Raw genomic sequence first — 72,089 nt, forward strand, 5'->3', positions numbered from 1 at the left:
GGAAGGAAGATTGTAGACAAACAGCAACACTAAGAAACAACAAAAGTGATTGTCTCAAGCAGTCGCTACACCATGGAGCTATACATTTTAGTAGCTGTCCTGTGGAACCATGCCTTTGAGCAACTGTCCTAGGAACGAATGCATTTAAGAGGCTGCCCAATGAAGCCCTGCATTTGAGCAGCTGTCCCATAGAGCTACGCGTTTGACTGGCTCCTTGGCATTGATTGCTCTCATGCTTTGCCTGGTTTAACACATTCAGTCCTCCTTCCTCAAGTATGGCACACAATTTTTCAAATAAACCAAACTAGAACATAAAAAACATCACAATGAAGCAAAGACCCAGCTCTCTTGTAGTACTTCTTCACTTGTACCTGAAAGCCACTCCCCATGGCAGTATTTCCCCAATGCTTGTGACTTTTCCAGAATGTTATATAGACTCAGACTGCAAACAGCCATCTTTCATATAGCATAATTCTGAGATTTGTCTATGTTGAATTCCAACTTCTTTATCTTTCACCTGCTAATGACTACTTGAGTTTTTTCTTTATAAGCTATTGTGTGCATGTTAATACTTGTGCAGGTGTGGGAGGTGCATGCATATCTGTGCATGTATGTATAGAGGCCACAGTAAACCTACTATGATTCTGTAAGTGCCATCCATCTTGGGTTTTGTTTGTTTTGAGACAGGGCTCTTACTGGCCTAGAACTTGCCAAGCAGATAGGGTCAGCTGGCCAGTGAGCCCCAAGGACCCCCCCATTTCTGCCTCCTAAGTGCTAGGATTACCAAGATGCACCACTATGCCTGGCCTTGTGAAACATGGAGTCTAGGGAATCAAATTCAGGTCCTCACACTTACAAGGCATGCACTCTATTACCTGCCATATCTTTCCAGACCTGTTTTCCCTGCTCTAAATACTGAAAAGAGTTGTTAGGGAAATTTGAGAATTTCCTCTCTCTTATCCTCTCTTTACAATTAGCTAGGATCCCTATGAAGATTGCAAGGGCAGAGAAAGACCGCAGTGACCTGGATTTTTAGAGAACTAGGGCTTGGTGCTTCAAAACCAACAGGCTCACTTTTTCCTGGTCATTCCTGCCAGCCTGTCATTTAGTCAGTGTGAAAGTTCCCCACAGCCAAAGAGGGAGATATAAGCCAGCACAGCTCTCCTGGTGTCGTGCCCACCCACTATGGGGTAAGTTGGCATCATTACACACACAGGGTCGCACACAAATTCCCAGACAGTTGCATCACGGCATCCGTGTAACACATAGGCAGGTGTCCCAAAGCATGGACACCCGAACCAAACCAGCTTTATCACATTTCACAGTATATCAGGGCCTTCCCTTCCCAGTCCATGCATGCAGGGGAAACTGAAACTGATATATGTGCAGGAGAATCCAGGACAGATCTCAGAAGCTGCCTCTGACGGCCAAGCCTTCATTCTTGCTTGAAAGGCTTTCTGGCTGCAAAGGTTCTTGGGAAACAGTTGTAGTCCTGGGGCTTCCTCTTCTTTCCTGGCATGTGTGGGTTTCACAGATGTATATTCCTGCTTGGCAACCCCCCAGAACAGGTGATATGATCTATGACCCCACCCTTGTAATTGTAAAATTCGTGCATTTATTAGGAATGTGTTATCTCAGAAACACCATGCCTGTGTCAGTCGTGGGATCTGCCAGTGGAGAGACTGATTCTAGAGATGGAGAGTCACCTGTTCCTGCAAGGTCTGCTGCCCCACCCCTACTGATACTATTGCAGTAACTTCTTTCTGGGAAAGTCTGATCCCAGAAGGTCAGAACACATTGCTAATGCTTGTAGAAACCAAGCTAAGGACCTGCAGGACAGCATTGCAGCAGATGGTTTTGTCCCTAGCCCATGACCTTTCGAGAAACTAGTGTGTGTGTGTGTGTGTGTGTGTGTGTGTGTGTGTGTGTGTGCTGTGTGCTGTGTATGCAGGTACATGTGTTAAGTATGTACCTGAGCATGCAGAAGCCAGAGGACAACCTTGGCTGTTGTTTCTCAGAGACACTATACACCTTGTTGGTTTATTTGTTTTTGAAACGGGGTCCTCACTTTTGCCTGGAACTCACCAATTCCACTAGGCTGACTGATGATCAATAATCAGATATCCTCTTGTCTCCACCTCCCCAGAGCTGGGATGACAAACAGGTGCTAGCAGACATGGTTTTTTAGCACGAGTGATGTGGACTAAATCCAGATCCCCATGTTTGCACAGAAAACACTTTGCCAACTAAACTATCTGTCTCTAGCCTTCAGAAACCATTCTAACTGCACCATCCAAGAGGAGGTGTACAGATCCCTGTGCAAAACATTAGCTCTTAATCTTTAGATACATGTGTTTCATCTACAGCAGCACCTGTAGGTGTCAGTAAATTGGTAAGCGTCTAGGGAAGGGGGGCTTACAAGGGAAATGATATGAAATGTGGCGTTATAAAGTAGTAAGGAAGAATGAAGAGCTGGAAGGGGATGGGGAGTGGGATAGGAGAGGAGATATGGAGTGGGTGGTGTAATTAACACTAAAGACATTTTTAAAGAGCCACATGTAAACATACAACTATAGAAACTTCCAAAAATACATAAATATAAAAAGGATTTTAAATGAAGTTACTCTATTACAGGGTGACAATGCCCCACCTAGACACCACAAGCTAACAAATAAAGAGCTCAGTGTCATGAATGGGTTATCTCTTTTAGAGCTATTGTCCAGTGAGATCCCATAGTGCCCCAGATATTCCAGACTATTGCCATTGCCCTTCGTTATCCTCCAGAACTTGACAGTAACACACTATCACTGAAGACGCCATATATTTGAATCAGAATATGACGAAATCAGGCTGACACTCTCCAGGTGGTTCATTCCTACTGACTAGTCTTCATAGTCATTAAGGTTCTATTCTTGTACCTTGTGAAAGTCATTAATAGTCATTAATCTTACTCAACTGTAGGGGAAGCTGTAGCCACGCCTACTTAGGGGCTGGCTACAGGTGTGCCTGACCACGCTTGCAAGGGCGTGGGTGACGTAGAATACTTGCATGGGACTGCAGTCTCGCTTTCGGTTTCACTTTGGGGCTTGCGGACAGACTGCTGCCACGATGGCTGGCTAGGTGGCTCTGTAAGTAAGGCTTTTCCCTATTAAATACCCTTATATTTCTACCAGACTCCATATTGGTAATTTCCCACTATACTCAGCTGTGAGCTCTTAAACAACGGTAATGACTGGTCTGGCAAGATATGCCTGCTAGAGCAATAGTGGCATGAATGTAATAGGAGTAGCAACCACTTTCTGAGAAGTTGCTGGTTTCTTTAGTTCAATAAGTGAGTTTGAATTCACTATGGGAGGTCTGTCTTCTGATTAGGGTCAGGGAATGGCCTGATCATAGCATTCCTTGAAGAAAACCAAACTGTAAATCAAATAACACACCTAGCAGTAGCTTGGGAGGGTTTGAAAAGTCATAACAGCAGAGGCAGAGGCAAGGGTGTTGATGGGTAACTGCCAGGCCCACTCACCTCTCCACTGTGGAAGACAGACACACACTTGACCTTAGTTTCTATACCTGCCAAAGAGGAGTAATAATAATGACCCTCCATTGGACTGCAATTTAAAATAGAGGTATAAATGAAGAATGTATCTTAGTGCCTAGGAGTTAAAAAAAAAAAGCCCAGTAAATAAAACCTATTATTGTCATTGATAATTCTTTTTTCTAAACATTTGATTTTCAGTTACATGTGTGTCCATGTGTGGGTATGTGCATGTGAATATAAGTGACCCACAGAGGCCAAATAAAGGTGTTGCATCCCCCAGAATTGTAGTTATTGGCAATTGTGAGCTGCTGGATGCAATGAGACCAGCTGTCTCATACTACTGCTGCTATGCCTTCCCTGCCATGATGGACTGACTATTCCTTCAGATGAAAATAAACTTTTCAGTCCTTAGTTGTTTTGGTGAAAATATTTTATCACAGTGATCAAAATAATAACCAATACACATATATGGGTCCCCTACATATAGCTGCTTTGTATTTTACACAGCATCTCAGTCCAGAACTTAAGCCAGCTTTGAACTTGCAGTCTTCTTGACTCATCCTCCCTCTAGGTGTTGGGATTTTAGGTATGCATCACTACAACCACACCCACCACCATACCTGTGATTGCAAAGCCCACATCAAGAGCCACAAGGAAAAAGAAAAACAGCAAATTAACCTGAGGCTGGGAAGAAATGTTATGAAGAAGACTGAACAGAGGAGAGCACACATTGTTAAATTTAAAACAACACAGCTAATAAAGTGTTTTTAACTTAATGGCAAGTGGGGTTTCTATTGATTTAATTCTTTACACCCACCATTAACTCAATAAAATTGCCTTTTAAATGAACTAAAGTGCTTTTAGCTTACATTTTTTGAGGTCAATAAGGGTTACTTTAAAATTTGTTGCATTGTTTTGTACATTCTGAACTGAGCATTTTCTGGACTTAAGCAAGACCCCTTTGTGAGCAGATTCATTTTTAGAAATATATATATTTTGCCTCTCCACATTACCATCTGCTACAATTAGATTTAAGCATAGGGCAGTGTGCATAACCAACAATCATGGTGAGGACAGTGTAGCTGGTTTCTAAGCCTGAGAAGAGAAGCTCTGTGATTACTGAATGATGACCAGTGTCCTGCTAATGCTTACTGTGATGCTAAAGGCTACAAACCACGTGATTTTAGTCGACGTGTTGACATTTTTAATAGACATATTGAATGTCAGCAGATACAAGAATTATCCAGTCATGAGGCTGAAAAGGTGGCCCTTGCAGAGGACCACAGTTTGGTTTCCAGAGTTCACATTTGGCTGATTATACTATAGCTCCAAGGGATCTGATGCCCTCTTCTTGACTCCTCAGGTACCTGAATTCATGTATGTTATATACTAACACGGAGATGCACACATTTAAATTCAAAATGATATATAATTTAAAAATAGTGAAAATGAATTTTAAAGAAAGAATCAGTAGGTTACTATTCAGCCTTTGTGTCATTTTGGACTTTATTCAGAGCAATGGGCACCCTATCCTCCATTGGCACCCACAAGCATGTGCACATGCACACAAAGAATTTTTTTAAGTCATGAGCAGTGGGGCACATTTGTAGTTCCCCAAAATGATAAGATGGGTGGTGGTTAAACATGCATCCTTTGTGCTCATTGACCAACCAACTCAATTGACCATTGAGTCGAGTCTACTTGGTGAAGTTCCAGGCCATGGGAGACTCTGTCTCAAACAAAAAGCCAAGAAGTGGACAGTACCTAAGGAATGACACACAAGGTCATCTTCTTGCACACACACACACACACACACACACACACACACACACACACACACACACACACACAATCTGGGTGCATGACTCTCTGTATCTCTCTATGCTTGTCTCTCTCTGTCTCTCTGCCTCTTTCTCTCTCTGTCTGTCTTTCTGCAGAAGCCCTAAAAGGACACTGATGATGATAATAGGAAGGTGGTTCCCCTCCTCTGAAAGAAAAGAAAACAAAAACATAAAGTTGCATTAATGAAAACAACAGGCTAAATGTTCCAAGAAGACAAAGAGGAAGAAGGAAAATAGGAGATGGGTCGGTGTGCACCGATGTTCAGGCAGGGGTGGGAGCTCATCGTGAAGGCGTGTATGATAGCCAGTGTAAACAACACACAACTGGCTAGAGTTGGGAGAGGGAGCATTCATAGAAGAGGAAACACAGAACCTTGAGAGAGCACACAGTGCCCAGAGACAGGCTGGGAATGTGGGCAGCTGACAGCTCAAACCGACAGCTGACAGCTCATCACCATCCACATCCAAACCTCTTCCCCCAAATGCTCGGTTGCTCAATCTGTGAAAATGAAAAGTCAGCTTGCACCAGATTTGAGGCTGTTTTATTTTTTTTTCTGGGGCAGTCTCGTGTAGCCCAGGCTGGCCTCAAACTCACTATGTAGCCGAGGATAACCTTGAATCTCTGATCATCTTGTGTGTTAAAATTATATTATGTGCCACCATGCCTGGTTTATGTGGTGCCAGGGATATAATGCAGGACCCTGTGCATCTAGACAAACACTCTACCCACTGAGCCAGACCCAAAACCCTGTTTACTTTTCCTTTTAACTGTAGTCCTTTGTTTTCACCTTCCTCCTTTACCTTTTCCTGGGACCCACTTTTCTGATCATTATTCTTCTTTTCCTATGGTTTCCTCACTTATTAATCACTGTCACTTCTATCACAACTGTCTCTATCAGCACCTCCCACTTCCTCTTAGTCACCACAGAAAACACTTCTACCCATTCTTCTCCCCACAATCCAACCACTGCCACCACCCTGCCAGCACAATCCTCTCCACAGCCACTGGTCCTCCTAAACATTTCATTGTTTAAATTTCTTAAAATTGCCTTTCTATGTATTTATTTTCAGATTTGGGATGGGGGTGCCACAGTGTGCATGTGGGGGTCAGAGGACAACTTGTAAGAGCTGGTTCCTCTACTGTGTGAGTCTCTCTCTCCTGGGATTGAACTTGGGTCTTCAGACTTTGGCAGCCAGTGATTTCATCCACTGAGCCATCTCACCAGTCTGAACTAAGCATTTCATATTTCAGAAGGATTGCCTTCTGTTTCTTGTGTTATTTGTATTTGTTTTTTATCATAAGGACATTTTAAATACTTTTTAATACAAGGCAATATATAAACATAGATATGTAATTGCCCATGATTTAATGAGAAAGCACTAAGTTGATCTATAAATCTAAATGAGCTCATCAATATTCCATGAGTAAATAATGCTCTATATTACCAGAAATAAAAATGAACAAGGCTTATCTTGCTTCTATTTTGGTAAGTTATGTGTGCATACTTCTCATTTATGCTTATTGTGTATATGCACATATGTGAATGTCCTTGGGTATGGGTTTGTAGACATGAACTCATGTTCATACATGAACGTAAAGAGATCAACCATAGGTGGATGTACTTTCTCCTCACTTGCCATCCACCTTGGTTTTTTCTTTTAATTTGTGATTTGGGGAGGAGAAGCATGTGCAGATCATAGGGAAAACTTTTGGAGTTGGTTCTCTCCTTCCACTGTGTGGGACCAAATCCATGTGGTCAACTTGCATGGTTCGAGAACACATCCAGGAATGGAGTCATGTGAGAATTCTAAGTGCTTGTGAGAAAACTCCAAGAAAACAAGACAAGAATCTTGTGACCTCAGTTTCTGTGAAACAGAATTGTCCTTGGAATGTGTTTCCGTGCTGCTCCCAGATGTAGGAGACAGGAGTGAGTTTACTTCAGCTGTTCTTACTTGTGTGCCTCCATGAAAAAAACATGTTTTACCATGTGCAGCTTGTCCTGGTGATTGCATACTTTACTCAGGTGATTCTTCTTAACCTTCAGAGAATAGATTTTCTGATGCTCTGAACAAAGTTGGGTACCACATGAACCTTTAGTTGACCTCATTTTTAGGACCAGCTCTTCTAGGTTCACACAGCCAACTAAAGCAGTAAATAGCATGGTGTGATGTTTTGAATAAGAATGACCCCATGGCCTCATATATTTGAATGCTTGATCCTCAGTTGGTGGGACTGTTTGGGAAGGATCAGAAGATGTGGCCTTTGGGGAGGGCATGTGTCTCTGGGGGTGGGCTTGAGGTTTCAAAGGTTCATGCCATCCCCAGTTAGTTGCCTCATACTTGTGAATCAAGATGTAATCTCTCAGCCACTGATCTAGCACCCATGTGCCTGCAGCCATGCTCCCTGCCATGATGGTCATGACCTCTGACACCCTGGATCTCCAAATTCAATGCTTTATTTTGTAAGTTGCCTTGGTCTTAGTGTTTTATTACAGCAATAGAACAGTAACTGAGACATATGGAAAATCCCTTTACCCGCTGAGCCATCTCATTAGCCCCATCTTGGTTTTTGGTTTGTTTTTTGTTGTTGTTGTTGTTGTTGTTTGATTTTTTTACATTAACCATAGTTTATTACAGGTAGGGGAGGGAGAGCAAGAGTGGGAGAGACAAGAGAGACACAGAAGAGGAAGAGGAAGAGAGAGAGAAGAGAGCAGGGAGGAGGTAAGAGAGAGTAAAGAGGAGAGAGAGAAGAGAAGAGAGTTAGTGGTCCACCACCGGAAACAAAGAGAGGAGAGATATATGGGCGCAGACTTAAAAGGGGGAGGGCACACATGTGCAGAGTCCCTACACAGCCCTGTAACTAGTGATATAGCCATGACGTGGCCACACAACACAGGGCCCTTCAAGCTGCCTAGGTATCTGCCTGAACCTTTCATTCCCACTTTTACATATTATTAAAAGGTGGGGTGTTAGACGTGGCAAGTTAGGGAATAAGGATGTTGAGTTCTCAAAACTACTTCCTGCTGACCTGGGGGGGGCGTTGACCATCTTTGGGGGACCTGAGAAAACTGGGGTGTTGCCACATCCTGGGGTAGCTGGTTGCTCCATTGCAGCCCTGGCTGTTTGGAATTCTGGCACCTCTTTAGACCTGGCAAGATGTTGGCGGTCATCTTGGTTTTCGTTAGTCTCCCTTAGGACCTGAATCTCTAGGCCATGTGGCCAACAAACCGCAGGGGACTCTCTTATCTGCATCTCCCTAGCACTGGGAATGCAACACCACCCACAAGCTTGTTATGTGCATTCTGGGGATCAAACTCAGGTCCTCATGCTTCCGCAGCAAGCACTTTACTGACTGTAAAGTCCCCCAAGCAGGTATCTTAAAGTATAGACACTCTAATCCTTCCCTGAAAAGGGGACAGCAATGTGGGGCCACCACATGCTTTAGAATCCTTTGAGGACAAAACTAAGGTGACAGACATGAGGAGATATTGAACAAAATCTATCCTGTGGTACAGATGTCAAGCTGGACTTGTTTAAGCAAATGTCCCCCAGAGCCTTCACTCTGAGCCACTTCCACACAGATGAGCCTCACCTCTGACTTGTTTATCACAAGCACCTGGCTCACATGTCGACTTCCTGAGGAGAGCAAAGCCCACACTGACCTTCCTAGAAGAGCTGAAGAAACCCCACCCAAGAGACAGGGACTTTACAGTGCTGTGTACATACATACATACACACACACACACACACACACACACACACACACACACACTGAGAGAGAGACACCCCACAACATACACACAGATGCACATGTGCACATATACCACATACATACATACACACAGGCACTCACACACAAGACACACACTCACACACAGAGGCAAACCTCCACCCCATTTATATTCTGTCCCTCACTTCCAGCCTCCTGGCCTTTCTCTTTTATAAATATCTCAGCCAATCGCTGATTTGCATATTGTTTCGATCTGCCTCTAAGGCTGGGAAGAGGGCTCCTCTATGGCTAAAGTGCTTACCATGCAAGCATAAAGACCCAAGTTTGGGTTCCCAGATTCCAGGTAACTAACTCTTGGGTGGGCTTGGCAGCCTGCCTGTAATTCTAAGGGTCCCCAGAGGAAGGGCTAACCATACTTGCCAGGTCAGTGAGTTCAGAGTTCAATTGAGAGACACAACTTTAATGAATAAAATAGAGCATTAGGAAGACTCCTGAAGTCAACCTTAGGCCTCCACAGGGAAGTAGACATGCATGTGCCCACATACATGTAAACACACACACACACACACACACACACACACACACACACACACACACGAGCGTGTGCGCGCATGCGCGCACTACACACACAATGAACAATGATTCTATGTCTGGATAAAATGCATTTATGTTTACAAGTATCTAGAAGAATAAGCATATTATATACAACTTGTGACTAAAAGCATAGAAACAATGTTGATTCCACCAAAGTGCTTTCATTAGAACCATCCAAATTGTCAATTGCAGTGTAAAGTATGGGCTTCCTTCCTTTAGAGTACTTGAAATAGGACAGGGGTATTTGGAAGAGGTAGTACAAGTGAGGTAAGGATGGAGCTCAATAGGTAGGGATAGGGGAGGGGAGGGGCAGAGAGGGGAGGGGAGTGGAGGGGATGTGGGAGACAAGGCAAGGCAAGGCAAGGCAAGGCAAGGCAAGGGAAGTCACACTAAAGAACCAAACATCAGGTTCTGGAAAATGACATTATAATACTATCACAGTGGTTGAAGAACTTAGAGGCAGCAGGCTAGAACCCTGCTGGAGACAACTATTGATTTTCTTAGCAATTCCTTTTGTATACACAGAGCTTGTCCTGGGTCACAATTGCTACCATTTTTAACATTTGTGGAACCTAACTAAAAGAACTTATCACATGACTGAATTATACTGTCACCCAATTTGTAGGCTTATCATCCCATCAAAATTCAAAGCAGTGACCTCTGGGAAAGGTGGCAAAGGAGAAGCCTCACTGCTGAAACTCTATAAAAGAAAAGAGCTAAGATAACACCCTGCTTTTGTGCTGAAAGAGACAAGGTCTGTAAAGGACCTAACCAGTCAAGAGGGGTCTCTGCAGGGAAGCTGAGAGTGGGACTCATCTGGAAGCCCTCTCCATGGGCAGACACCTGCTTACTGGGGGACAGCAGTGGAAACTGAAGGGTAGTTCTGCTCCCCACACACTGGATCTACAAGACCAGAAGAGGCCAAGATGGAGTGTACTGGCCCAAGGAAACTACCAGAAAAGGACTTACAACCTCCCTTCCTCCATACACTATGACCCTGAAGAACACTGAGGCTGTAGAAGCCAATGGTTACCAGTCTCCCTTCTGCGACACACATCACATCCCAGAGCCAGAGACATATGTTACCTTTCAACTCAGCACAGCTGTGTCAGCAGTTCATTCCTTAAGTGAAACGGGACATCAATCTCTCTCTCTCTCTCTCTCTCTCTCTCTCTCTCTCTCTCTCTCTCTCTCTCTCACACACACACACACACACACACACACACACACACACTTGCACATGCACACACACTCACGGGCTCGAGGAACCTTGTGGAAGAGAGAGTGGAAAGAATGTAAGAGTCAGAGTTTGGGAAGAAATGCTGTGAGAGGCTGTTTTCTGGGATGACAGGGTCATTGTACTCATGAACTTGTGTTATTACCTACACAAGACCTGTAGAAGATCAAGCCAGTCAACATTCCTTTTGGATGGAGATGTGCTCATGAAGCCTTGACCTATCTCAGGAGATCGGTCAAGCTTCTGGAAGAAGGAAAGTATTCTTTGGGGATCTGGCCAGTGGTAGGTTTCCCATGCTCCAGTGGATGTCCCCGCCACACGGGGCAGCAATAAACTGACTCATTGGGTTATTAAAATAAAGAGAACGTGATGTGAGGGGAATGTAATAAAGATGTGTTGGGAAAGTCCAGGGAGTGTTAGAGGATAGGTATGATAAAATAAGAACATTGTACACTTGCATAGAAGCCTACAAGAATAAATATAAAATATTATATTAAAGCAACAAAAACCTAACTGATGGTCTGGGAAAATGACTCAGTGAACAAAGTACTCACCATACAAGCCACAGAAACTGAGCTTGTATTCACCAAACTCACAGAAAGTCAGATATAGTCAGCTCTGTCTTTAAATCCTTGTGCTCCTATGGGGAGGTGGAGGGTGGAGGCAAGAGCATCCCCATGCTGTCATGGAGCCAGCTGGCCTGGAGTATCCAGTAGTGAACAAGAGAAGCTGCCTGTAACAAGCAAAGAAACACCTGACACCTGAGGTTGTCCTCTGACCTCCACATATGCGCATGGCAAAAAGCATTCCTACAATAGAGAAAGGAAGGGGGCCGGCAGGGAGAGAGGAAGGGAGGTAGGGGGAGAGAGAGCATTAGACAGAGGGGGAGGGAAGAATGACGAGGGGAAGAAGAGGGAGAGAGAGAAACCAGTGCAGGAGGCAGGCTTTTGCTTCTGATGCAGATTAGCTGGGTGTGGGTTACAGACTCACCCACAGCTATTAGGGAGAGGTGTCATTCTGGGATGATCCCTCTGTTTCCAAGAGCCCAAGATGAACCTAGTGATTATAGAACGTTGATTGAATTGTCTGTGGCATGGACGAAGCCCTGCCTGACAGCAGCCACAACGCACGCACGCACGCCGCACTCACCCTCATCCCAGAGTGTAGCGCTGATTAGCGAAACTGATTATTTCCCGGCATCTTGCTGCACGAATGCTGACTCGCAACAAGATCAATATTTACTCGATAGCAAACGCATACTGTATTAGGAGGCTGAGGAAAAAAATAACCCAGAACAAACATGCAACTCAATTCAAAGAGCTGTGAAATCCCCTTCTTGAGGTGATTATCTTTCTTTGCAAGCAAAGGCAGAAATATCCCTCTCCCACCTGTGTCGGAGAGGCCAGAACACACTCTCACAATCCGCACTGCAGCGGCTGGCTGCAGACAGGTGTGAAGCCTGCCATGTGCTGCTGCGGATTAGTGCTTCCTCAGCAGCCCGGGACAATAGGCACAAAACCAGCCCTATGCTGCAGAATAGTCACCCTGCTCAGCGCCACCTCAGCTCCCTCCAGCATGGCCCTGATTCTTGATTTTATGACCGTATTAAGCTCCACGAGCCAACATGGTGGCCTCATGCATGGTAAGCCAGGCTGGGTGCAGTCTCCTAGAGAAGCTAGGTCTTGCTAAGAAGCCCCCACACCCCCAGAAAAAAAAACAGAGGCAGGTTAGGGGACTGGGAGATGGTAACATGCTTCTGTGGGAACATGATCCATAGCACCCACGTAAAAAGCCAACCACAGTGGTGCATTGTAACCCCTGCGCTGTGGAGGCACAGTCAAGGGGATTCCTGAGGCTTGTTGGCCAGTCAGTCTAGGCAATTAGTGAGCTCCAGGATCAGTGAGAGACCCTGAACTAAAAATAAAGAGGAGAGCATTTGAGGAAAACACCCAACATGGACCACAAGTTTCCATAGTCATTGGCACACGTGTGTAACACACACACACACACACACACACACACACACACACACACACACACACACACACACGTGAGGGACCGGGAGCTGGCCTCACAGTGCACCTCCTTTCTCTTGTCCCCAGCTCAGGTGTGTCTCTTTGCCCACACACCCCTCCCTTTCTTTGCACATTGCCTAGGCTTCACACTCCTCCACCTGCTCTCTCCAAGCCTTTCTGAGATGCTGAGGAAGCCTGCATTGCATACCAGCCCCAGCTCTCCAGCTGGGCATCCATCCTGCCTGACTTCCCGGTGCCAGAGTGCAGACCTGGCAGAGCATTGCCTCTGCTCTAGTCTCTCTCAACTTAAACCAAGCTCCCTGGGAGCAATCTCAGTATCCTGTCATCTCGGCACTCTCCCGTCATTGACACAGTACTAGGCATAATAAAACTGCTCATCAAGAATGTGCTGAAAGAACAAATGTGATGCTTGGAATTAATCAGGAGTTGGCTCTGGGGATGTAAGTGCTACTTCTGGTGCAGGGGGATCATGGGTGTTCCACTTAGAAAACTCCCACCTTCCAAAAGAGAGTCCAATGAGCAACCGGCTCCTGGAGTCCCTTCAGGAAGACACTGCCTTTCTCTAAGACATCCTAAAACTTTAATGTATCTGAGTAGTCACAGAGCCCTCCATGGGGCTCCCCTGTTTTCCTATAGGCATTGATCCTCACTGGGCTAGGTTAGGGCACCACCTCTTGAGTTCCCTTCTTCCTGAGGGCCTAAAGAACTGAATGACTTTCCAAGGTTCAGGGACCATCTTGAAAGAGGGGCAGAAAGAACATGAGGACCGGGAGGTGGTGGAAGAAGAGGGGTGGAGTGCTGTGGAACACTGCCATCCAGGCATGACCCGGCCACTCAATCTTGAATCCTCAGCATCAGTGGTTAGCAACATAAGACCTACACAAGATTGGGCCCATCAGCATCCCATCAAGGAACAAGAATGAGGATATATTGACAATTAAAGATTGCTGAAAGGAAAAGACATTTTCTTCAGCAGTGTAGCCATTTCTAAGTTGTCCATGCTCCTGGTAAATCTCCCCTCACCTATTCCCCTCTAGCAATGTAATTAAAAATCATTGCATCACACACGAAAGAGGACATGAAAGTACAAAGAAGACTAGTGAAGGAGGCAGGGATCAGCAGGAGTGGGAGGGGTGAGACAGGACAATGGAGCTGGATAGAACAAAAACACAACATATATGTATGAAAATGCCATCCAGTAGTCCATTATTATGTATAATTAGCATATGCTAATAATTTAACAGAATAACTTTCAGTGGAGGTCTAGCCATGTACTCCAGTGCTCACCAGTTGTCCCATCTTCTAAATGACCTTCCTTTCCAATAGCCAAAGAATTTCAGTTCCCACTTGGCCCAGCATGGTCCTCACAGTTCCTCACCCTGAAGGGCTCCGCTCAGTAAACACCATCTAAGATGCATGCCTGTTAAAAGGAGAGGTCACAGCCCTGCCCTTTTTCTATAGTTTCTCCTCAGCCTTTCCACGAGGAATTTTTAGCATTATTTTCTTACATTTTTTAAATAATTTATTTAGCTTTATTTTGTATACATCGTGTTTTGTTGCATATGTGTCTGAAACTGGAGTTACAGACAGCTGTAAGCTGCCAGGTGGGTGGTGGGAATTGAACCTGGGACCTCTGGAAGAGCAATCAGTGTTCTTAACTGCTGAATTATCTCTCCCAGCCCTCACAAGGAATTTTTTAATACCATCTCCTTACTAGGTCCTTATGGTTTGAATTTTCAACACCCCCCCACAAGATTACATATTTGTATGTCTATCATTCTACTCCCCATCTTCTGGGCCCTCCTAGGTATGAGAAGACTGACACATGCTCTGGCCTCTGTGATGAGCCTTACTGTGCCTTCTCTACTATGATGGCCTGAAACCCTTTGAAGCCCTGAACTAAACTATATTTTCCCCTCAGGTTGCCTCTTTCATGGATTTGGGGCAAAATAGCATGAAATAAGATAACATAGCTCTCTCCATATTATGGGGTTTGTTCCCAACTGCCTATCTTTTTAAAAAGTTTTCTTTTTCTGTTCCACAATCAGAAAGTTTGGTCTTCTGACCTGACGTGGGGATGTTGAGAGGATCTCTTTAGTTTTTGACAGTGACCCATCTATCCAGTCAGGCTGCTCTTTGAGGTTAGCATGCTGAAAAGTTCTCTTTACCCTCTTCTCTCCCCACCTGTAGAAGCAACCCAAGCCCTCACTTTGAAGACCCCTGATAACCCAAGATATCATTTTCCAAGCACATATTAGGAGTCTTACATGTTCTAAGACATCTCTCTGGGGCATACCATTGCTCAGATGGTTCTCAATTCCTTGGATGGCAAATATCACTCTTCTGGTCCCTGTTACAGCTACTCTAAGCACTTCTATCACAGTTCCTTGAATAGATTCTAAAATTTTTATTACAGAAGTTTCCATCACACCATAAACCATACTATGGAGCAAACTAGTTTGAGAAGGCTTAAGAAACAGATCCTGAGATGTCTTCTCATCCTGCTCCCACCTCCTGAAGTCACTTGTCATACCTCACCAAGCAACAAAACGGTTCTCCCCCACCCTGAAATTGAGGCCCTGTCTCAAACAAGGTGGAAGGTGAGGAATGACACCTGAGGTTGCCTGAAGTTGTCCTCTGACTTCTACCTTCACGCATTCGTACATTCATGCTCACGTCTACACATTGTATGCACACAAAGAGTTATAGAAAAACAGACTGTGTCACTCCTTCAAGTTTTACATTAACAGATGATGCTGAAGAAATTCTGTGTGTGCGTGTGTTCGTGTGTGTGTGTGTGTGTGTGTGTGTGTGTGTGTGTGTGTGTGTGTGTGTGTATGTGTAAGCCGCATGGATCCTCTGGTCTACTTCCTCTGTGCAGTTCCAAGCAGGTACCACAACACCCAGTTTCTACATGGGTGCTGGGGATCAAATTCAAGCCTTTATGCTTGCACATCAAGTAGTTCACCAACTGAGCCATCTCCCCAGTACCCTCAGTTACTGTGATAACAGCTCTGAACTTGTCCCCTAAGAACCTTGTCCCCTAAAAATGAGCAAATAAACCAAGTAACCTCACACTTTATGAAATACAGTTGGTCAGTTCATCTGGTTTGACTTTCAGTCCCGGTAAACCCTGAGCTCAAAGCAAGGTCTAAAGCTTTATGTGCCTTTGACTCCTAACGCATGCAGTAATCACTTGCTGCATTTTTGCACGAGTAAATAAACCATACATGGGAGAAGCAACTCATGAGTGAATGAATGTGAACAGAAACCCCAAGCCCAGATGCATGACATCTCTGTCGATGACACACAAAACAAACCTCAAATCTGGTTACACAGATGCTAATGAGCAGTTTGACTTTGGTTTTATGATTCTCTGAGTTTCTTTTTCTGCCAGCAAGAGGGCTTTGGAGATAGGGCCCCCAGCCTGCAAGGTGATGGATTACCTGCAGGACCAATCGGAGCTCCCATTTGCTCCGAAATTGATGGTTCCCAACCCCACTGTGGTTGTGCAGTTTTTCATTATATGAAATGGAAAAGTGATTTAATAATTCTTTCTGTCTTATATTGCTTTAAAGAATTTCAGACAGTTAAAAATTGCACGGATTTTTCCACCATCTGTGTGAGAGTGGGGAGGGGACTGCTGGGGGTGTTTTCCTGTTTTTAATATGAGCCAGATGAAATGAAAAGATTGTTTCTCTGCAAACTATGGGTCAAGTACCTATAGAGGCTCAGGGACTTTCTGAAAGTGATTGCATTATCTTCCCCTCCTGACAGGATACCATTAGGTGGTGGATCATTTCAACATTTATTATCTTTCATGTCCTTTTATCTTCATGCTAGGATTTCTTTCAAAATTCCAATCGGTGCATTTGCTTTCATTATACAGCACTGTCTTCTACCAAACCAACTTTCAAACGGCTTTCAATATTCTTCAGGTTCACATTTGTCATCTCTGCCTGAAACAGTGCCCTAGTTACGTCTGTTTTAGCTTGTTAAAAGGAAACCCATCCCACGGAATGAAGTGCAGGAGGCCACACCTTTAGAGGGAAGCTGTTCTGGCTCTGAAGGAGTGCAAAATATTCGGTTAGGAGATTCAGCCATTACAATAGCTAAAGCAAAGCAAATGGAACAACCAGTGTTCCTGTTTAGAGCAGCGTCCGTTATTCCGACATCTGGAAGCATTCCGCATGCTGTGGCAGTTCTCCTACAGCCCTGTGTGGTGCTATCTGCCGGTTCACTACGGGGTGGCTCTACTCAAGTGCAGGGTGGCAGGGGTGCGGTTTGCTTTTGCTTTTGCTTTGAGGATCAGCAATATTCTTCCAGCTGAATAGCAAAGGAGAGGAGATGAGAAAAAAGAAAGAGAAGGAGAGGGAGGGAGGAAAGGACAATGAGGGAGAAGAGGAGAAGAAAAGGAATAGGAAGAGAAGGAGGAGGCAGAAAAGGAGAGAGAAGAATAAGGAAGATGAGAAGGAGAAGGAAAAGAAGTAGCCACCATCACCTTAAACATTCAATCCTTAGCTGCTAACAGAGCAGCTTGCCTGTGGCCTGCCAACCCATGGTGACAACAAAACCTCATGACACCCTCCTGGGTGGTTCAGAGGATTCATTTGGATGTCTTCATTTGTACCATTGCTTTACAAAGCTAAAAGTATTTGCATCACATAGACACTTGAAGGAGTTTGAAGGGTGCATGAAAATCTGTCCTTCAATGTGATCAATCAGAGTTACATTTTGATAGAATCAGACAGCAGCCAAAGCAGTGTAGGTCTGATGTCATCTTAAACATGAGTTCCACAAGATGGCTCTCCCCCGGAGCAGATAGCCTCAAACCTTGTTCATTTTCCACGTTAGCAGGACTGAGTTAGCCACTTTGGTAAAACAGGAAAATTCAGGGTATGCATTCATTTAGCAGAAAATAAAGTCATAAAGTACTCTGTGTGTGTGTGTTTGTGTGTGTGTGTGTGTGTGTGTGTGTGTGTGTGTGTGTGTGTTTCAGTGTGTGTGTCTGTGTGTGCGCGCACACTTGTGTGCCATAGTGTGTGACCATGTGGGGTGGGCACAGGGCAACCTCAAGTGTTCTTCTTCAGGTACTGTGCTTTGTGTTTTGTTTTGTTTTGTTTTGTTTTGTTTTGAAACATGTTCTCTCAACTGGCCTTGAACTCAACAAGTAAGCTAGGCTATGCCAAGGATCCTCCATCTCCACCTCCCTAGCACAAGTATGTGCCACAATGCCTGGCTTTTTACATGGCTGCTAGGTATTGAACTTAGGTGTTCATGTTTTTCTAACAAGCACTTCAACCAACTAAACAATCTCTCCAAACTCACACTGTAATCTTCATGTATCTGAGTAAAATGAGAATTTTAGAAATAATAGAACTTAGAATAATACATGATTTGTGGAATTGAATGTGAACAAACTAATATTCAAGAGGAAGCAAGTTTGGGAAGGAAGGACCCAAAAATAAAGAAATGGTAATTTGAAATGTAGAGTATATTAATTTCCTAAGATTGTCGTAACGAATTATTATAAACTAGGTGGCTTGAAATTTTTATTCTTATGTAATTATGGAGGCCAGAAGCCAGATAGCACTTTCCATAGGGTATTATCTCATGAAGGTTCTAGAAAAGAATCTTTCCTCATTCACCCCATTTTCTGGTGGTTGTAGTTCTCTCTAGGCCTGTAGCTACATCACTGTATGTATCTGAATGTCTCTACCTGCATGTGTCTCCATACAAAACCAGCCCTTGAACTGGGGGCCTACCCAATGCAATCCAACCTCATTTTAATTAATAATATCTGCAAACCTTATTGTCCAGAAAAAAACATTTTCTGTGGTTCCTGAGGAACGTGGTCTTGGATGTAGATACCATTCAACCCACTTGTCTTAGTTTGCTTTAGTGCATGCATGCGTGCATGCGTGTGTGCCTGTGTGTGTGTGTGTGTGTGTGTGTGTGTGTGTATCAGGAAAAAACTTCAAGTGTTCAACTGTCTTTCTCAGTTTATGAAAAGAAACCATAATCACAGCAACTCTTCTAAAGGAAAAACATTTAATTTGGCTGGCTGACATTTTCAGAGGTGAGTCCATTATCATCATGGTGGGGCATGGTGGTGTGCAGGCAGGCATGGTACTAGAGGAGGAGCTGAGACTCCTACATCTTGACCTGCTTGCAACAGGAAGTGGTCTGTGTCACTGGACATATGTTGAGCACAGAAGACCTCAAAGTCCTTCCCCACAGTGACACAGTGACTATTATTTCCTCCAAAAAGGCCACACGTACTTCAACAAGGCCATGTCTCCCAATAGTGCCACTCCCTATGAGCTTATGGGAGCCAATTACATTCAAACTACCATAGCACTGTAGAGATACATCATGAGTCTGGTGGATTTTCTAGGTTTTCCTGGTACTGGCTGAGTGTTTAGCACACCTCTCTGGCATATCTGCCCATATTTCTTCCAAATTCTTCAAGGTCCTACTGGATATGATGATAGATTTCTAAATTCTAAACAAATATTCCCACATGGTCCTGAGTTCTCTTTGCCTTCAGAATTCAAATGTAAATGTAAGTTTGGGTGCATGCATGCGTGCATGCGTGTGTGCCTGTGTGTGTGTGTGTGTGTGTGTGTCTGTGTGTGTGTGTGTGTGTGTGTGTGTGTGTGTGTGTGTGTGTGTATCAGGAAAAAACTTCAAGTGTTCAACTGTCTTTCTCAGTTGCTCTCCACCTTATGTTTTAAGGCAGGGTCCCTCACATTTTTTGTCTAGGACTCCCTGATTAAGTTAGGTTGAATGGCCAGTGAACCTTTCTCTACCTCTTCATCACCAGTATTACAAGCATGAGGCATCATGCCTGGCTTTTTTGGTTTATGTGGGTTCTGACTTGCCTCATTCATGTTTGTGAGGCAAACACTTTGTCAAGTGAGCCATCTTCCCAGCCTCAGCCTGAGGTTTCCCATTTGAAAATCTAATTTCCAAAAGACTTCCGTTAGTACTGTGGTTTGAGTATGAAATATGTCCTGTAGGCTCCCGTGTTTGAATACCTAGTCCCAAGGTGATGGTGGCATTGTGGCAGGCTGTGAACCTTTACATGGTGCAGGTTTATTGGAGGATGTGGACCATCAACAGAGAGCAGAAGAGACAAAGTTGCTATAATAGGTGTATTCAATTGTATTTTATTTACAGCTGTTCTTGTTCACCTCATGTAAAGACCACATCCCCATTTCATCTAGCTGTAACTTATATGATGTTCCAGCAACATATACTTTCCTGTCTGTATCTAAGCAGAAGTTTTAACACTAATGAACCAGATTTCTGCCCTGTGTTGGGAACAAGGCCCTGAATGAGAAGATGCTTGGAGCCAGTCTTTACATAGATACAACTTACATCAAATTCTTCATCAGCTTATAACTTACATTAGCATGAGTGAGGAGTGAATGCACAACATTGTAAAGCACTGGCATTATTTCTTACTACAGTGAAGAATGACTGATAAACTTCCCAAACCCTGTTTCCAAAAGCTGGGAAACCTGATTCTCCTATTCTTCTCTGAATGTCACTGCATGTGTATTTACTAATTCAGTATACTGGATGTCACTTAGACACCATTGCCTGCTGAAACTGATTTATATCACAGACTTGACTCTGAAGAAACTCCTGGTTTAATGAGGAAGAGGGACCAGAAATTTGAAAGTGTGTGGCAGTTGTCCAAGTGGGATGACAATTAAGACACAGGAATTGCAGGAGCCATTTCTACAACTTTTGTTTGACCATAATGCGACCATGTGTTTTTTCCTTATTTCTTAACACATGAGCAAACCAAACCTTATTTTTGTTAAAGGTGTTTTCAGTGAACTATGATGTTTCTTAAAAGCTTAGCCCAAGTATAAGCAAAAAAAAATCACCCAGAAGTTTCTAGAGAAATGGTGGAGCAAAAATAAGAAAGAAAGAAAGAAAGAAAGAAAGAAAGAAAGAAAGAAAGAAAGAGAGAGACAGAGAGAGAGGGAGGCAGGGAGGGAGGGAGGGAGGAAGGGAGGGAGGGAGGAAGGGAGGGAGGGAAGGAAAGGAAAAGAAAGGAAAGGAAAGAAAAGAAAAGAAAAGAAAAGAAAAGAAAAGAAAAGAAAAAAGAAAGCTTTCTAAAGAGAGACCCCTCCCTCCTCTTTTGGCAAGTTTAGTAATTTTTCACTTTAAGAGTAAACTGTATCTTTTCACTTTCAAATTGTTTCCCTCATGTTTATAAATGCATATCCATTGTTCAATTAATGTGTTCTCTACTTGTGAAAATAGTTTGGATAAAATGTCTCATAAATTTCCCTTGTAAAATAATGAAAGAATTTTCTTCATTCAACAACTTGTCTCTCAGGAAGCAGGTTCGAGGAACCAAGTTAACAATGTTAGATAGAGGAAGGATGTACTGTGTGGTCAAGCTCAAGTTAGGGGAACCCTGAGATGTAAGTGCATTCCAAAGCAGAGGTCCTGTTGGGTCTCAACTTTCTAAGAGCTTTTCAGCATGGAGCTCCCAGTTCCAGGAACTCTTCAGTCTCTCAGAATTAGTTTTGCTCAGGGATGCTGTATCACTCCATCTTGACTGTATCAGCTGTAGTCACCACCCTGAACAAGGAGCTATAGCTCCTGTTTAAACCCGTTCTCTCCCTAGTAGCAAAGCATTGTCCAAGACTCTGCTGTGGAAATTGGAGGAATCTGTGAAGTCTGCTCCCAGGTCACTGTTTAGTTGTTCTGTTTGCACAGGGAAATGATATCTATCTTTTATATCCTGCCGGGGAGTGCGGAGCTGGGGGGGGGGAGGGTTAACATGTGTGGTGGATGTGCATTCATGAGCTACTGTGCACACATGCAGCTGCCAGAAGAAAGAACCAGGCATACTGGTCCATTCCTTTCTGCTTTATTCCTTGAGATAAAGGCTCTTGATGAACTTGAGTGGGGCTGGCAGCCAGTGAACCCCAGAAACCTCTCATTCCATCCTTTGCAGCATCGGGTTTACAGGCACATGGGAAGCCATGCTTGGCCTTTTGGGTGAGTACTGGGGATTTGGATTCAGGTCCTCAAATTTGTGCAGCAGTGCTCTTCCCCCTGCACCATCCCTCCAGGCCTCGTCATCTATTTTTATTTTACTTCTTGCTTTGCCAGCCACATCAAATCTTCCTCTGACCAAATTCTAATATCTGACCCACCCATCTCTCTCTCCACACTCCTTGCCTGGTTCAACAAAACATCCCCAGTCATTTATCCACCACATTGTGATTTACATCTCTAGCTGCCCCTCTTAAGGCCTGATGCATATAAACTTGGTCTTCCTTGTTCTTCTAGGATGCTGTTTGTGGTCTCAAGTTAGCTCTAGTGGAGGTCCAGTTCATTTGCATGCCTTTATTATCACCATGGTGACCAGTGCAATGTTTAGAACAGTCAGTGTTCCTTATGGTGGCAGAAGACACTGAGATTCCTTGGCATTCGTATTATACCACTGATGGTGTTACCAATTAACTTTCCAGAAGCCATTTTCCTCCACCACACAGTGCAAGATGCAGACAGAAAAACTTTTAAGTGGTGGAGCTTCATAGGAGATTTTTGTGTCATTGGGAATGTCCTCAGAGGGGACCTTTGTGGTCTATTCCATCTGAGTGTCCTCAATGCAGGTGGACAGATTGCTACCAGAATGGAAGTGGGGTACCACCAAAAACTAATTTTTAATAAGAAATCCTGACTATTTTCTCCTTTTATTGCAAAGATTTCAATAAATGGTTCAAACTAAAAGCTTATCTCAAAAGCCCATCAGACTTATAGTACTAGGGAGCAGAAGGACTAGAAACCCCAAGCACGACCAGCAACTTAGGGGTGCTTAGCTGCAACCCCATCAGGTGAAGGTTAGAGGATCAAAAGTTCAAAATGATCCTAGCTACACAGTAAGTTAGAGGTTAATCTCAGCCACATGGAACATTGGAGAGATGTATGGAAGGGAGAAAGTAAGGGATGGAGAGAGGATGACTAACAAGTACATGGTATATTTGGACAGAAAGAATAACTCCCCTGTCATAGAGTATAGTGGGACAATTATGGTTGACAGGTTAATTGTGTATTTCACAGTAGCTTAGCAGGAAAGATTTTCTCTACACAACAAAGTGATTAGTGTTTGTGGCAGTGCAAATGCCAGTCACCATAATCTGATTACTGTACATCGTCATACTCCCAAACACTGCCTTGTGCTCTCTAAATATTTACAATTATTATGCATCAATTGGAAATGAAAACATTTTTAAATCCCATCATTTCTTATCATTCTTTATTCGAAAGTTTGATCCTAGTCTCTTACCCTGTTGTATAGCAATTCCCTTTGAATTCAAACATTCTGCTAAGGAAGTTCCTGAAGCTTGCAAAATCCACAAGGCTCTTCTCCATGTTCAGCGGTTAAGAGCACCAGCTACTCTTCCAGAGGACCTAGATTCAGTTTCCAGCACCCACATAGCAGCTCTGGACTGGCTTAACTGTAAATCTAGAGTATCTGTTGTCCTCCTCTGGCTTCCAAGGACACTCACCTGGTGCAGAGACAGGCATGCAGATCCATAGAGGCAAAATAGAAATAAATTTTAAAAGAATGTAAAAAGAAGCGTGACCAGCTCTGGCACTAGCTTGCTGAGTGATCCTTGTTAAGTTAACCCCAGTTTCTTAGGATTCACTGTTTCACATGTCTAGTGGAGATGTTGAGTGATGCCATAATTTCCTAATGGGTTCCCAGTCAGAAATAAAAATAGACATGGTACAAAGAAGTAATCTGTGTTCGTAGAAGTTCAGTTTTTAGGATTTCAGTTCTTGTATTAACTATGTGTGTCTGAGTGGGGATATGTGTGTATGAGTGCAGGCCAGAGGAGATGGATCTTTCTGGGGCTGGAGTTATAGAAGGTTATGAGCTGCCTACTATAGGTTCTGAGAACAAAACACTGTCCCCTGTAAGAGCAGTATATGCTCTTAACAGCTGAACTGTCTCAATAGCCTACCATATAAATTACTGTTGCAAAGCACCCCAAAGTTAGATCTTAAAACAAAAGTAACAGAAGATTGTTATTACTTTCTGTGGGTTAGCTGAGCTCAGCAGGGTGATTCTTCTGCCTCATAAGTGACTTGGGTTGGGCCTTGTGATGGTTTCAATCTGCACTGTCTCCCACAGGCTCATGTGTTTGAACAAGTGACCCCCTTGTAGCTGTGTTTCAGGTGGTTGTGGGAGCTATGTAGGGCCTAACTGATGGATGTAGGCATAAGGAGTGGGCCTTGGGGATTGTATTCTGGACCTGCTCCTAGTCTCCTCTCAGTTTCCAATCCACAGATATGTGAAGAAGCAACTGCTACACACTCCCCAGGAACATGTACTGCTGCAACGCCTTCCCGACCACAATGTGGGCCAAATAAGCCCTTCCTCCATTTAGCCCTTCTGCTAGGTTTTTGGTCACAGGAAGAAAAAAGCTAATTAACACAAAGTTTGGGCTCTAAGGAGTCTGTCAGAATGGCAGCATTGCAAACAAAGCTCCCTGAGTTTATCAAACCACACACCTCTCCTTCTTCTTTTGTCTTGGGGAATTAATATTTTTCCAACGGAAGGTCTTTGATGGCTTTTCCAGCCTTAAAACATTGATTTCCAGACAGAATGGATTTTTCCAATTTGGATGAGAGGGAAAATAAAAATGGCCAGGGCAGAAAGCCCCTGGCTGGGAGACCTTTTTTTAGTACTAGAAACTGTGGAACGACATAACAGTTTGTCCTTTCCTCTGGCTTCTGAATTGACTGAAGTTTTGTTGTTGTTGTTGTTGTTTGTTTGTTTTTGTTGTTGTTGTTTTTTGGGGTTTTTTTTGGCTATCTGGACTCTTTTGTGTTGCATTCCTTCCAACTGAAAGTCACTCTTACTCTTGTTAGAGATTTGAACCCACCTTCATAGGGAAAGAGTAATCCTTACTGTGATGGGGTGGGAGGGAATCCTGACTTGAACTGAACTCCCAACCTGCTAAACATACTGGACCAGGACACTGGAGCCCCCAGCATCCCAAGTGGGATAGCCAATCTTGATAGTGAACTTGATGGTCTCTAGAATCAACCTTAGAGACAGAGCTTTGGATAGGTTTGTGAGGACATTTCCAAGAGGTATTAACTGAGGAGGAAGACCCTCCTTAGGTGGATCTATCAACTGCAGCCCAGATATAAGGTCAAAAGAACAGTGCTACTTGCCTGCCTTTGTATCTGTTGCTGCTCCTGTAGCCACCACAATCCCTCATTAACATCAGAACCCAGCTTCTTCAGCCTTCCAGTAGAGATGGGAGACCAGTGATTTCAGGAATGCTCCAGGTCTTCAGTATTAGGTTGGGACTGCTGAGGCATCCAGCTTTGTTGACTGAGCAACTACTGGGTTTCCAGCCTCTTCAGCACACACACAGCCATTTTTGGACTACCCGACTCTTGTCATATGCCAACCCTAGTGAATTCCTCTTTTATAATATACATCAAACTGTCAGCTCTGCTCCTCTAGAAAACCATGCCTAATGCACCAAGGAAACTTGCTGATTACCAAGGAATACAGAAGGCCAGGCCTCTCACTAGAGTTAACCCTCCACAGTGGCAGAGATCCCTGCAAATTTATGAACACAAGTCTGTTTCTCCAGGCTCATGGTCACTTCCTTGTGACTGTTCAGTACAGAGGTCCAGCCCAGAAAGCCCACCAGGGTATTGACTCAAACATGAATGTGAGTAAAGATCTTTCCAGAATGAGACAAAGCCTAGAAAGTTTAAGAACACCAAAGACTAAATGGGAGGGTTGAAACAAGCCATGTTGGAGATTTTATAAAATGAGAATTTATGTCATTATATCATAGTAAGTGTGAATATTTCTTCTCTTCAGCAAGTAAGTTTCTTTCCCTCTTAGGTTATTCTAGCTCTGGTGGCCAGAGATCTCTTAGAAGACCTAGTCTTTGTATTTGGGGAGGGATTTTCCTTATTTTCCAGTGCTGGGAGTTGAACACATGGCCTCATACATGCTAGACCAGCACTCTACCACTAAGCTATAGCCATGGCTAGTATGTGTGTTTGAACTATGGCTTTAGTATAGCTTATATATTAATACTTGCTATACTAAGCCCCTTCTTACATTTAGCTATTTTCATCACACTCTTCTGTCACATTTAAAGGGGTCCATTTTCAACTAGGACAGACTTTGAAGGTGATACAGTTCACAGAGTACAGTCTTCCCATGGGAAACCACAGGGTGGTAGCTCAGAATCCTCATGCGTCTGTGTGAGACTGGGGAACTCTTCCTCCTTTAGGTGCCAAGCAGTTATTGGGCTTCAGCACTACATTTCCCATTATTGCTAGGATTCTTTTAAACCCCATTTCCTCTTTTAACTGGATGTCATTTGTTCATGCTGGGGAGGCACTTGGGAAATGTACTTATTGTTGCATATTTATCTTCTACCAGGCACTTCTAGTGAACTTTATATTAATTCTAAAGGATGATGCATCAATTACCTAGAGTTTTTTCTATTTGCAGAAGCCCATGGTCGTGGTAATAAGTGTTATCCTATCCGAAGGTTTATGCACTGTTTTCTATTGCATGCATTCAAGTGTCCTCACAGTGGAAGTAAGCAATTTGCTTTATTAGTGATGTTTACTGAAAATACTTCTTAGTTTTACTTCTGTGATATAAGATGTGATAAATTAGGTATCTGCTGTTAAAAATATCCTATTTTGGCTGGCTTCCTAAATATTTTAAAAGCAGAAGTACAGGCTAGGGTAGACGGAAAGCCCAGTCAGTAAAGTACTTGTCTTGCAAACATAGGGTCCTGAGTTTAATACCCTTCTGTAAAAAGAAAGCTGAGCATGGAGGCACACACTGAGAATTCCAGTGCTAAGGAAGCAGAGACAGACAGATCCTTGGAGCTTGTGGGCCAGCCACCCTAGACTACTTACCAAGTTCCAGAACAATGAAGACCCTGTCCCAAACAACAAGGAAAGTGAGAAATGACACCTAAGGCTCCCCCTGATCTCCACACGTGCTCACACCCACATATACACATGCACCCTCCCACACACTCTCATGTATAAAAACATGTTTACACATCCATAAAAAGAAGAATATGCTTAATTATGTCTGGTACCCTTCAGCATCCAATGCAATTAACGTGTGATATTTTATCACCACATCTCGTCAATTATAAAATACAGCACACTTTCAAAATGTTATTACAGAGAAAATAAAAGGCCCGTTTTATAAATGAGATTTATGACCCAATAGTAGACAATGAATGACACGCCCAACTATTTTGTGGAGAAAAGTACTTTTTATTATTTGAATTGTTTGGTTCAACTTTAAGGTTTAAGTTTCTATCTACAAAGGAGAATTTTAATTTTTCATTCATTTATTTTTTGTGTGAGTGTGTGTGTGTGTGTGTGTGTGTGTGTGTGTGTGTGTGTGTGTGTGTGTGTGTTTGGGTGAGCATTAGGTCATGCCCCAGTGTGCTTGCAGAGGTAGATGAAACCTTGGAGTCTGTTATTTCCTTCCACCAGGTGGGCGCTAGGGAATGAAGTCAGATGGTCAAGCCTGGAGGCAAGTGCCTTTACATGAGGATCCATATTACCAGTCCCACAAATGAGTTTATCTTACAGTTCCTTTATATGTTATATGTTTATTAGCATCTCTAGTTCATAGACTGAATTGATTAACTTCCCATTTTTTTCTTTCTAAGGCATGTTTGTTTACATAGCATGGAAACTGTGGTTCCAGGAAGCTGAAGTAACAGGTTAAAGTCTCTGCAACTAAAAACAGATTTTTTTTTAAATTTTATTTTAAGGATTTATTTATCTTAATTTGGGGGGCATTAATATCTTAGTTTCTTCATTTTGCCTGCATGTATGTCTCTGAACCATGTGTGTGTGGGGCTCATGGGAGCCAGAAGAGGCCATCAGATACCCTTGGAACAGGAGTTACAGGCAATTGTGAGCCACCATGTGGGTGCCTAGGACCAAATCTAGATCCTCTGGAAGAGCAGTCAATGTGCTTAGCTTCTGGGTCATCTCTTCAGCCCCTCACAGGCATTTTCTTCTGATTTTCTATTTCTTGAATCAAAGTTGATCCTCTATATTTTCCTGAAATATTATCTTTTCCTTTGGGAGACTTATTTGTCAACAAGGAAATGTACACAATATCTGCCTAATCTTTTCAGCAAATGCCTGTATCCTTAATTTTATTTACTTTTTTTCTTAATTTTATTTGTAGTATATTTATGAGAGATTTGCCCATTTCTCAAAGATTGTTATTGTATTTACTTTTAGTATTTTCACATTCTTTATTAATCCTTTAATCTTGATTTCTTTCTTTCTTCTGCCTGTTTTACTTAGTAATTTCTGTCATTAGGAATAGCTTACTCTTTTTATATAATAATGTTAACATATTGCACTATTACAAGCCAACAAATGCACTAATGAAAGAAACTAGTCATTCACTCTCGTTTTAATATGTGACAATCTTGCTGTCACTGTTTTCAAAAAGAAACTTCATCATTTTGTAAATAACCGGTTTCAATTTTTAATCAATATTTGCTTTTTTAAAAAATTTGGGGCTGAATATATGGCTCAGCAGTTAAGACTTGGGTTCCCAACACTGATATCAGGAAGCCCATGACTACCTTTAACTCCAGATCCGGGGATTCCAATGCCTCTGGCCTTGGCAGGCATTGTACTAATGTGCACATACCCATACACAGACATACCCACAAACGCATAATCAGAAACAAATCTTTAAAAATTGCTGCCAATGAGAACTTAGATTTGTGGATTTTTAGTTTTGTTTTTAATTTTTCCCTCTATGTTTTCTGTCCCATTCTCCAATGCTTAGCTTGCAATATAATAGGGAAACTTTAGTATGTAGAGCTTTTCACTTATTTTTGTCTTCCAAAGGCCTTTTATATGATAAATTTCACGTCTATTTAATGCATGTATGGCAGGAAGATGGGTCTTTATTAGTAAGGAAAAAACCATTTACTGTCCTGGTTAGATTTTATTCTCAATTTAAAGACAATCTAAAGTTACCTGGCAAGAGAAAATGTCACCTGAAGAACTGGCCTGTGGCCATGTCTGTGAAAGACAGTCCTAACTCATGATTAATGTGGAAGGCTCAGCCTCCTCTGAGCAGCACTATCTCTCAACAGGAGGTCCTGGATTGTCTGAGAAAGGGGGATGAGTATGAAGACAATGATTGGTCCAGGGAGCTAGTCAGTAAGTAGAATCCCTCCATGGTTCCTGCTTGAATTCCTGTTCTGACAGTAAACATTCTGACCTTGCTCAAGAATGAACTAAATAGGACATATTTTACAGCCAAGAGCATGTTCCTCTATTATGTATCTCACACTTTTACATCTTGACACTTGTTTTCCCATGCTGCAGACTGAATCCAGGACCCTGTACACTCAAGGCAGACACTCTACTAACAGTATCCCACCCCCAGCTTTCTCGCCTACTTTGACTTCTTCAAGTTCATAATGGTCATTTGGAATGCATTGGTCTACATTATTTTCATGCTTTCTCCTTTCATTATTATAAACAGTCTCTTACATCCCATATAGCATAGTATATAGGCAAATGTTTATAATTATTTTATCTTTAATGAAAGATAACATCATTAATGTCTAAAGACAAAAATTATGTGCTTAGGTTTCTGTCTTCAATTTTTTTACTTCTATTTCTTTTTTCATTTTTTAGAGCTTTTTCTTTCTTTCCATTTTTATTTAAATTAGAATCGAGATTATTTTACATGTCAGTCCCAGTTCCCTCTGCCTCCTCTCCTCCCCTCACCACTAACTAATACCCTACCTATCCCATACCCTTTCTGCTCCCCAGGGAGGGTGATGCCTTCCATAGGGGTCTTCAGACTCTGTCATCCTTTGGGATAGAGCCTAGGCCCATCCCCTTGTGTCTAGGCTCAGGAAGTATCCCTCTATGTGGAATGGGCTACCAAAGTCTATTCCTATGCTAGGGATAAGTACTGATCTACTACAAAAGGCCCCATAGATTTCCAAGGTCTCCTCACTGACACCCATGTTCATGGGTCTGGATCAGTCCCATGCTGGTTTCCCAGCTATCAGTCTACTTCTGTTTTTAAATTGCCCTTATTTCTTCCTCTTCTTCATAGCCAACACTTCATTTTCTTTCACTGCTGGACTTAAATGATACACACGCTGTTCTCATTTTATCACTGGCTATTTTTAACTTTTCTCTACAATATTTTTATTACATATTTTTCCAATTATTGGTATTTGGAAGCTCTGAGTCATAAAAAGAATTTATTAGACATTTAAGCCTTCAAATTGTCCCTACTTTCCAGTTTTGCATGTAGTCCTGTGGTTAGACACAACCATTCTTGGTATTTCCTTCCAGTTTTTCAAATGGGTTAGAAAGTTATTTAAACTTAATTGCAGTCATTCATCTACACATTTAAAACATTCTCATCATTACAGATTTATTTATTATATGTGTACATGCATGTGTACCACAGCACACATGAAGGTCAAAAGACTACTCTCAAGAAACAGTTCTCTCCTTCTACCATGTGATTCGCCAAGACTCAAACGCCAGATACTAGGTTTGGTGACCAGTGATTTTTTTTTTTTAACTCAGGAGATCAAATGGAGTCAGTGACCTTTAGATGTGGGGAGGGCTTTCTAGGCAGTGACAATAAGTAACATCTTGACACAAGCAAAGAAATAGAAGGACAATAAAGCAGGTCAGTATGAGATGAAGAGATAGTGGTCTATCCCCATGCAGCTTGCCAGTGATGGGTTAGACAATAAGAACCCCAATCTCTAAGGATCAGTGATTCACGATTATGTTCTTCACCTGGAGATTAACTAGAGGTTGACATGGTAGCTTGTCATTATTTCAAATCCTGGAGACTGAAGCTATTACCTAAGCAGTATTTGTTGGAATCTGTCTTCCTGAATTTTATTAGAGAAAGTCATTGGCTGACTTCAGAAGCCACCAAAGAAGAGCCCCAGTGATCTCTCTCTCTCTCTCTCTCTCTCTCTCTCTCTCTCTCTCTCTCTCTCTCTCTCTCACACACACACACACACACACACACACACACACCCCTTGGAATAGATGACTTATACAATTAGTTTGAGACATCCACTAAATACACAAATGTCCCTACCCAAATAGCATATCAGCAGTGGCTGAGGAGGATCTGACTTCCAGCATTATCATAGCACAAAGTTCAAAATGTTCAATTCTAAAACCATCCAAAGCACACAAATAAAAAGAGAAATCCACAGAAAGTGTATACTACACAAAACTTTAATTATCTTAAATATTCACAAATATAAAAGAAACAAAAGCAAATCAGAAAAGTGGCCATAGCTGAGCAGAGATTCTGCAAAGAGGGAGACTGTACAGAAAGAAGGGTTTCAACAGGAGGGTCACTAGAATGTTCAGCAGCAGCTCTCAGAAAACAAGAAAAAGGATCAGCCAACTTGAAGATGAATACATTAAAATCAATTATCTAGTCTGTGAAGTGGAAAGAAAACTGAATGAAGGAAAATTGACAGCCCGTGGGACTCTGTTAAGGATACTGTTTCAAAGGTTCTGAGAGTCCCAGAAGAACAGCAGCCAAAGAGAGGCAAAGAGAGACATCTAAGGAAACAGTGGCAGAAAACACCAAATTCATTCAAAGATGTGGATTGTAGCATCAAGTGAGTTTCACAAGCTCCAAAGAGGGTATGCATAATCAGATTGTGTTAGGACCTATTAAGAAACGGCTGAAAGAAAAGTCTTGAAAAGAACAAAAGAAAACTCAGAACACATAAGTATTCTTGGTAAGAATAACACTGGTTTTCTCATTAAAAAATATGGAGGCCAAGAGCTAATGCTGGGGTGGAGGGTGGGACCCGTTAGCAAAGAATTTCTGTATCTGGAGATCCACAACCAAGCACCAAACACCGGGAATCCAGTCGAAGAGAGAGAGGAGGGAATACATAAGCAAGGGAGGTCAAGATCATGATGGAGAGGTCTACAGTGACAATGGTACCAAGCTTGTGGAAACTCATGAACTCTGGATGAACAGCTGTGGAGTACCATGGGACTGAACTAGGCCCTCCATGTGTTGGAGACAGTTGTGAAGCCTGGGCTATCTGAGGGGCCCCTGACAGTAGGAACAGGATCCTTCCCTGGTGCATGAGCTAGCTTGTTGGAGCCCATTCCTATGGTAGGATGTCATGCTCAGCCTTAACACAGGGGAGAGGGGTTTGGTCCTGCCCCAACTTAATGTGCCATGCTTTGTCAACTCCCCATGGGAACCCTTACCTATTGGGACCAGTGGATTGGGGGGATGGGCTGGGAATGAAGCGAGGGGAGACAGGAGGAGGGTGGGAAGGAGAACTTTGGTTGGAATACAAAATGAAATTTTAAAAAATAAAATAATAATAAAAAGGATTTCTGCACCTAGAAAAACTCTCCTTCAAAAATAAAGGAGTGCTAAGAAGAATAAATTCAAGAAGTATGTTGTTTAGTATCCTGAGTATAGTCAATAATAGAGCTTCATATTCCCCAAAACTGTCAGGAGGGAAGCTGTGGGTATCCTCAGTCAGAAAAGTGTTTGAACAGTGTACATGGAGCCCTGGGTTCCATAACCAGCACTGCATAACGCCAAATGCAGTGGTACACTCCTGAAATCCCATCACAAGGGAGGCAGAGGCAGGAGGGTCAAAAACTCAAAGTTGTCTCAGCTGCAGAGAGTCTGAAACAAGCCTTCAGTACATGAGACACTACCTGTCAAGGTAGGGGAAAAGAGAGGAAAGGAAGGAGGGAGGGGGGGACAGAGGGATGGCGTGATGGAGGAAAAGAAAAGAAAGAAGTTACTGGAAGAGAAGATTTGTTTCCTTAGCACAAAGATAGATAGATAGATAGATAGATAGATAGATAGATAGATAGATAGATAGATAGATAGATGTGAACATGTGAGCTAATGTGTATTTCTTGCTAGTACACAATGGATATGTACTTCAAAACACCAGTGTGCATGATACATTGCTCATAGCATTGTGTTTTGTATAAAACCTGATAAACATAAACAACCTTATTTTAAAAGAACTTTTTCATACAAAGGAGACATTACTACAGTTTTTAAAAAACTAGAGATATTTATTCTCATTGCCTGTACTGAAAAAAATGCCAAAAGGGATTCTACAGGCAGAAATGAAGACACCAGAGTAGTTTAATTCATAGATAATTTCTAATAAAGAAATGCATAAACAAATATGAAAACTGTGTGATAGTTTATCCTGTCAAGTTGACAGGACCAAGACTCCAAGACTGAGCTTGGAGACAAGGTTCTAGGAATGTGTGTGTGTGTGTGTGTGTGTGTGTGTGTGTGAGAGAGAGAGAGAGAGAGAGAGAGAGAGAGACAGAGACAGAGACAGAGACAGAGACAGAGAGGCAGGGGAGATACTTTTCCATTAGTTTCATTGAAAAAGGAAGATACACCCTAAGTGTTAGTGGTACATTCAACAGACTTGAATCCTGTACTAAGAGGAGAAAGTGGACTGAGCACCAGTGCCCATCTCGCTCTACTTCCTGACTGTGGATGCAATGTGGTCAGTCACCTCACACTCCTGCTGCCATGCTTCATCTACCATGATGGACTGTGCCCTCAAACAGTGAGCCAGAATAAACCTTCCTTCCTTAAGTTGCTCTTGTCAGGCATTCCATCACAGTGATCAAAAACATATACAGTATAGCTAGCATTGTCGATTTGGAAATAATCTCTCTCTTTCTTTCCACAGGACTACAAAGATTTCAATGTCCAACTTTGAACAATGGATAGAGCACCTGAATGAAAAATCAAGAAGGATCCAGAGAACTTAAACACAGTGGAAACTAACACATATATGGAGTGCTCCCCCTCATAACAGGAGAGTACATATTCTTTTCATTTGTAGGAACGTTCAGCTAGATAGACCATATGCTAACACACAAAGCAACTATCAATTAGTTTTTAAAGAAATCATAAAAAGAACCTTCTGTGGCCATGGTAGAATAAAGCCAGAAATTGGTAACAGAATGAAACCTGGAATTATAAATTATTCACACAGAAGTTAAACAGCAGACTCAAGTAACCAATAGATCAAAGAAAGAATCATTAGGAAAAATAAAAATATAGTGAAATTAATAAAAATTAAGATATGGCATGCTAAGACAGGAGATTCAGAAAAAAAAAGTTCTTGGGAAGGAAGGCATCACTGTAAAAGCCTCCACTTAAGAAGGGGAGCTCTCTTGGGAGTGGAGGAGATGGCTTGGTGGGTAAACTGCTTTCTGTACAAACATGGGTGCTGAGTTTGATCCCTAGCATGCATGTAAACAAGACATGCACAGCACACGTCTGCAGTGTCAGTGCCTAGAACACAGAGACAAGATGATCCCTGGGGCTTGAACATGTTTCAGAAAACTAAGGTGAAGAGATATTCATGAAGACACATGATGTCAACCTCTGAACTTGACATGGAGTATATACCAAATGCATGTGTACCTGCATATACACATAACACACACACACACACACACACACACACACACACACACACACACACACACACACACACACACCCCACAAAGAGAGAGAAAAAGCACTTAGCTTAGATCTAACTTTATACCTTAGAGATATGTTTTAAGAACAAACTAAACCCCATGCTAGAAAAGGATGTAAATAACAAAGACTAAAAGAGAGATAAATAGAAGAGAAATGAAAACTAGCAACGTATCAGCAAACAAAGCCTTACTCTTTTAAGAAGTCTCTAAAAATGGAGGTCATTAAGATGGCTCCCTGGGTAAAGACACCAAGCCTGGTGATCTTGAGTTTGGTACCAGGACTCACATGATGGAATAACAGAATTGACACAAATTGTCCTTCGACCTCAATATATGCATTATTGCAAGCGTGTGCACACACAACCACCCACACCCACACCCACACTCACACACACCCACACCCACACACACACACACACACACACACACACACACACACACAGCACTAAACTACTAAATAAACAATGTAATTTAAAATTGTTACACCTTGAGTTATAGTATCAGAAAAAGGGAGAACAAATAACTAAAACCAAATATGATTTTGAGTGTTTTACTGTATTACTACCAAAATTATTGAAACTAAATTGTGAAAGAATGCCATAAACTAACCAATTATATAGCCCATACGAAATGGACAGATTCCTAAAACTACACGAATTTCCAATGCAAATTCAAAAATAATTAGAAAATCTCAAACCCAAACCAGTAATCAAAATTTCTACTAAAATATATTCCCAATCAGAGAAGAGCTGTTTTCCCACAACAGCAGCACCCCTGCTGTACAGGCATAGACATATATTGTTCAGCGGGATTCACAGTGTAAGATCATTTGGTACCTACCTTGTCTCCTCCAGCAGCCTGGACAGCATCCTCAGGACAGTGTCAAGATGAATTCTAAATGTTTATGTTTCTACCCATAGACAAACTCTATTTTTAAAAACTGAAAATGATAAGTACAGAGTTTTAGACTTCACAAGTGAATTCAAATAAACATAAAAACAAATTAGCATTAATCTGACCTAAACCCTTCCAACACAGAGAAGACATTTTTTGTCTAATTTAAGGTGTTCCTGATAACTCTTACAATGTAATGGTGAATAAATAATAGATATTGCATGCATGTGATTACATTGCACATCTATGGAGGCCAGAGGCTGATGTCAGGAGTCTTCTAGAAGTCACTCTTCACCTTATGCATTGAGGCAAGGTCTCTCATTTGATTTGGAGTTCACTGTTTTCTGCTAGTTTAGCTGGCTCACTTGCTCCAGGGATCCCATCTCTGCTTCCTACATGCTGGGATATCAGGCAGGCTCTACATTTGCTGTGCATTTATGTGTGTGCTAGGATCTAAACACCAGTCTTGCACAGCAAATATTTTAGCTAATAAGCCTATTCCCAGGCCCTACACAACACAAGTTTAAAATGAGCAAATGACTTAGGCATATGTCTTTCCAAATGGCCACCAAAACATACGGAAAAGATTTTCAGTGTTTTAATGGTATTGGTCATTAAGGAATTGCAGATCCAGAGCCACAGTGATATATATTGCACTGTTTGGTGTGATGGTGTAACCAAAGAGTGGAAACAAAAACAATATACATTGGCAAAGACATGGAGAAATTTGAACTTTTGCACATTGCTGGCAGAATATAAAATAGTGCCACCACTGTGAGCAGAGCTTGGCAGTCCCTCAAAAAATTAAGTGTAAATAGTTAAGCACTAGCATATGGATCACAGTGACCATGTGACCATTATACTCCCAAGAAATATATGAAATACAAATGAAATAACAGCCAGACCTCTATATTCATGGGATGTACACATGTGGATTCAACCAACTGTCAATCAAAAGTATTCAGAAAAACAATGAGTGTGTATTGAACATGGACAGTTTCTTTTTTCTTACCGTTGTTCCCTAAAAATACAATATAGCAATTACATGCATAACATTGACAATGTGCTGATTGTTGTAGACAATCTAAAGATGATTTTGAGAATAAGGGAGGATGTGGGTAGGTTATATGGAAATGTTATGCCTTTTTTATAAAAGGGGCTTGAACCCTTCATTCAGTAGCTGATGGAAGCAGAAGCAGAGATCTATAGCTAAGCACTGGGCTGATCTCCTGGAGTCCAGTTGTAGAGAGGGAGGAGTGATATATGAGCAAAGGGGTCAAAACCATGCTGGGGAAACCCACAGAAACAGCTGACCTGAGCAAGTGGGAGCTCACAGACTCCAGACTGACAGGTAGGGAACATCCATAAGACGAACTAGGCCCTCTGATTGTGGGTGACAATTGGGGATTTGGGCAGTTTATGGTGCCACTGGCAGTGAAACCAGTATTTATCCCTAGTGCATGAAGTGGCTTTTGGAGACCATTCCCCATGGGAATACGTTGCTCAGCCTAGATAGAGGTGGGGGGTTTGCTGGGTCCAGCCCCAAATGATGTGATAGACTTTGATGATTCCCCCATGGGAGGCCTCACCCTCTCTGAGGAGTGGTGGGATGGGGAGACGGTGTGGGAGTAGTGGGGGGGATGGGAGGGAGAGGGAACTGGGATTGGTATGTAAGATTGTTTTAAAAATAAAAATTAAATGGGGGGCTTGAACATACTTGGATTGTGATACCATGGGAGTCTTGGGATCAATTCCCTAAGGATACCAAGGGATGATTATGTATGTCCCCACGTTTTGTCTGGATGTTTGCAGTAGCCTTGTTTATAACAGTTAAAGTATATGATCAATTCCAATGTCTACCAATGGTAAAACAATTGCATTCTGTACATACAATTGAATATTACTAGCCATAAAAAGAAAAGAAGTGCTGAGAAATACTACAACCCAGATGAATAACAAACATTTTATGAAGGGGCTACTCGGATGGCTCTGTGGGTAAAGTGCTTGCCACACAAGCATGAGGACATGAGTTCAGATCCTCAGAACACATGTAAAGTTAGACATAGTGGCACATATTGGTAATCCCATGTTTCCTATGGGAAACTGGAAGGCAGAGACAGGAGAATCCCTGGAAGCTACTGAACCAAATAGCCTGGTAAGCACAGTAGTGAGACAAAGAGACTTTGTCTCAAACAAGGTGGAAGTTGAGGACTGACACCTGTGGATATCCTATCACCTCCATATACATGGCCATGGCGTGTGCAGGACTGAATTTACACACACACAAACATGAACACACACACACACACGCACACACACACACATACACACACAGGTGCACACACATGTATATGCATGCACATGTACACATACACACACACACACACACACACACACACACACACACACACACAAGAAGACAGATTAACAACATATGGAACATTCTAGAAGCCAGATTAAAAGAGGCCACACAATTTGTGATTATTAGAGAGATCCAGTAGTAGAGGAATCCATTGGGACAGAGAAAATAATCTGATTACTAGAGGTGGTACAGTGATATAGATATTAAAATAGAACGAGGTTGTTTAATGGGTGGAGGATTTACTTCTGAGGTGAGGGCATGAGTTTTAATGACCTCCGGTTGGCAGTGGATTTTGAGATTCTACATCAGAGACACAAATGACATAAGAAAGAAAGATAAATTGGGCTGGATAAAAAAATTATCCAAGGATAGAGGATGGATTAAAGGCAACAAGTGGGAGGTAGTCTGGGCAACAGCCATCAGGCTGAATGTCACTGTGTGTGACAGAGTGCCATGTGCATTTCACCTGGTTTCTTAAAAATGTACATACAGAGGCTGGAGGTTGGTCCTTTGCCAGCACAAGGACCTGAATTCAACCCCAAGAACCCATGTTAAAAAAGAAACATCTTAGATTCCCAAAACTGGGAAGGAGACGGAAGGATCTCTAGAGATTGCTGGCCAGGCAAGCTCCAGGCCTTTGAAAGATACTGTCTCAAAAAACATGAAGGATAGCACCTGAGGAACAACATTAAAGCTTGTCCCGTGTCCTTCACATGCATGTCACACATGTGCACATGCATGTCCTCATACACAAATATTTACATATACACTCTTTAAAATTAGTTTAGTGGAGCTGGAGAGATGACTCCATGTTGAAGAGCACTCATTGCTCATCTAGGGGACCCAGGTTCAATTCCCAGCACTTGCATGGTAGCTCACAACCATCTGTATGTAACTCCAGGTCGACTGGATCCATCGCCCTCTTCTAGTCTCTCTGGTACTGCTTGCATATGGTTTATAGACATAAATGCAGGCAAAACACCATACATAGAATAAAAATTTTAAGTAGTTCAAATTTCAAACTCCCAACTATTGACATAAAAAAAACCAACTCTTACCTCAAAGGGTAAGATAATGATTCTAGAGCCAATTATAAGTTACCATGGCCAAGGAACACAGATATAGGTTACCTGAAATTCCATGTTCTGGCAAGGTAGTTTCATGCAGAATTTATAGTAGCAACAAAGAAAGTCATATAAATACATTGGTGGGAGCTTCCGGTAGATGGGCTTACAGCAAGGCAAGAAAATCCCTGATACAGGCCTCAGATGGTATACAACAGCATTTTTAGTTTTGAGGTTGGTAGAAGCCTAGTGGTCTTGTTAGTCCAGGCCATGACATTTTCGAAGATCCTCCCTTTTGGTTAAGCATCGATAATTCCCAAAACTACAGTAATTTGGTTTCCAGAACTACAATAACCTGTTTATGTAGACTCTTGCTTTTCCTGTGCTCATAGGTGATGCAGAGACAGTCTGACTGCAATGGGTCATCAATCCCATGGCATGGACCTCCGCTCTTCTCAGAAAGCTATGTGAAGGGATTCTGCCACATGGGCCTGAACTCTCTCTCCTTAGAGCCCACCCCCTGCTGCTGTCTTCCTGTCTGTCTATGGTGTTATAACTCCTCTAAAGACTCTCTTACCTCAAAAGAACAATCACACACACATACTGTGCCCACCTTGTGCTTGTTAAGTCTCTGGCATCTGCACACTTGGTACCCAGCTGGTGGTGTCTGGGGAGGCGTAGGCAGTGCGGCATTGCTGAAGGAAATACGGAAATACGTCACCACTGGTGGGCTTTCAAGTTTCTAAAGACCCCACTGTTTTGAATTAATTCCGTTGGCTTCCTATTTGTGGTTCAATAGGTAAGCCCTCCACCTGATATTCCAGCTGCCTGCCACTTGCCACCTCTACTCCCCCATCATGAACTCTAACGGTCTGGGACCATAAGCCCCAAATAAACTCTTCCCTCAATAAGAGCAGTTCTCATCTTGTGGGTCACTACCCATTTGGGGGTTGCATATTGGATATTTACATTACTATTCATAACAGCAGCAAAATTACAATTATGGTATAGCAGTGAAATAACTTTGTAGCCGGAGGTCACCACAAGAAGAGGAACTGTATTAAAGAGTTACAGCATTAAGAAGGTGGAGAACCACTGCTCTATAAGTTGCCTTGATCAGGGTGTTTTTTCTCAACAATACAAAATTAACTAACCCCCTAGAACTCCAAAACCAAAACCTTCCAAGTCTGTTAAGTTAATATACCACAAAAGGTTTAAAGTGTTAGTCACAAGGACATGCTGGTGCTACTGAGTGTCAGGAACCTCAGGCAGCCATTAGCATCACACCTAGTCAAACACAGAAGTGAACACATATGTATTAGTCACTTGCCTGCTTTTGCTCAGCTCAGTCTCTGCTTTCATATAGGTCAGGTTCACCTACCTGGGGAATAGAACCACCCACAGTGGGCTTTGTCTTTTCACACCAGTTAACTAATTTAATCCCACAGACAAGCCCATACACCAACCCTATGTAAACAGTCCTTCATGGAGACTTTTCCCCCTGATTCTAGGCTGTGCCAAATTGACAAGTAAAGCTAATTGATTCACTAAAGGTCCTTGAATTATGCTGGTCCAGCTGGCTGATGGACAACAATCTCCCCAGCCTCCAAAATCTTCACTCACATCCACAAAGGCCCTTTTCCATATAAGGAAAAGTTCACAGACTACATGTGTGAAAGATGAACACTTCCAGTGAACCATTATTCTAAGTACTATAGAGCTAAAGATCCAAATGTGGACATTTCTGCATATGGATGAGCCTTAAATCACAGAAGCAGGGCATGAACCCCCAGCACCACCTCCTTTAAAAATACATAAGCTTTATATTGTTTTATGCCACACAGGCATGTTCAACCTTTTGACACTACACCACCATTCAGCACGTTGTTAATTTACAGAGTTCATTTTAGTGAACCACATGCAGTCAAAATACAAATAAGAAAATGCAAAACAAACTTGATAATTTAAATATGTTCATGACTTTGTATTGGGCTGCATTCTTAGCTACCCTGAGCACATACAACTCATGGCCACAAGCGAGATGTATCTGAATGTACATATGAATAACATTCTTGGGCTACACACTTTTATTTGTCATAATGCAGTATTTGGGTTCATCAAGTTCGATACTTTCTGTCTTAAGTAAGTTTTTAAATTCTTTATTTTTTATGATTTGTTTACTTTATTTTATGTGTATGATTGTTTGTCTGCATGTTCAAATGTGCACTGTACACATGCTGGATCCTCTTAGAGGCCTGAAGAGGGCATCAGATCCCCTAAAACTGGAATTACAGACCGTTGTGGGCTGCCTTGTGGGTACTGGGAACTGAACCCAGTCCTCTGTAAGAACAGCAAGCATTCTTAATTGCTGAGCCATCTCTCCAGCTTCTTTTGGTTATTTTGTGAAATTACATTTATTTATTTATTGTGTGTGTCCATGAGAGCATGTGCACATGCCACAGTGTACAGGTAGAGGTCAGAGAATCACTTGTGAGAAGGAGTTCACTCCTTCCACAATGTTGAACCCAGGGATCAAACTCAGGTCTTCAAGTTCAGTGGCAAGCTCCTTTCCCTGATGTGCCATCTTACTGGTCCAGTAGTAAATTCGTCAACAGTGTGCTTGCTTTCGTTACTGGCCTCTTCAGCAACACTTCAGGCTATTCTTTGTTGTAGTGTTTCGTGGCTATTTCATGAATACCAAGTCTTCTCACACTCCTCGGAGAATTCCAAGAAGTTTCTTGAGGTGTGATTCTATACCACTAGATACCTATCCTCTTAATGTGCTCTGTGTTGACTTTTTCCTGGCTTCTAATGCTAAAATTAGAGAAGACATATCCAGAGTTAATGGCTGGCCAGCAGGTGGGGTGCTATTCATTTTACCCCATTTGATGGCTGCTTTGGTGTTGGAGACACTCCTTCCATATTATACAACTAGTGGGTAGGAGAATATGCTCAGAGATCTGTGAGCTCCACAGACTAGTAGATACCATCTTCAGTGCCTTGGCTCATGGGGACTCGGAAATGATGAAATACTCTGAAATGCTGGAGTACCAAATTAACTCCAGCATGCAATGTTACTGGGCTACCAGCCCCTCCTACCTCCAGAATGTTCCTCACCCAGTTGACGTCTTCCATGCACAAATAGGAACATCCATCATCCTTTTTCCTTCCCCTGCTCTGCTGTTTTATTGGAGTTTCATTGTCTCGGGGGACAGGAAAGGGGAAGTTACTGGGTGGGAGGGGCAGCCAACCACACTGTGAGTATCCCAAAGGAGAGACAAGAGCTGGGTGTAGCTGGTGGGCTCTGCTTGTGACTGTTCACAGCAGCTGTGAGGGCCAGGGCCTGCCTGTGTGGTCAAGGCTGTTAAATGCTTTGACTCTCACCTCTGGGTAGAAACACTTCCTCCAGGAACTCCAGCTCCTTGTGTTTTCATTGGCAAAGCCTACCTTGGCCCCCAACTGTGGTTCTCATTCTAGTTTTATAGATCTTGTAATCATATGGCCACTACCACCAATTCTGGTAGTTCATCTGGCTACCATCCTGGCTGCTGGTGTGGTTCCTTAATTCCCCCCAAATACTAATTAAGAAACTCTTATATGCCAAGCACTGTGCTGTTACTATAGATATTCGACTTTTCCCTATCTTCATAGTTGGAGCTAGGGAACCTTCGAGCCTGCTATTAAGAAACCCTTTTAAACTGGAAAATAATGATGTTTTTCCAATGAAATTATGAACAGACCGATTTGGAATAATAAGGATTAAAAAAAAAAGAAAAGAAAGCTCATGGGGCAGATGAGCTGGCTCACTAGGTAAAGGAGCTTGTCACCAAGCCTGATAATCTCAGTTCAGTTCCCAGAACCCGCATGATGAAAGAGAGGACCAGCATGTAAGTTGTCCTCTAACCTCACCACACAGCATGCATGGCACACATATGCACGAGCACACACACAAATAAACAAGTGTAATTTTAAAAGCTGTAAGGGAGACAGCTGAAGTTCACATTCTTGTTTTGAGACTGATATTCAAAGATCCAGTGGATTCATTTAGCCCCTAAATAAAGGTCTCGGTTTCTATGTGTACAGTGACTAGTTTGTACTGGATTCTTCCAAGGTTACTTTTAGTCTTGAAATTCTATGTTGGTTAGATAAATGTTCTTCACATTAAAGCAAGTGTCTCGGAAACCATTTTTTATCAGTGTTTATCAATTCAGTAGTCTGATTCCCCTGACCCTCTTTATACCATTCCTAATAAGAAAAGTACCAGCCATGTGTGCAGCACATGGGTTCTGTCCAGGGGCCGTGAAAGATACATAAATTACATGAGTGAAAGACGCAAAACACATGTTGACACGTCTCCAGTCCACATGTACTTTTTGGTTACGGTTTAATGGTGCTTAATTTTAAGGGTTATTCAGAAATCTGTTTAAGGTACTTCTGTAGAAATGTCTTTTAGATGAGGCCCAAAAGGTCCTTGAATGTAAACAAGTGGAATTCCCTGCGTTTCCATGAGGGAGGTAGACCAGTAGGGGGAGGAAGAAGAAATCTCAAGTCTGCAACAGAGCTAGGCATCTTACACCTTGTAGCATCTAGAAACAGTCATAGCAAAGCAAAAGAATAAAAGAATGTGCACATGGTGGGGCATCAGCCTCACCTATGAACCCATTATGGGAAGACACAGCAGGTCCATCTGCTTTGACCATCAGCCCCCATTTGGGGACTCCCTCTTGAGTCCTGCATATGCTGGCCACACAAGTGTAAGTTCATGCCCTTCCTGCTTGCTGCCTTCTGAGTGTCTGCTCAGTCCAGAGACCTGCTAGAGCCTCATTTCCTCTAGGAAACCCTCCCACCCCTCTCCATATGGATGGACCACTCCTCCATCCATGCCCTTCCTCTCTCTTTCTGGCACTACCTCCACTGTCCCATCTGTGTGTGAAATAGCATTTGTTTCTCATAATGAGCAACAATTACTGAGGAGGGATGGAGTCATAAATGTGCTTTTTCCATCTATGGAATTCCTGGTGTCTGACCAGTTTGCCAATGAATCCTTGAGTCAATTAATGAATGCCTGTTGACACCCAATGTCAGATTCAATTGGATCTTTGACCCTGAAGGTTCAACAGGAGCAGCCAATATAAAAGCTTCTGCCTTGAAACAGGAACCTTAGCTTTGTGACTTTTCCACTATAGAAAAATGCATTGGGTTTTTTTTTAATGAAAAATTGGTACTTGGTCAAGGAAAACCATGTGACCTATAGCATTCCACACCATCATTACTCTGGGGAGTTTGTGTATATGTGTGGGCCCATGTTTGTATAAGCATGTAGGACCAGAGGATGATCTCAGCTGTGTCTTGGGAAACAGTTCCCTTGTGTTTTTGAGGCAGAGTCTCTCCTTGGCCCCTCAGATCCACTTGTCTCTGTCTCCTCAGCAATGGTGTTATTAGCATATCTCCACACCAGTTTATCTTTACATGGATTCTCAGCTCCCACACTTTACTGATTTAGCCATCTACCAAGCTCCTGCTTCTCTCTAGGAGAGTTCACAAAGAAGAAATATATGATGCTGCCCTCAAACTGCTTACTTACTGCCTAAGTTGGAAAGAAAGCTCATGACGCATGTGTCCATGCATAAACATGAAGCTGCAACACATACATGTTTGTGCACATACACACACACACACACACACACACACACACACACACACACACAAATGGAAAATGATCATACTACCTTTTGGATAATTAAGTGGTACTTGATTGATTTTTCAACTTCAGTATGTTGTGAAAGCAATCTATACCCAGTGAAAGCCAAATTTCTGAATTTTAAATCTGGACCAAATAAACCCTTTTCTCCCCTATTTAGCTTTGTCTTGAGGTATTTGTCACAACAACAGAAATAAACTAGGATAAACTATAAAGACAGAGTGAAGAAATTACTCCATCCAAGGCTAATTTGGTGAACAATTAATTTAATTAAGATTTCTTACAGGAGCTTTGGGCATACATATGGCTATATCACTGAGAAAAATATCTCCTCTAACCATGTCACCCTACATCAATCAGTAACTTTCCGAAGATTCTCCCAAAGTGGGGCAGGTCCTTGTGAACCCTCTCCCACTATGCTGGTAAAATAAAATACTGTGTTTAAATTAAATTCATTAGTTTCTTTAATGAAGTGAAGTAGGAATTTGCATTATATTTCTATAGGAAGATGTCATTCAAAAGCATTTCCCTAACTACTGGGAACCTTTGGTCTGGGGTTATAATCAGGAAACTCTTGAAAGACCAAACATCAAAATATCCAAAAGAGCATACTCCCATGGAAAGTGGAAAGATATCCACAGAAGTTATAAACCTTGTCCAATACTACAACTAGTGGACTTCATGTCAACCACCATGAGTTCCTGCAATCTCCTTCACTTCTGTTCTCTCTCTCTCTCTCTCTCTCTCTCTCTCTCTCTCTCTCTCTCTCTCTCTCTCTCTCTCTTTCTGTGTGTGTTAGGGAAGGGTGAATGTACCCATGTGAATGTGCAGAGGCCAGAGGATCTGAACTCAGGCTCTCGTGCTTGCATAGAAAGCTCTGAGCCACTGAGTTGTTTGCAGGCTCCCTTCCTTCAGTTTTTGGAAATTTTTTTCTTCCATGGTTGGAAGGAAGCTTCAAAGGGTGTTGATATTCTCCACAAATAGATAGAGCTACTTAAAAGTGGCCTAGGGCAGGGGCTATGAACTCAAATGTCTGTAAAATCCAGGCAGGTTTCAGAAGTGATAGAGACAGGCCATGTTACTCTCTGAATACAGGCATGTTCTCTTCAGATATTAGGCAGGAATTTTCTTTCTTCCTCAAAGAACTATGTTCTTTCCTCTTCTCTTCTTTTTGAAACTGGGAATATTCTTGGCCATGATCTCAGTTTTCTTATTTTCCTATAAAAAGAATGTCTGCCCTGCTCTTAACTCAATTTAAGAATTTAAAAAAGTAGTACAGATACAATGATAAATTGCAGCTGACACGTGCCTCAGTGTTGGGGTTCAGCAGGAAGTTATGGGACTGTGCAGAACTAGGGAACACAGGACTCACTCCCAGAAGCAGCCTAACTCAATTCCAGGTTGCTGCTGCCAAGTGGTAATACAGGGGGCTTGCTCAGGCCAGATCTTATTTTTCAAAAGAAGCCAGAAATTTGTATATTTATATGAAATCTTCTAATTTTCAAATGTTGCCAACTAATTCAAAATATTTTTAAGACCTAGTATGAGCCAGAATTTTGTGATCCAAGCAAAACATGTCTACAGGCGAGGTCTGGCTCACGAGCCACCAATTTGCAATCATTGGTCCTGAACTAGACATTATGTGCCTCAAAGGGAAAGGGGGTAAGCAAAAGAAAAGGAAATTAATGTTTTCAAACACTTACTCTATGCCTGGAACTTGATCTCTCCCCTCATTTAATAATCCCAGCAGCTTAGGAAATACTGTTGGCCTCATTTTTACTGAAGAAACAATTAGATTTGAGTTCAATGACTTGCTCAAAACAACTCAACTAGAGACTTTAAAACTGGGGGAAGTTGCCTGCTTCCTGTCCCCTAAAATACATCTTCATCTGTGGGTTTCCTGTTCTCTCCGCTTTGGAGATTTTACCCAACTGTCTTATGTCCAAGCCCTTTTCTGTTCACCCATTCTCCCTGACCTCCCTAACTTCCTGAATGCTCACTCCCTACATACATTCTTGGTGATCATATCTTGGTCATGTCTTTGTTGTGTGCCTCAAGGTTGGCAGGTACAAGGATCGCTGCTTTATAGAGTTGACATGAAACAGGACTTTCACTTAATGTAGAAAGGATACATGCTAATTTGTATACTGCTACTTGGTTGTGTATACAACTATTGGCTTTTCCCCTCACCCCTCGTCTAGCCCTTTTTTGTGTGGGTTCTTTTCCTGTTCTTGGTCCCCTTCACTTGGATGGTGCATACTAACTCTTTGTGTTTTTTTGTTTTTTGTTTTTTGTTTTTGTTTTTGTTTGTTTGTTTGTTTTTTGGGTTTTCGAGATGATGCTGATAGAAGGACTCGTGGGGAGGAAGAGATGGGTCACACAGTGAAGTTCTTGGCATATAAGTATAGAGTCCTAAGTTCAGGTCCCATAATCTACATAAAAAGTGAAGTATGGTATGTGCTTGTCTTCTCTACGGTAGAGGGTGAAGAACAGGACTACTTGGACTCACTGGTCAGCCACCCTAGCCTAGCTGGCAAGCCTCAGGTCCCAGTGAGAGACTTTGTCTAAACAAGGTGAATGGCTCCTGAAGAATGACATCCAAGACTGACCTCAAACCTCCATATGGACATGCATGTGTGCATATGCATTCCTACACACACACCCACACACACACAGAGAGAGAGAGAAAGAGAGACAGACACACACACACACACACAGAGAGAGAGAGAGAGAGAGAGAGAGAGAGAGAGAGAGAGAGAGTACAAAAGCTTGCTGTAATTTACACCGAAATTATCCCCTCAAGGGCCCATGTATTAAAGGTGTAGTTGCTGGCCTATGGGGCTGTTAGGAGATGGCCATGCCTTTCAAAGCTGAGAACCAGAGAGAAGAAGTGAGGTCATTGAGCAGGGTGCTATTGACGGGAACCTGGGGACCCTCCTTCCTCTTTTTTCTGTGTGTATTATATGTGTGTATACACAGCTATGTGTATGTTAATTTGTATGCATTTATGTGCCTGTTCATACTAAAGCATGAGGCCAACCTCAGATGTTCTTTTTCAGGAGCCACCCACCTTGTTTTTTGTTGTTGTTGTTGTTGAGACAGTCTTTCACTGGCCTGGAACTCACCAAGTAGAGTAGGCTGGCTGGCTGATGAGCACCAGGGATCCTCTGGTTCTCCCCGGCCCCACACTGGGTTACAAGAGCGTTCTGACACATGCAGCTTTTTCTTGAGAGTTCTGGGGCTCGAACTCAGATCTTCATGTCTATGCATGACGTATATTTACTGAGCTGTCTCCTTAGCCCGAGTGCTTCTTCCTCTTTCTTTACTTCCTGTGTACCAAGAGATGAAAAACACTCCTCACCAGAGGCCCAAAATTAACAGTAAACCTACCATGGGCTGAAACTAAGAAGCTAAAGGCACCTTTTCGTCTGTTGATTTTCTTGGGAATTTTATCACAGAGACAGGAAGTTGATGAACAATACTGCCCCGCCTCCTTCTCCAAACCAGGCTTCCATCTACTGAGACTATATAGCTACTGACAAGTACAGTATGGGGAAGGGGTGTAGTCATAACACAGCATCATGTGCTCCTGAAGCTACAATGCACCTTCACGTCACTTACCATGTTTGCCATTTATAAAGGGACCTCATCAGCCAGGAGACATTATATTGCACCCATTTCACTGATGAAGAAGCTGTGAACATGGAGGTTATGGGGTGTCCCACCGTCAGGGGGCAGCACTGAGCTCTTTGAAGTGGGGTCTTGGGAAGTCTGTGTCCTCTTCCACAGTAATTTTTTAATCTTCTGATTTGGAAACTTCTACTCCTCCACAGCATAAAACTGGGGAAAACGTTGTGGAAATGAGGGAATAGCAATGTTCTTGACCAGTCACTGAGTAGTCTCATCTTCCTTTGCCTGGGTGTGTTTCTATGAGAGAGCAGAAGCGTAACTGTGCACCTTAGTGTGTGCTGCTTGCACACTCGTTATGTTAACAGAATTTACTTTGTCATCAGGCAGTCACTTTAACGTGATTTTCCAAATTCCAATCATTCCACCCAAACCAAGAGACTTCCCTTATTTTGACATGTAAATGTTTTCCATAATTTTACAAATAAAACTCATGGTATGATAAACATCTTTAAGGCTGAAATATGAGTTAGATCTGTGACAACATTGGGTGCATTCAGTACAGCTGTAGACTACACTATACCTCTGAGTAGGATAAGCAGTGACACACTTAGGCTGTATTGTGTATACATGATAGATAGAGGAGCATCTCCCAGGAATAATGTGGGCATCTCATGAGTGGTGGATGCTGGGGATACAGGGAACAACAGTTAAGAGAGTTGTTCTCTGGAAAGCTGGCTCTTTTCCACTGCCCCTGCCAAACTCAGCAGACTTCCATTGTTGTCCACCATTGGTCTGTTGCCCTTTACCTCCTCGGGTTCAATTCCACCCTCTGTGGAGCAGCCAGGATGAGCTACCTAAGGTTGCACCTCTGCCTTTACTGGATTCTTATAGCCTTTCCAAAAAAGCCATGAGTGCCAGAAAAGCCAGAATCAACAACAAGGTCTGGACCATTGCAAGAACTCAGTAAATCTCCTTTCTATTCACATGCCCGTATCTCTTACTCTTGTAACCAGGTGCTCATCAACTATGAATCACCCTGTCAGGCAATACATGACCATGTGTGCAATGGTGACAAGATTGTTTTGAAGGTCACCAACTGCTCTCTAGCTGGATCTGAGGCCACCCCACAGGAAAGAATCCATGCCTGATACTGTGGGCCAGTCAAAATCCCATGGCAGGAGAGATCATAGGTCCAATGGGGGAATTGAATACCTTTATTTAAAAAACAAGCTTTGAATTATTTTCTGCATCCATAAACCTGGCGTTTCCCTCTTCTCTTGCTCCAAACTATAACAGCTCCCAGCAAAAGGCCTTTCCTTTGGAGAGGGGGGTTTTACTGAGTACTAGATGAGCTGATTCCTTATGTTTAAAAATCATTCAGGGCCCAAACCCATAATCAAACCAATCTCCAAAGGAAACGCTCATCAGAGAATGTTACAAACTTCCACGGCTTAAGCCAGAGTTGTCATCAAAATTTAGAAAATGTATCAAAAATAGAGTTTGAAAACCATCACGCCCTTATTCAAGGACGTGCATAAAATCCCCCACCCCTCTGCTTTTGTTGATTTTTTTTCAGCTTTGAATGGGGCCACCCAAGTTCTAAAGATGTTGCCAGCAGAGTTCGATCAGTTCTGGTTTAGGGTGGCTCATGGTAATCAGCTCAGCAGGACCCTCCCCAAGCTGGTTGCATTTCTACTCCTTACATGGAAGACAAAACAAAAAGTGAACAGACAACCCAAAAGAGGCTCCAAATGGCGAGGCAGAAGCAGGTGACGACTTAGAAGGGCATGTATCCTCCCCCCGCATGCTGTTCACACTAGGCTCTCAGTGAGCCCTCATACAAGCTGGGAGGCAGCAAGGCAGACCTTCTTGGACCTATAAAATGCAGCCAAGAACTTCCCAACTTGGGATATCCACATGAGCCCTGGAATTAGTGAGGTCAGGTTAGAGGCCACCTGCAGACTCTCGTCACTCAGTTGATAGATCCTGGTCTTAGGGGTGGCTGTCTCTCTTTCCTTACCTCTGAATTTTCTTTCTAAACAGAGAATCCTAGCTTTCCATGACTCTCCTGCTACAATGAGCAATCAGAACAAACCCCTCAAGGTGATGGAAAGCAAAGATAGCAGGCATTCTCAAGCTTGTGTTGCAGACCTCACTCCAACAGAGCTCACACGGAGTGCAATGTCTCCCTGGGATCTTCTGTGTCATCTATGTCGAGAGTCTTTCTAAAAAGGTCTGAACTGATGCTGTGTCTCTGATGATACCTTTGTCCAAACCAAGTTATCTTCATTGTCATCTCTTCCTTGCCTAATTCAAAGCCTTCAGTATATCTCCATCCCTGGGGCAAATAAGCAGTCACCTTAGACTAGCACAGTAGCAATGTACTCCTGCCCTGTGAGGCCAAATTCATCCTCACACCTTTCAGCATGGACTCGGCAGCTGCGCTCTCCTCATTTGTGGTCTGTTGCTGGAAGCTCTGAACTTTCAAGTGAGTTCTCCCTTCCTTCAAATCTCCTAGAGCCCGCTTCTACATCTTCCTTCCTTTGAGTAGACTAGCCTACTTAAGCTGTGCACCCTCTCACACCCTGCCATACTTCTCTATCTCTCCACCACATGGTGAGCTGACAGTGATTGCACAAGCATTTGTCTTCAACTCTCCAGTTTTCAACAAATTCTTTAAAGGCCACAACTATAGCTTAAAGATCAAACAGTGTCCCACAAGACACAGACCAAGTCCTCAGAGGATACGGAGACCTGTGTCTATGTGAGTCTACCCATCATGAGAGTGGGCATGAACTGCAGTACCCTGGCCAGTTCTGAGACCCGGGGAAGCTCTCCAAGTACTGTGAGCTACCTGCAACAGTGAATGCTGATTATCCATGTGGCAGAACCTAGAATCACAGAGGAGATGAAGTCTGGACATGTTTGTGAGAGAATTTCTAGGTTAACCGAGGTGGCAAAACCACTCTAAATGTGGACCCCATGGGCTGGGGTCCTGCACTGAATAAAAAGGAGAAAGTGAGCTGACGCCTAGCATCCCTCTCTCTCTGCCTCCTGACTTCAGCTGCTTCATGGTTTTGTCTCCATATCTTCTTCACCATGATGGACTAGACCTGAAAACTATGAACCAGAATAAACTCTTTCTTCCCTATGGTGCTTTGGTCATATACTTCTCACCGCAGTGAGAAAAGTGATAGTAAGCCACCCATTATAAAAAAAAAAGAGACTGAACAAGATAATGTCAAGTAGGTCTTCAAAGTCCTAACAAATTGCTAACTATGTGAGGTGGACAAGAGGCTTTCTGCTGAGACAAAAGTAGTTTGGAATGGCTTACTGGCCATGCTGAAGACCTGCCCTCACACCAAATGTTGGCCAGGCATCCAGAAAGTCCAACAGCCTTTTCAGGTACCCATTCCCTCCCCAGACCTTGAAGCTATAATGAGATCCACACCCTTGTCAGGTTCTGAAGTCATTTGGCCTTTGGCCTGTCTCACCAGCCTGCCACACATGGGAGTCAGCCAGGCCTTCACACACGTGTTCCCTCTTACCTAATCTTTCCAGAGGAAACAGCATTCTAAAATTTAGAGAGAGGCAGGAAGGGAGAAGAAAGGGGTTGGAGAGGACAGAACATGAAAAATAGTTTCCCAACCAAGAAAAGAATATCGCATGCTATGGGTCATTAAACCAAATACTCAATGTGAGTTCAGAGGGCCGTTTTCATAAATGTCTGGAGTGTGGCGGTTACAACACACACAGCCTCCGGTCCTATCCAAACATAAATATAAGGTTTCTCCATGAAGCATGTTTGTCAGGCACCAAAACGATGTAATTAAATTCATGGGGTATGTGGGCATTAGAGAAATCAAAACCCCAGCAGCAGAGACCTTCTCAAAGATGCCATCATCACCAGGACAGCAATTACTCATGGGCCCCTGGAATGCACAGGAATGTCCGAGGGGCCTCCTCAGACTTGTCTAGCAATGGGTAAGAAAGCACCATAATTACACTTTATAACTGGGGCCAACCCTAAAAACATATGAACACTGGGAGATGTTGTCTCAACTCTTTGTGCCCTCTGAGGTGACTCTGTATGTGAAGGCTTGCCACCTTTGAAAAAAATAGTAAGTCTTCATAGAGCTAAAGTTAAATAGGAAGGGGGGCAAGAGAATATCCACAATGACAAGGGTAAAGTTCTGTTGGAGTTAAAGAAAAATCTGACCAAAGTTATAAAGGAGATGGGCTGGGGTTGTAGCTCAGTTGGGGGATACTTCCCTAGCAAGCAGGAAGCCCTGATTTCTACCCACAGTACCAACACCATCTAAAATTGGGTATGGGGGTGCACACATTGTCTCACCACTCGGGAAGTGAAAGAGGAAGAACAGGGGTTCAGGACCATCTTCAGCTATAGACTGAGTTCAAGGCCAAGATGGGCCACGTGTGACCCTGTCTCAAGGTAGAAAAGAAATCTAAAGCAAAGAAAAGCATGTTTTCCCCTAGAGGTGCAAATTAAATTAACTAGTATAGTTAGGTAAGAGGGGGAGGTCAGATTCCATAATCACAGAATATAGGACCATCCATTACTAAAATAAAGGTTTTCTTGATTAAATGCTACAAATTTTGCAGTGTTTTAATTCCATGGCTTCCCCATGTTATCAGAGAAGTAGGCAAAGCAAGGGTTATTAAGATTTCATGGAGGGGCTGGAGAAATGGCTCAGCAGTTGAGAGCACTTGCTGCTCTTGCAGAGGACTGGAGTTCAGTACCTAGCACCCACATAATGTGGCTCACCCTGAAATTCCAAAGCCCCTTCTGACCTCCATACACGTGTGCATTACATAAACACAAACAAAGAGGGATAAAATAAATACTGTCTTAAGGACATCTTAATTGGAGCATCAGTAAAGTGGTGTCAGGAGAGATGACGTGACTTACCCAAGAGCACACAGCTGTGTGTTGTGGCTTTGGAAGGAAAGCATGAGCCCTCTGAGACCTCATCAAACACCCAACTCACTCTCCCTGGTCACCTCCTGGTTCAGAGGCATGGTGATTTATTCCTTGCTGCTGTGAGCTCTTGGCTAGAAAAAGTTAATACATTTATATGGGATTTGGATTCAAGACAATTTTTTTGTTGTTTTAGCATCAAGCCAAACAGCCTGAAAAAGCACTTTCACCCACTTAATCTGATTTGAATCTCAAAATTCAAAAATCTTCCCATAAAAAGAAATCATTCTAAACTCTTTTCCAGCATCATGTGTAAGCTGTCCAAAATCCCCAAATGCTGATGCAGTGAGTCTGCTGTAATTAAGTGGCCAGTATCTCCATCTTTAAGACAGTTCCAACATGGGAGCCTTGTGTCTGAAGCACACAGTTCTATTTCTCATTCTTTCTGGCACCTTAGGTAAATGACTCTATTTCCTCATCCAGTAAATGGGATAGTGCTTGTTATCATCACAAAGTAGGTAACTAAGAAAGTCTACAGATCTTCTCCTTACTCCTTTTGTCCCCAAATTTCATTTGTTGAAACAATGTGTTTAGCCAGGTGTGTTGGTGCAGACCTATAATCCTAGCACTCTGGAGATTGGGGCTGGGGAATTATTTGAGGCCAGCCTGGTCTACATCATAAAACCTTGATGAAAAGAGAAGGGAATTAGGGGGAGAGAAGAAAGGGAAGGGAAGGAGAAAGGAGGAGAGGATCAATGAGTTAAAATATTACTTTATGTAATATATAAGTGTTAAAATACTGAGTGTTCGTCAGCTCATGCGCTTAAAAACCATTTGGCCATTGCATTATTGAATCTGATTTACAATCTTTGATATTAATCATTTATTCATTCACTCATTCTCAAATATGTATGTGCAGTTACTGTTGTGGGCACTGCTCATACAGTGCTGAAGAAAGCAGACAAAACCTTGACCATCCTAGAGCTTTCCCTTAACTAACAACACAGAGTCCTGGCTTGGTTAATGTTTCTGCACATGGATGAAAGACTGATAGCAAATTCATTGTAAATCCAAGAAGACGCACATGCCACTTGGTTTCATGGGAAGTTATTTGATCCATTCATTTTCATAAGTGGCAGACCAAATTCCCAGGAGACAGACTCCCTGGGGCACACAATGCTCTGAAGTGTCAGGCTGATGAGGTAACCTGGTGTGTAAAGTGCTTGCCATGCACACATGAGGACCTGCATCCAGATTCCCTCACCCATATAAAAAGTTGGGCTTGGAGGCACATGCCTGTGCTCCCAGCATCTGGTGGGCAGAGACAAGAGGATCCCTGGGTCTCTCTGTCAGCTCGTCCAGGTTCAGGAAGAGACTGTGTCTCAACCAATAAGGAGGAGAGAAACTGAGGAAGATGTCAGGCACTGACCTCTGGTCTATGTGCCCGAACACATGCGCACACACACATACACCATACACACACACACACACACACACACACACACACTATGAAGCACTGCCTATAGGCTTCTTTGTAACTGATGCTTTGTTCCAGGGCATCCCAAACCAGTTACTGGAGACAATGGGAGCATGGTCTCAACCAGTCCACATGATATCCTCGCCGGCCATACAAGGAAGTACACAGAGAAGAACTGACTCCCAAAAGTTGAGTCTATCCCAAAAAGCTTGGCTCCAACTCCACCTCATGACTTTTTCTAGCTGACAGATATGTTTCCAGCACAAGAGAGGTGTTGACAGCTTTTGTCATCTCTAGGGACCTAGACTTTCGCCAACATTCTGCCCCTCCCCTCTCTGAGACAGACTTTATTTCTCAGTGTCCATTAATATAAAACAAAAGAAAAGGCCAGCTGGGCCTTCCATTGTTGCACAGCTTCCCACTCTCTTCTCGGTCTTCCACAGGCATCAGGACCTAGACAGGAGTCCCTCAGAGACCAATGCCAGGCAGGTTGTGGGAATGACCAAAGCATTTGTATGATGGCTGGGGAGATGATACTTTCAGTGACATTCTTGCCAGGAGAGTGATAGGACCTCTGTTTAGATCTCTAGCACCTTTGTAAAAAGCCAGGCGTGGTAGCACATGCTTATAAAATCCCAGTGCCAGGGAGGCAGAGACAGGAAGGTCTCTGGAGCCACTGGACCAGCCTAGCCAAATCAGAGAGCTGCACATCAGTGAGAAACCCAGGCTCACAGAATCGAGGTGGACAGCACCTGAGAGGGAAGGGCAGCTGAGGTTGTCCCCAGCTCCTACATAATCATGTGCACACATGTACACACACACACATACACACACACACACACACACACACACACACACACACACACACACACACACACACTTTCATGGCTTCAAGAGGTGTTCCGGGCCTGTATTTCCTTTGGATTTCCCCTCTTAGCCCCTCCCCAGAATCAGTCTCCAGTCTTGAAAGGAATGCAGAGGACAGAGGGTGACTCAGAAGATGGTGGCCCAGTCATCTGCTTCCCATTGTGGACTGCATTTTTCACATGTTACTGGGTGAAGTTAGCAACTGCTAGAAATAGAACAGGGAGATAAAGGGGAGAAATGGGGGAGGATCTCATTTTCTCTAGAGAACTCTGCCTTGATTGGGGACTTTGGTGTTAGAGGGAAAGCCATTCGGCTTTGAACAGCTCTTTCTGACTCACATGTTGGCAAAGAATGTGCGGACCAGATAGCCCATCCCTTCCCCCAGCCTGAAGCTGCTCTGCTGAAATCTGAACTCCTTGTGCAGTCGTCCTTGCTGACTTGTGAAAGAGATCTCTCTATATTCATTTGGGCTCACACGAGTCACATGATCCCAATACATTCCAAATGCTAGGCTACAAGATTACTACTTAACCAAGGACAAACCAACAGGAATTTTAATCAAGACAATATCCAATAATGAATAAAGATGGAATGTTTTTGGAGGGGATCCAGGATACACATTTGGGAATTTTTAATCTTGCTCGTCTTTGAATCTGGCAGAAATGTTTTAAACTTTTCTGACTGCACCATTGCAGGCTGGATCCAGAAACCAACTATATCTAAGGTATTGAAGTATTTCATCTGCTCAGACATCGAATTTTCCAAATCCAGACCAGTAATTGATACCAGATTAACTCAAATATGAATCAGCAGTCAGTTCCTTTAAGTGCAATGCTTAAGATGAATTGTTTTATGATATGAAAGATAAAAAGCATCAAGACGATAGCGATCAGAACCTGACAGGAACGGCTGTGTCTTAGGATTTCTTTCGTTTGCTGCTTGTGTTCAGACCTGGCTTATCTGTGATGGTTCATCTGATTACTTAATTAAGCCAAACTCAAGTATTGGAAGCCAAATACTGAAAGGTGTTTGAAAGTTTCCTGGGTGGTGGCGCATGCCTGTAAACCAGGATTTAGAAGGCTGAAGAAAGAGAATCAAAGTCTGGGACAAAGTGAGACTCACTCTCAGAAACACCAAGAACTTCTGAATTGACACTGGATATAATCATGCTTTTTAATAATAATAACTATAGCCAGGCTGGAGAGATGGCTCCGTGGGTAAAGTGCTTGCCAAGGACCCGTGTTTGAATCACTAACATCAATTAAAAATCCAGGGGTAGCAGTAGGTACCTGAAAGCCTAGCCCTGGGGAGGTGGGGCCAGGAGGCTCCCTGGAGCTTGCTGGCCAGCCAGTGCATCCAACTAATTGGCAAGCCCCAGGTTCAGGGATAAACTGTCTCAAAAGAAATAAAAAATAAAATGGTAGAAAGAGATTGGAGAAGACACCTGGCATCGACCTCTGATCTCCATAAACACATACACACATATATACACATATGCACACACTGCACACACACACTTTTAAAAATAGTTCTTTTTTTTTTTTTTGGTTTTTCGAGACAGGGTATCTCTGTGTAGCTTTGGTGCCTATCCTGGCACTCACTCTGGAGACCAGGCTGGCCTCGAACTCACAGAGATCAAATAGTTCTTATAGTTAGCTGTAGTCAACCTCAAAGGTGATTTCACTACTCTGTTCATTGTGAGGATTGTGAGTTTTGAAGATTTTAGTCTCTCACTGGGTGGAGCTTTCCCACGGGCACACCATTCCAACCCCATCATTTAATGGAAGCATGTGTTTCTGTCCACACAGACACTCTGAGACCAAGTAGACGAACAGTTCCAGCTACACAGACTGAGGGAGGAGAATTGAGTCCAACAGATCAAAGCTAGCCTGGGCAACAAAGTGAGACTGGAGCCCAAAAATAAATAAATAAATAAATAAATAAATAAATAAATAAATACAAATAAATAAGAGAAAGGGAAGTGAGGAGGAAGAAGAGGGGAGGTGAAAAAAATGGGAGGGAAAGATAAAAGATGGAGGAAGGAAAAGAAAGGGCATGGAAGTGGGTAAAGGAGAGAGGAACAGGAGAGAGAGGAAGAAAGGGGTAGGGAAGGAAGGGGAAGGGAGAGAAGAAGGGAAGGAGAGGGGCAGGGTAGAGGAGGGGAGGGACGGGGAAGAAAGCTTATGTTTGGAGGAAACATGCTGAACGTGGGTCCGATTAAATGGCACTCAGGAAAGGCATCTTAGAGACTGTGCACTGGATCAAAGGCTTCTGTGGTCTTGTCTTCACACACCTACTAAAGCTGCACGTCTGCTGGGGAGTGAAATTCTAGCTCTCTGGCCATGCCGGGCCTCTAAATTGATACATCAGCTTGTGGCACTGGAATGGTGATCTTGCATGAGTCCGAGTACTGGCGTACAGCTTCAGTGGGGAAATGACCGAGGTCACCATGGAAAGTCAATCAAGACTAAAGAATGAAGATTAGGGGGAAATGGCCCTACAGGCAATCTCCCCTACCCTGACCACCAAGGGCTGAGTGCCAATCTCAGGGCAGGTTCTTGGGGCCCACCCTGAGCAAGACCCAGGCTCAGATGAGAAGCAGAGCTGAGAAAGCATTTGGGGCATTTATTGTTGTTGTTATTTGGAGGGACTGTTTGTTTTAGACAAGGTCTCACTACATAGTTCTGGCTGGCCTGAAACTTTCTATGTAGACCAGACTGGCCTCAAACTCAGAGAGATCCACCTGCCTCTGCCTCCCAAGTGCTGGCATCAAAGGCATGTGCCACCATGGCAAGCTTGAGAAAGTATTTTGGAAACCATCCTGGTGAGTTAGTGATCAGTGTCTGTACTATTCCCTCTTCCATGTATTTGTTTTCAGAAGGGGGACTTTTTTGCTGTTATTCAAATTCTCTTAAATATTGTCGATTTTATCTTTGTGATGACCACACAGTCCAGAGATCCCTGTGTCTGCAGTAGGAGTCAAGAAGCCGAATAACAACTGTGAGTGTAGAAGCAGCTTGTCCCAGGAAGAGGTTTTACAGGGTTCCCCAAGAACAGAGGCAGATAATAGAGTTATATATGTTTTAAGAGGTAAACGCATCACGTGTGCACAATATAAAGCAGAGGAAAGGAGAAAGCAAAGCTATTTGGTAGTAGCCCGGTGAACTTTGGCTGAACTTCGGGGTTTGGCAGGCCCTGGTGTGGACAGTCTAGGATGAGACATTAGGGCTTGCATCTGAGAAGCTGACATCAAGCAGACAGCAAGACATGATATCTTATTTTCCTGAGCTATGCTGACACAAATTGAACTCCCCTTATTATTTTCTTATGCCAGTAAAGTTGCACTTGGAATTTAAGCATTTTGCGTGCAGATGTGGAAGGGGCCGGGTTTGGGTTTAATTTAAATAATTGGCAGATTGTTTAGTAGCACTCCAAAGATGGAGAGCGGTCTTCAGCTGAGTTCAATTTGATGAGCTAGGGCTTCTGATCTTCTCAAGGTAGAACTGGAGTAGTTGAGAAGCCAAGTGCTCCAAGGTCCAGCTGCAGCTGTTACAGTTGGCTTTGTTGACTGAAGAAAAGGCAGAGGCCCATGGTCCTCTCTGATTTGCTTGACCTTTCACCTATTCTTGCCCTGAGTGTGTTTGTGTGTGTGTGTGTGTGTGTGTGTGTGTGTGTGTGTGTGTGTGTGTGTGTGTATTCATATGTGCATGAGATTATGCAAGCATGTATATGGAGACCACAGGCTGTCTTGGAGTACCATTTCTCAGATGCATTTCACCTTATTTTAAGAATTGTTTTCTTTGCAATTTGGTATGCATTTCTGTTGCCCCTCCACCTTATTTTTTGAGGTAGGGTCTCTCACTGGTACCTGGCGTTTGCCACCTCAGCTAGGATGGCTGGCCAGCAAACCTACCTGTCTCTGCTTCCCTAGCACTGAGAACAAAGATGCACACCCCCCGACACACACACACACACATCTCAGTTGTTTATTTGAGTTCTGGAGATCCAGCTCAGAAGTTCATGCTTGCACGGCAAGCAGTTTACTCAGCCATCTCCCCAGACCCAGCTTCTTCACTTCAAGGAAAATGAATTACCATAGGAAGGATTGGATGGTGCCAGGGAGTGATGGACAAACCCCGGAAAGCATGGAAACTTAAACATCAGACATAATGAGGCCCGACTTGTTATAAAATACACATTCTCTCTCTCTGCCTGTAGTATCATTTGCCTTCCAAGTTTTTTCAAGCCTTAGCAATTATGCGTTTGTGCTGTTTACGAAGAGCCTTTCCCCATCTATGTTTACTTCCCTAGTTTTTCTAAAGATTGTATGTGAGCTCCCTGGAGCCCAGGCGTAGATGTATGATTGTATGCCCATTAAATTCAGCCAACTGACTTGTCTTCCAGAGGAGGATCTGTTTGCCCCACAAGGCCCCACATACTAAACAATACCAGGGAATGTCTTGGAAGAAAGTAAGATGTCAGTGTACATTACAACCCCCAGGGGGGAATACAGAACATTCATAAAGGACGAAAGAATCATACTTTATAATGAAATGTACCTCATATAATTTATGGCCCAATACTCAGAGATGAGTTTTTCTCTGGGACTTTAGGTCGGTATGTGAGGCAGAAGATTGTGTATGGCCCTATAAAATTCTTAATAATGATCTGGAAGAATCAGGAATGTTCTTCAGTTTGGACAGTGACCAAAAGTGGTTTGTATTGACCTCTAAGAGTTCCCAGAGTGGGTGAGGAGTCCCCTCCCTCCACTGTGGTGAGCCTGCTGGGTGTGGTGGTGGCCTTAGCCTCAGACAGGGAGGACTTTCTTGTCCTCCACTAGCAGAGGGGAGGGTGGGATATGCACAAAGAGGTGGATGGGGGATGAGTGGACACTTCCTCTGGTAAAGTGTGGGCCAGGAAAGCACAGGAGCCCAATACAACCAACAGAATCCACTGTCTCAGTTTCCTTTCCTATCACAGGGCAGTCAACATGAACACACACACACACACACACACACACACACACACACAAGATTTACCTGAACACCCTCACAGAAGCAATGCAAAGGAAAAGGGCTCATTTGAGCTCACAGTTCAAAGGCACAGTCCACCAGAGAGAAGTCAAGACAGCAGGGACAGCAGGCAACTGACATCCACACAGTCAAGAAGCAGAGAGCAATTCATGCTTGGGCTCCTATCTTCCCCTTTTTGTATAGTCTGGGGCCTCAGGCCAGGGAAAGGTGTCACTATGTTCACTGTGGGCCTTTCCACCTCTATTAGCCTAATTAACATAATCCCTCACAAGCATGCTGAAAGGCTAAATAATATCTCAGTTATGCCTGGAGGTTGGGCTCCTAATCTAGTCAAATTGATAACATTAAGTATCACATACATGTTTTAAAAATAAACAAATAAATAAACAAACAAATAAATAAATGTTGGCACCTAGTTGTAATCTCAGTGTTGAGAAGGTGAACCCTGGAAGAACCCTGGTGTCCAGCAGCCAGGTATACCACCCTGTCTCAGAAAAGAAAGTGAGCCTTGTCTTAACCTGAGGGTATACTCTGGCCTCTACACATATGTGCACAAACATGCACACCCACCTACCTACTCAGAGGAATATGTATGCTTACACACACACACACACACACACACACACACACACACACACACACACACAAATGAATGAGATTATCTTTCCATGTTTGTATGTGCCCAGATACTTGTGCATGTGGAAGTCAGAGGATAACTTCTTCTATCATTCCTCGAGTACCTGCCACCAACTTTTCTTCCTTCCTTTCTTCCTTTCTTCCTTTCCTTCTTTCTTTCTTCCTTTCTTTCCATTACTTTTCGAGACAAAGTTTCTCACTAGCTGGAACTTGCCAACCAGGATAGTCCAGAGGAACATATAACCACAAGAATCCTCCAGTCTCAGTGCTGAGATTCCCAGTGCTGAAATCCTAAGAGCCTATCTCCATGCTGGGCTCTGTGTGTGTGTGTGTGTGTGTGTGTGTGTGTGTGTGTGTGTGTGTGTGTGTGTGTGAGAGAGAGAGAGAGAGAGAGAGAGAGAGAGAGAGAGAGTCCTTCTTGACACTCTGCCCCCTAGTATCTCAGACTAGTCTCATTTACAAATGGTTGCCTACCTGTTCGTTGTGGTGCTAAGGGTTGAATCCAGGACCTCACGTATGCTGGGCAATTGCCAATCCCCAAACTACATGACCAACTCTCTCTTAAAATGATGTTTGCAGGCAGTCTCACTCAGTTGTCCTCCTGATCCAGTCTCCCAAGTGGTAGAATTGCAGGTGTGTTCCACCATACATATCAGAAGAAAAGGGTCATTACAAAAACAATTCAGATAACCTCACACATGGGGTAGGCCACAACAGGTGTCTTTTTGAAAAGGAGAAAGTTTTGAGAAGGAGGGAGACTGTAGCAATGAAGGCAAGGGTCAGAAGAGCCAAGATGATTCGTGAGCATTTTTGGGAAAACTCCTTGTGGTACCAGCACTAGGTTACAGTGGCCTGGAATCAGAGAGAGAAAGGAGTACCAGACATGTCAAATGGAAAAGACTGCAAGATCCTCAGCTCCTGGCAATGTGGTCCTGGTGTCCTAATTTTATTTCTGTCTTTGTGATAAAACACCCTCACCAAAAGCAACTTGGGAGATAATGGAGTTTATTTCAGCTTATAGTAGCCCATTATTATGGGGAAGCTAAGGCAGGAACTTCAAACAGCTAGTGACATCACATTCATAATCAAGAACAGAGAGAAATGAAAGCATGAATGCCTACTTACTTGTGCCCAGCTACATTCCTCCACTCTTACACAGTTCAGGTCAACCTTTGTGGGGAATAGCACACCCACAGTGGGCAAGATCTTCTCACACCAGTTGATTAATTCAAAGACATGCCCACAGATCGGCCCAATATGCCTCCTTGAGACTCTCTTGCTAAGTGATTCTAAGTTGTGTGAAGTTGGTAATTAAAGCTAACCAACACAGCTGGCCAACAGGAGCTCTGGAGCCTTGAAATGCTCTCTGCAGCCCTTTCAGGACAACCCAAACTGAACTGGGCTGTCTTCTCACCCGAGGTACAAAAGGAAGGAAAGCACAAGTCACCTAGTTCCCCACCAGTAGGAAGTTTCACTCCCCATCCCCAGGAGACTCGGTGGAGCAGAAAGAGCCTGTCTCTCAGGCAATCAAAGCCTAGTGTGAACTGTGGACCCAACAATTAAAAGGTTGGTTGAGGGCTTGAGAGATGGCTCAGTTAATGAACTGCTTGCCTTGGAGGCATGAGGACCAGAATTTGATGCCTGGAACCCAAGTAAAATAATCCTAGCTCCGAGGAAGTGGAGACAGGTGGATCCCTAGGCTCAATAGGCAGCCAGCATAGCTTACATAGCAAGGTCCAGGTCCTAGTAAGAGATCCTGTCTCAAAAAAAAAAGTGGAAAGTGGAATAACATTCAAGGTTATCCTCTGGACTCCATACAAAGGTGCCCACACATACGCATGTGTACACATGCATACATGGACACTAAAATAACAAAATAAAATGTTACCTGAACCCCATCTGTATGTGCTAGATTAAGACTGGCACCACCCAGACTCCACTTTATAGAAGCATGTATGTAGGGCCACCCTTTCTAAAGCAATGACATTGGAATGAGAAGTGGAGATAAGGCCAAGACTTTATCAGACCTGCATGTCTGATCCCCTCACCTGATCTCATCTCTACTCCCTTCTTTCTAGAAATGCTGCTCTCTAGTGAAAGTCAAAGCCACACAGGCTCAGTGTCCAATAACACACACAAGCCACCTTCACAGAGCCTCAGTCATCATTTAAAAGGTCTGAACAGCAGTGGTTTTTATTTTTCAACTTTTTAAAATGTAGGAGTGTGTACTCATGTGTGCAGGTACCACCCAGGGGCTAGAAGATATCAGATACCCTGAAGCTGGAGTTATAAGTGTGTGAACCACCCAAAGTGGATGCTGGGAACCAAACTCAGGTCTTTGGCAAGAGCAACCTGCACTCTTACCTGTTATGCCATCTCCCCAGGCCTGAAAGTGGTTTTTCTACAGCCATAATTGAAGAGAAAACTTCTACTATTGTGGCTGTCCCCAGAGCATACTTGAGACTTGGTGTGCCCATATGAAGTGTTTACTTGACAGGATCTAGCCTCATCATGGAAACAAATCTCTGGGCATATATGTGAAGAATTTTCTAGATTAGATTAATTAAAATGGGACCCTCCACCCTGAATGTGAGTGGCACCCTCCCATGGGCTGATGTCCAGAGCTGACTAAAAAAATGATAAAAGGAGCTAAGCACCATCTCTCTCTGCTGCCTGACTATAGACACAAGATGACCAGCTGTCCCACACTCCTGCTGCCATGCCTTCACCACCATGACAGACTATATCCTTTCTAACAGTGGGCCAAAATAAACTCATCCCTGCTTAACTTGCTTTTTGTCAGGTATTTGGTCAGGGCAATGAGAAAAGTAACTACCACATTTGGTTTCCTCCAAATGGCCTGATGTTGTCAGGGAGAAATACCTTTACCCTTGAGCTATCACCTGTCCAATGAGACTCTCAGAAGACCAACAGAGGGCCAAGTGTCATAGAATAGTAGCCATGGTTCTGCCATTTCCTCAGCCAAGCAGTGAGATTTGAGTTATCCCAAGAGAAGAAAGATAAGACTGGCAGACTGGCGTTTTCAAGACACAGGAATGAGAGCCCTTTGACACATAGACTACAATCTTGGTATGCTGAATTCAACACCATGCCTACTTAGTTTTCAAAATAATTGATGAAATTTAGTCTCCCAAAGGCTTGGCCTGAGCCACTCTCCAAATTTCAAATTAAGCCTCAAGACGATTTCTGTATCCAATTAGTTGCTGGCGGATTTGAGGGGAGCTTGGAGAGCTACCTTTGCTGAGAACACCCCATTCAAACTGTATCAGCCACAGAGAGAAGTCAACAGAAGCTGAAGCCGAGACAGAAGTCTCCACCATGTGGCACAGTAGTTATCAGGGTGACATCCAGATTCCTTTAATAAAGGAACCAAAGTTTCCATCTGATAGCTATTAAAGCAAGGAAGTTAAAGGATGCTTGGTTAGATTCTCATCCCACGTGTCCTCAGAATTGATGCAAGGGTGAAAAGAGAAATGGAGACAGCATCCTTGCCTTGGACTCTTATACATGCAGCCAAAGTCCCAGGGCCTTCAGGACCCCCGGGGCTGCTCTAAGGGAGACCCCTGTCCAACCTTGGCTGGGATCCCAGAATCATGTTGTCACTAACTCAAAGGTTATCAGTTTGGAGAGAGTGTGTTCAGCTTCTTGCTTCAGGGGATTGGGAATTGTGTCTTGAACTTGAACCCACAGTAGGGGGTGGGGTGCCTGTGTAGATAGATGGGTGCACATGTGTGTGAAGGTCAGAGGACAACCTTGGGTGTGATTCTTTGGGTGCTTTACACCTTTTGTTCGATATGGGATCTCTCATTGACCTTGAACTTCCCCAGTAGGTTAGGCTAGCTCTCCAGGGAGCTCTGCTTGTCTCTCCACCTCCCATCTTGCTATAGCTGTAGCAATACAGGCATGCACCACCAAGCCTGGCTTTTCATTTTCACATGACTTCTGGGAACCAAAGTCAGGTCCCTGTGCTCCCAAAGCAGGTGCTTTATTGACTGAGCCACCTCCCAAGCCTTTCAAGCCAGCTTTACTGGTGATTCCACCAATGGACAGGAAGACTTACAGAGAGAAGCTAAGAAATCGCCTTAAGAATTGTCAGTGAAGGATTGTCAGAGTATCTGGATAAAGCAGGATTGGGAAGTTTAGGAGCTGGAAGCTGAAAAAAGCAGGTAACTTGAGTAACAACAGCAGAAAACTACACGAACCCCCCCCCCCAACCTTTAGAACTTGTCATGGAAAGCAGGTCAAAGATCAGTCAACTGGGCCTTTTCTGCCTGAGGCCAGAGGAGAGAGAGGGTGCAAACATGCACAGCTATGAATCATGAGAAGGTTAATTCTAGGACCCAGCACACCCCCACCCCTGACTCACAGACTGCTCCAACTACTCAAATGATTGTATAGACCCCACCCCCAACAACTACAGTCAGTCCCCTCTAGCAGCCAAAGAGAGATCCTTACCTCCTCTCTCCCTTTAGAACTAGTTGTCTTGCTGCTGTGACAAATGCCTGACAACAGCAACATCACAAAGGAACAGTTTGTTTGGGGTTACTGTTGGAGAGTATACTCCAGCATGACAAAGAAGGCATGATGGCAAGAGCCAGAGGCTGATGCTCACGTGGCATCCACAGTCAGGAATGGGAGACAAAAGCTGGGCTCAGCTCACCTTGTTCAGTGCAAGAACCCAGCTCTTTGAATAGTGCTGCCCTCATAGAGTGAGTCCCCTACTGCAGTTAATTCAGGATAATCCCTCAAAGATACACCTGTGTGAGTCTTAGCTTCACCGTGATTCTAGATCCTGAAGTTTATAATACTAACCATCAGACCTTTTGTAATAAAAGCCTCTGCATTAGGAAAATGGAGCCCTTGCCCTGTGCAGCATATCTATGTTTTTATTCTTACTTTCAATAAGTTTATACTTTGGGGCTGGAGAGACGGCTCTTCCGTTAAGAGCATGTACTGCTCTTATAGAAGACCCAAGTTAAGTACACACACACACACACACACACACACACACACACACACACACACACACACACACACACACACACACACCAGGCAGTTCATGACCACCTGTTGCCTCAGCTCCAGGGTATCTAGGCCTCAGTGAGCATGTACACACACACAGCATACATTTTCCCGGACACATGTATACACATAAATAAATATAGACTCTAATATCGTTGTCCCATCCAATTCCTTGTCAAAAAGCCATTTTTAAGAGTGGTTGAGGAGAGAAGGTAAGGATGATGTGAATGCAGAGACAGCTGTCCTTTCCCCCAGCTAAAGGGGATGTTCAGGCACAGACAAGGCCACATGGGGAGTTACCCAGACATGTAGCATAAAGGGACTCCCAGAAAACCCACAGGTTTTGGAATGGGGTGTTGGACACCCTTTGAGGGTGGTGCTCTGTAACCAGAGATGGCAAAGGTGACAGACTAGACTGTAAGCGATGTGAAGAGGAATGAGGTAGGGAAGGGGAGGTTAGGTTCCTATAAATAACAGGGGAAACCACAAAATGTGTTTTTAAACAGAGGTATATGCTGGTTTCCTCACATATCCCAAGAAACACGAGTGTTGGGGTGGCCCCAGGTGCTCCTGGAATGCACAAAAACACATGAAACAGGGGGTTCAAGGAGGAAGCTAGGGGGTGGGGAGTCAGCAGATGCTGTGTTTGTTCTGGCTGCAGATGGGAAGCTCTGAAAACCTACTAACCTACTACTAAATCCACTAACATCCATCCCCCTGTAATTCAGAGGAGGGGGGGTTACAGCCCCAAATGGCTAGTGAGTTGCCAAAGATTAACAAGCTGGCATGACTTGTCCATAGCTAAAAAGAACCAGAGCAGGGTCTGAACCCAGCTCCCAGGACCACATGGCAAGATGGCCCAGCAGGGAAAAGGACTTGAAACTCCAGTCTGATGATCCCAGTTCAATCCCCCAGGCAGGAGGTACATGGTGGGAAAGGAGAACTGACCCCCACAGGCTATCCTCAGGCATGACATACACACATATGCTCCCATATAGACACCCATGCACATAAATACAGTAATACTAAATAAAAACTTGAAAGGAAACTGACAGAAAACACCAGAGGCCGACTGTCCCTAACCCATCCCTGATTCTCCTCTGGGTTTTCCAGGCCAAAAGAGAGGGTGGTAGACAGAAGGAAGCCCTCACAACAAAGCAGGGAAATCCATGCTAACCCACCCATCATGATGGAAAAAGCAGGGAGGTGAAGGGTTCCCTCTTCCCACTGGGGAGAGACAGGAAGCGGGGCTGACTGAAGGACCGGGATCCTGGAAACAGAGTTCGGAAAGAAAGGCCAGCTTTCAGGAGCTAGAACAAAGGCCAGATGCGGGTCTGACATCCATTTGCCCAAGGCTGCCCAATGAGTGACCTGGAAGCATCTGAGGTGGACCAGTAAATACCCAATGGGGGAAACAATTAGGTAGGACATCGCTCAACATCCAAAGGAAGATTGCAGCACAGACAGACAGGCTGAAAGCAAAATACTCTCTGGGGAGGGAGAGCACTGGGCATTGAAGAGACAGCACTGGGGAGACTCTCAGCACCCCTCCTGGAGGCGGGAACCATCACTCACTGTCAGGGGATTCCAGGGGACAGAAGCTCGGACCAGCAAGGCAGTGCCAGCCCATAATTACCTCCCCCCTTTCCTGCACTTTTAAACTCCTGTGGTAGTTGATCGTCAGCAACTCATTTCCAGGGAGAGAACCTGACTTTTCAGAATTAATATGTGCTTGTTAGCTGTGCCCTAAGTCAATGCCTCACATTAATTACACTTGGCAATGAGAAACGGCGCATTGGGGAGGGCAAGTTGGTGCAGGGAGCTTGTTAGAACTGATGAGTGTCGGAAATGTTTCGGGAGGCAGCTGCAGGGCAATTTGGGACATCCTTTAGGCCTGGCGCCAGAGGGCTTGGTGGGGAGCATCTCACCCATTTACCTGCATAGTCTTGGAGCACAGCTGCCTGCCATGAGGTCAAGAAGCCCGTTTGGAACACAGGAGCCCCTGACTTCACCTCTCAGAGCTGTATGGCATAGGTATTCTGTACAAATATGTAGGGTGTGTGTGTGTGTGTGTGTGTGTGTGTGTGTGTGTGTTCACACGTGTCCACATGTGCTTATGGGTGCACATGTGTACAGTGTACCTGTGGGAGTCAGAGGATAGCTATGGGTCTCTGTCCTCAGGCACCTCCCATCTTTTATTTGACAAATTATGTCTAGCCTAGAACTTTGGCGAATAGGCCAAGGCTGGCTGGTCCTCCAGCTTCCAGCCGGCCTCACCTCCCATCTCAATATCACTGGAACTTCCAGTATACACAACTGCATCTGACTTTATATGTGGGCTCTGAACTGGGGATCTGAAATCAGGTCCCTACACTGAAAAGGCAAGTGCTTTACCAACTGAGCCATTGTCTCAGACTGACATCTACCCCTACAGCCTCACATTACCACCCTGTCACCCTCATTTCCAAGCTGTGCGCTAGAAAGCTGAACCCAAATGGCTCATGCCCTGTTTATTCAGGTGGCCAAGGGCAGGAAGTGGCATGAAGGAGTGTGAGACTAAGGCCACACATAGCATTCTGACCAGCCTTCTCACAGGACCCTCTCCCGTATCCATCGTGACCAGATCCCAGAGCGTGTGCCAGCATGAGAGCTAAAATGCTGTCCCGAACATGATTCCTTTGGCTCAGCAGCTCCAACCCTAGTCATTTTGAGCCAGAGCTGAACAGTCCTTGCAATGCTTCTTCTGAACTCTGTCCCACATTATCGATCCACGGGATTGACAGGTAGCTTGTCTTCCTCCACTCACTTTTACTTTCATTGGTCCCTGTATTAGTCAGCTTTCCATTACTGTATTAAAACACCTGAAGTAATTGGCTTATAGAAAGAAAAGATTTGGGGCTGGAAAGATGGCCCAGGGGATAAGAGTGCATACTATTCTTGCATCTATATCATGTGGCCCATGCCTGCCTGTAACCTCAGCTCCAGGGGAATCTGATGGTTCTGGCCTTCATAGGCACCAGTATTCATGTGCACACAGCTACATACATAACCACACACATATACATAATTTTAAAATATAATAAGAACAAATCATTTTTTAAAGAAAAAATTCACTTGGGAACAGGTTTTCAGGGGTGTCTGTCCATGTTCAGCTGGATCCATTGCTTTGGGGGCTGTTACCAAGCAGCACATCAGGGCAGGAATATGTGACAGACAAAAACATTGTATCTCATGGCTAGAATGCAAAATAGCAAAAGAAAAAGAGTCTAGGATTTTACTAACCTTCAAGGGCACAGTCCCCAGGGACCTGAAAACCTAGCAGGTGTGTCCATCTCAATGCCTTTGGACCACATGTGAGCAAGGACAGCTATGATTCAGCCCAACCACAAATAAGAACTTACTTAAAACACCAGGAGTTTTTATTGCTCTTGTTATGTAACTCCATTGCTTGGTTCTTAGTCATGAACTTTGTAGATGACAACACCTGCCCCAACATCAAAAAATTAGACGCTTCTGTAGGTTCCCAACCCTCACAATAGTGTCAAACTGGGGCCAGCTTTTGACATGTGGATCTTTGGGGAAGCAGACCAGGTCCACGGTGCTGCTGGGGGGGGAGGGGCTTAAGATGTGGGGCCTAGGAGGAATTCCCAGGAGGAATGTTTCTAGCTGTTGGTGGTAATCCATCTGCAGACTATCTACTAATATGTATCTATGTGTCTATCTCCCTTTTCTCTTTCCTCCTTTTTTCTCTTTCTTTCTTCTGTTCCTTCTTTCTCTCCTCTGTCTCTCTTTTCTCCTCTCCCCCTTTCTCTCCTTCTCCCCTCCTTTCTCTCTTCTCCTCCCTCTCTCCTCCCCTCTTTCTCTCATCTCCTTCCTTTCCCCCTCCCTTTTCTCTCTTCTCTCTACCCCTCCCTCCTTTTTCTCTCTTCTCCTCCCTTCCTTTCCCTCCCTTCTCTCCCCTTCCCCCTTTTATCTCTCCCCTTCTTCTTTCTCTCCTCTCCTCCCTCCCCCTCCCCTTTCTTTGCTTTGAGCTCAGCAGTTTCCTTGATATGACTGTTGAATGGCTACCTCAGCACATGCTGGGGAGCAATGGTGTCTTCCATTCTGAACTGAGCCCACACAAATAGTGAGCCAAAATAACCTTTGTTCTTTATTAGTTGATTAGATAAAGTATGTGTTCCAGTCACAGAAAGCTGGTATGTAGGCTCTGAGGCCTTGTTTTAAAAAGAATCAGGGGGGAAGCTGAGGAAGAGAGAAGGCAAGGGAACCAGCAGGCCAGTATACAGCAAGTACCCACAACCTGACACTCGTTAAATTATTGTGGGACTCTTACACCTACCTTGAAAACTCCCCAGTTTTCAAATAAAAATTAGGCATGATGCCCCCCAAATGAATTCTTGCTAAATTATCAAGTCAGGGGCAGAGTCAAGCCAAGATTCCGACCCAGGGTATCTTTCTTTAAATTCTTATTTATTAGTACATTTGTGTAAGAGTGCATGGTATTGGAGGAAGGACACATGTCACAGCATTCTCGAGGAGGCTAAAGGACAGATAATTAGAGTTGGTTCTCTCCTTCACCTTTACTTGAATTCTGGGGATCAAACTCAGGTTGCCAGGCTTGCTCAAGTGCTTTTACCTGTTGAGCTGTTTCTATGGCCCCAGACCCAGGACACCTTCATGGTGTATGTTTGAAGTCACCCTGTGTCCCCAGATTAGATTTCAGTGCAAATTCTGCCACCCAGTACCACAATGCAAGCAGAGCAGAATTCAAAACATTAGCTGAGAGGAGACAGGGGTAAAGATGCAGCTTAGCAAAGAAATCCCAGCCACCAGCCAGATGCGAGCCTAGACACAGCCACTTGTGCTCCATTGTCCTTAGCACTCTGCAGGCACAGGTGCCTCTCTGATAAAACCAGAGGAAGGTCAGCTAATGGCATTGATGCTGGCAGAGACTTACTGCATCACTTTCTTGGTGACTATGTATTATAATTTGTTTTGCTTTTTCCTAACAGAATCTCATGTCACCCAGGCTAACTTCAAACTCACTGAATATTGAATGATGACCTTGAAACTCTGATCCTCCTGTTTCTACCTCCTGAGTGCCTGCTTTATACATTACTGAAAATTGAACCCAGGACTTCATACATATTGGACTGAGATACAGCCTCAGATAACTATGTATTCTTAAACCTAGAATTGCATTACTTCCTTCCACAGTATATGCCAATAGACCTATGTGAAGATAACTGGGTATCTATTCATCCTTCAGGATGTTCCTTAATCTCTCTGTGCCTCTCTTCCATCTGTACAAAGGGGGCTTTCTGAGACAGTATCTATTCAACAGAGTGTTACAAACATTAATCTAGTAGATACATGCAAAGTGTATGGACTAGAGCTTGAGAGGTGGTTCAGGAAAAAAATGAGGTCAGAGTTTAAATCCCCAGCACCTACATTAAAAAGGTGGACATGGCTGTACCCTAGTAACCACAGTATTAAGGAAGCAGGGGCAGAGACAGGAAGATCCCTAGAGCTTGCTGAACACCAGCCTATCAAAAAATTGAGGAGTTGCAGGTTCAGTGGGAGACCCTCCCTCAAAGGAGTAAGGCAAAGAGTATGACAGCAGCTTGTACAACGTCTTCATCCGGCCTCTGAGAGCATCAGCCTGGTACATCCACCCATATAGCCAAGTGTAGAAACACATACAATATACACCACACACACACATAACATTCATACAATGCATACATACACACAACACAAAGACACTCACAAACCACGCACACACACACACACACACACACACACACACACACACACACACACACGTGTTTAGACTAATGGCCACTACA

The sequence above is a fragment of the Cricetulus griseus genome, chromosome 5 (genome assembly GCF_003668045.3).
Source record: "Cricetulus griseus strain 17A/GY chromosome 5, alternate assembly CriGri-PICRH-1.0, whole genome shotgun sequence".
NCBI classification, from domain to species: Eukaryota; Metazoa; Chordata; class Mammalia; order Rodentia; family Cricetidae; genus Cricetulus; species Cricetulus griseus.